Genomic DNA, 64,979 nt, shown 5'->3' on the forward strand with positions numbered 1-64,979 from the left:
AGGATTTGGAATTTGGGTGACAACTGGGGTCCAGAAATGTGCTCAGGAATGTGTTTTCCTATTGCCTCTCTAGGATGCCAGGACATCTATAGTTATCCCAGGGGAGAATTCTTTACCTCATCCAGCCCAGGGAACAGCCTTTCAACCAGGAATAGACCAGGAAGCAGCAGTCACAAGCCTGGAATTGCAGAGGGAGAGCGCTAGCCTCTCCATGCAACTGCACTCGCTAGAACGTGTTTGGCCCCTGGTTCCCGTGGTGCCTGCAAGGGAGTCCTGTACCCTAGATTCTATCCATTGTAGGTCAATGCCCAAAACCCAACCCAAAATCTCTGTGCACATTTCCCAGAGGTGCTCCCAGCCATTACCAAAGGCTTTGAGGTTTTGCTGAGGCAAAGGCAGAAAAGATGTGGTTTTCTGGGAATGATCATTTTTCAATACCACAGCAAGAAAAGACGATGACAGGCACTGCACACTCAAAGCCCAGAGGCACCAAACCTCTCCCTCCTGAGTCAGCTGACGGTGACAAGGACAAAGCAGGCTTCCATACACATTTCCTTTTTCTTTTTAATTTCATCCCCCACTTCCTCAGTCTCTAAAGCAGCAGGCCAACCCCAAGCACTGCAGGCACCTTCCTCCATTGGGTCCCTCCTGGGGTTGTTCCAAATCCAGAGTGTCTTCTTCATCCCTGCTTCAATAATTTCTTCTGTTGACAATGGAGTCTCTAAAGACTGTCATAAGTGGGAAGACAACTATTCTAGAGGAAGGCTCCTTCATCCCTCCTCCTCCAGCTGAGAGGTCAAGCTGGAGCGCACAAGACCACTCTGCTCTCTCTCTCGGGCTGTTCAACCCTCCTTTAACTCTGTAGAGTCGAGAGTCTCCAACAAGACACTGCTCACAGGTGCAAACCCTCAGGAGAGAGCCCCCCCGCCCCCCACATCTTCCCACTTCTGCCTTTCCACTGGATCATCAGAGCTTTTCTCCAATCCCATTCACCTGAAATTCCAACTTTGATGCACAGCTTTCTCAGTTAGATGAGTTTCACAAACAGACCCCATGCCAGGCTCAGAGCAGGTTCCCAAGAGTGTGTTCTGTGTGGATGGAAATGTTCTCTGTGCTGTTGCATATGGTGGCCACTGGCACAAACTCTGTGGGGCACTGGAAATGTGGCCAGGGTGACTGAGGCTTGGAATCTCTCATTTTGTTTTGATTAACTGCGCTGATGAATGAGTGAGTTATACACAGCAGCTCCAGGTTGCGATTCCCATGCTGGATGGTGCAGCTCTAGAGATACAAACATGAGGAAGATGTGACACGCTCCCTGGGTGTCTCCTTGCAGTGGGGTTGGGTACTCTGATCCCATCATTCACGTGTGGCTTCTGAGGGCCTTTGCAAGGAAACAGGATTTTTTTTAGCACCTGCACAAGGGCCAGGCACCATGAGATATAGGGATACAACAATGAGGATAGTGTCTTAGCCCAGAGGGAAGCCGTCGGGGAGGGGGTGCACTTGTACACAGAGAAGTGAAACTAACCTTGTCTAGACAGGATCAGAGCAGAGGGACCCCAGGAAAATGGGGTCCTGAAGACCCCAGTGTTTGCAGGAGCCCACCCTCACCACTCTCTGACTTGGGTCAGATCCTGGGAAGACGCCTCGTTCAGTGGGAAGGTCCAACAGGCTGAACAGTGTGAGGAGGGAACCTTTGCCCACTTGAGCTAGGACCCAGCCCGGGGGTGTTTCCATGAGACCTTCATGGGGCCTAAGACAGGCTGCCCAGGGCTGAGCGCTGTGATGAGAGGAAATGTGGAGGGCACATTCCTACCCTTGCACTGAACATCTGCGGCCACAATGCGGCTCCCTATGAGTGCGAGGACTCAGAGTCTAGGCCTGAGAACTCCAAGACCATTTCAGAGAAAATCTCAAACCCACATCTTCTGGGCTGTGAAACGGAGGAGCAAGGGTGACCTAGGCTCTGGGATCCGCCTCCATTGCTTTGCTGAGCTTGCCCTGAACGGGAGCCGGTGCCCTCGCACCTGCCAGGGAGCTACAGGGCGAGCAGCCGTCCTGGCCAGGTGGGGCCACACTGCCTTCACTTTCAATGCACTTCTGAGTCGGGTAATCTTTGGCTAGTGCCGTCTACAGAAACGCACTCGACAGGCAACTTCCAAAAGCAGGTGGAAGATGGAAACTCATTTCTGTACAGCCCTAAAAAGGTCAGCCTGGGAAGCTCTGTGTGTCTGGCCCGACCTTGAGTCCATCCCTGCTGAACTATGTCCCCCCAGTCTGGCTCAGAGGACCGGAAACCTGATTCCTACTCTCTGCCTCTCACCAGCTTTCAGGATGGAAGGACCTGCTTTGTCGCACAGCATGATGAAGACGCCAGTCCCCAGCTCCTGTCACAGCTTCCACAGGAGGGAACCCCATCTTTTGAGAAGTGTCAGAGATGTCCATGCAGGGTCACTCCAGCCAGGACCATCCTCCCTGCTCTTTCCCACTTAGAAGGAGCAGGAAAATCACTGGACTCAGAGGATGATGATGTCATGAGTCTCCTGACATTAAAACCCTGGGATCCATCCTCCCCCATCCCCACCCTCACCGGGCACAGGGACCCTTGTGACTTCCTTCTATCCCTCTGTATCTTCTCCCTCTGCAGGCCCCGCCTGGGGCCCGAGCCCTGCCTTCTCCCGCGGAGTCCACTGAGCAGCTGTCCCTGGATTCCTGGGGCCCTTGGTCTTGTCGTCATTCCTTTTAGCATTGAGTTCCTCACCTTGGGTATTTTCCTCAAGCACCACTGGCAAAACTGCGTTCCAGAGAGTAAGAAATGTCTGGGACAGTCTTGTTATGAGAAGCATGCTTCTGTAGGCAAAAGTGATCCTTTTTAAATGGAGCATTCTCATTTTTTTGTTTTGTGAGGATAAATATTAAGAGCTCAATTGCAGGCTAATGGATTTCTATGATGATACAAAGCATTTCACATGGGGTTTATGATCCAAACGGTTCCTCAAGCCATAATTTACCTGATTTTACATTTACATTTGCTTAAGCAAGAATCCTGTTTTCTTGCAAAGGCCCTCGGGAGCCATCAGACGCCTATTTCACCCAGGAGGTTTGGCAGGGAATCGGGTGGGGATTCTTCATGGGATCCGCTGACTTGATCTTTCCTGCCTTGCAATGCACAACCTACTGTGTTCTCCTCCTAGAATAGAGCCACATCCCTGTCCCAATCCTCAGCCGTTAAAGAAGCCCCTTTGTCATTTTCCATAGTGCATGTGGCATCACCACACAGAAGCCATGGCTGGCAGAGGTGGTGATGGGAGGCAGACTTTCCACATTCTTGGCAACATTATCTGCAGTGTAACTTTAGACTTCAGTTGAGAAGGCTGGAGAGAAATTTCGCGGAGTGCATGGAGGATCCTTTTTTTCTCTGATGTCTACCACAACTGGCTGGGCGGTGGCTGCAGGGTTACTGGGAAATTTCAAAGTAGGGTGGAGCCACAGGACTCCAGTGCAGGGGTCTGCTGGTGTCCCTGGTCCAGGCCTTGCTGACACTGGGGGGCGCTGGAAGGGCCTGTGCAGATGGGAAGAAGCTCCCACTGAAGCCGACACGAGACCTGGCAAGGAAAAGCTGGGAAGGGGGAGTGGCGACCCTGCCATGACCTCAAAGACAGGTGCTGGCAGTGAATGAATATTGCTGAGGGGGATAAGGCCGTCTGAAAAAGTGGCTTACTCCATGATTCCAGGCCTGTACAATTCTGGGAGAGAAAACTCTAGAGACAGTGAACAGGACAGTTGGTGCCAGGGCTTCTGGCAATGGGGAGAGAGATTGGCAGGGGAAACACAGGGCATGCAGCTAGTTCGTATGGGTGGTGAAAGGCATTCAGAGTTTGTCACAACCCATAGAGGGCACAACACAGAGAACCTCCATGCAAACGCCTGACTTCAGTTGGTAAGAATGCATCGATATTGGTTTGGTCATTGTTACTGTGGGGGGCGCATGGCAGCATATTCAAGCTTATGTACATGGCATTTGAAGTCGGGGCATGGAAAAGTACTGTGGTGCTGTGTGTTACTTATTTGTGCATGAGAATGAAACTCCTTGACCTTGAAAACAGGACAGGGAGCGGAGTGTGTGGTGTGATCGGGAAGGCTGAAAACAGCCTCCTGAGAATGCAGTTCCAGTGCTTTTCCAAGGCCACAGGTGTCTCACGACCAGACCTCAAAAAAGCCATCTAGTGGATGTTTGTGGTTTAACAAGCCTTTTCAATAACTACTTGTGGGGTGGATTCTGGTTGCGGGGGACTCTCTTAAAAGAGCTGCCCTCCGGCCCTGCTCAGCTGGAATTGTCTGAGAACTCATTCTTGGCATTCACTGCAAGCTGTAAGCTCTGGAGTTACAAATGGACCACATCACTGGAAAACTGGGTTAAGAAAAGTGTGGACAAAGGATCTGAGACATTTCTGTGATGTCTGTTCCATTTTTATGTTAATTTCAAACTGTTCTACACAATGACTATTTTAGTCAAGGTTGGTAACACTGTTTCAGGAAGAGGCTCGTCTGAGTGGATGTTTAATAGTAGGCTAAATGTGTCAATAGAAGATTAAGACATTGCTTTCCAGTAAAAGGGAATCAATCTTTAAACTGTGAATACATCTATACTTCTCCAGTTGCAGGAATAGCAATGACTTCATTTTAAATGTGTGCAGATGAACTGCAAGAAGACTAAGGCTTAACAGTGTGAGAGCTCTGTCTTCAATACAGGATACTGAACCCCCTAGAATCTTGATGATCGAATGAACTTTACTGACTTTCCACAGTACCTTCAATGGATGGTTTTCTGGGATGAACTCAATTGTCTGGCCAGTTGTGGGTTTTTCTGACCCACTGCGTGGGACCAGCAACAGATGGTGCTGATTCCTTGGTAACCACAGTCAGATCTTAGAGGCAACAGCCCCCGAAATGTATGACGATAAAGACAGCTGTTGACATCTTGTTGGCAGGATTTAGGAGAAATTCATGCGAATCGATTCACACACTTCAACCTTTTGACTCCCTTGGCATCTTGAGAGAGGTGGCTGAGCCCAGAGAAGAGCTCATCTCAGATGATGTTTCACACTCACCTGAATATGTAACATTAGATCGAGATGTTGCTTTCTATGAACAGTGTCACAAATTTACATAGTATATGTATCTTTCTTTTCTAGTTGTAAGACTAGCGGTTGACTTAATAATTTAGATTTTTCACAGATGAACTCAAAGACGACCATAGCATAACAGTGTTAGAGTTTTGTCTTAAATATGGGACATGGAACCAACCCGAATCAGGATGATTGAAGGAGCTTGACTGATTTTCCACGGTACCTTCGACTGATGGTTCTTCCCGCTGCACAGAACGGTGTGGCCAGTTGTGGGTTTTTCTGACCCATGGCATGGGGCCCACAATAAAGTATGCCGACTCCTCAGGAACTCTCTCCTATCCTGGAGTCAACGTTCTCCCAAATTGTTACAAGAAAGACATCTTGCTGGGAGAGTATCACAGAGAAACTTAGAGTAATTGATCCACACTTCAAACTTGTGTCCTCCTTTTGACCATCTGCATAGGAATCCAGCTGAATCCGAGTCCAGCTCTGGGAACCCCCTGCGGTGTATGATGCACTTAGTACTCAGCAGACTGTGTAGGCAAATACCTGCCTTCAGAGGAGATGATATAGAGAGGCAGCAGGTACCAGTGAGCAAGAGCAGAGTGCGTGGAGCCTCACTGGCTGGGTTCCAATCTTGCTGAGGAGCTGTCTACTGGGAGTGCTGTATAGACCGATCTGTGCCTCAGTTCCCTGTTCTGAGATGTTCAAATATTGATAGGGTGTCTGTTGTCTTATAAGGCTAAACGTGATTGAATTCAGGTGAAGCCTTGAGGAGACTGGTGCTTCGTAAGTGCCCTAATGTGTTCAGTCATGAACTGCTTGGAAGAACAAGCCAGACTCTCGGTAGTGGTTGGATACAGACAGGGAACCTGCAGGCCTGTAGGAAAGTGAAATGCAGAAGCTCACTTTATTCTTCATGTGCTGATCCTTTTCCTTTCACAACACACATCTGAACCATGCACCCGTGACACACCTACATCATCTTGGAAGATGTGGTTGATCCCAGAGAGAACCTCAAATCCTAACACAGCCTCATTCCTCCAGGTTTTCATCCCTCACCCAAAATATGACACTTTCCTCCACCCCAAGCCTGTGTGCAGGACAAGTCCAATGGTGTGACCTCCTCCCCCAGCGTCTTAACACTGCCGGCTGCCTTGTGGTGAGCATAACTGGCCAGCTGGCTCCTCCAAGTGCCCAGTGGTCAGCTTGCCTCCCAAGGCGCCACAGGACTCAGGATATTCCAACCAATTGCCACATGATGGCTGTGCCAGGATCGAACTTCCCTTCCACTGAATGCGTGGGACAGTGACCCCCACTGTCTGACTGTCTATAATTCCGATAGCAATGTGATCAGGGTGAACTCAGGCCTGCCTAAGAAAGGGCAGTGACTGCACCTGCACAGAGTGAGCACCTTCCTGCTCACATCCTCCCTCACCAGGACTCAGTTTCCACAAACTCCTCATGCCTCCCTAGGACATACAGGGTGGGGGACAGCCCTCTCCAAATTCTGGAGGGAAAAGCCATTATTTGCATGTTTCAAGCTCATAGTTTTACAGTTCTGTCAACCTTAAAGAGAATTCACCCTCATCCATTCCCTCCGTCTGTAGGGGAAGCATTCTAATCAACTGGACTTTGGTTCTACGTTTGTGGGTCAGGAGTTGTGGTCATGGGCTGCAGTACCATGTTTGGCCAGGATTGGGACTCATAGTATACCTGTGTCTCAGGTGATTGTGGGAAGAGTGCTAAAACGGATGGCCCCAGTTGGAACAACAATTGGTATTTAGAAGCAGATCTTCTCTAATTGCAAGGAGAGGGGAGGAAGTGCTGTTATCTGAGGACACGAATGTGGGCAGCCCCAAAACAATGCATATCCAGACAGGTCCTCTAAGAGGGAACTACCTGGCCACAGCATTTCCATTTCCCATCTTGGAGGACTCTATGGATAAGTCCCTCAAATTGCCAACTGCTAACATGAACTCTTCCACTCACAGGGTGACAGATGGAAGAAAAGGCAACATGCTGATCAGTGCATGGCCTTGGTAACACATCACCCAGGGATGATGAAACACACAACACAGCCTGGCTCTAGGTTCTGACTGTTCCGATCCAGACGTGTATTATTACAGGTACAAGGATGTGGTTTCTAGCACCTGTTTTGTTTCAAAACAGGATCATTCCCTCCACACTATTATTTTCTATTTATAAAAACAAGTTATAGGATAAAAGGGACCTGCCCTATCCTATATAGTTGACAGTGTGGACACATAAAGCGAACATTTGAGAATAAAAATTCCTTCTATTTGTTATTGTGAGATGGGTAACGTGCTGTTGTAAAAAAAAAATTGGAGGAGGCACATCTCACATGTGTCCGTGAAAATTCAGTCATCATGCTGGTGAACTACAGAAGGATCTGCCATTGCCTTCTTCATTAGAAAAGCCATGCTTCTGTATCTCTGCTGTTACTGAGTCACCAGACATTTGTAGGTGTACTACTTAACAATTTCTTAAGATTGAATAAAAAACACATGGTGGAAATTCAATTTATGAAATTCAGGCTGGGCACGGTGGCTTACGCCTATAATCCCAGCACTTTGGGAGGCCAAGGCGGGCGGATCATGAGGTCAGGAGATCGAGATTATACTGGCTAACATGGTGAAACCCCATCTCTACTAAAAATACAAAAAAATTAGCTGGGCGTAGTGGCTGGTGCCTGTCGTCCCAGCTACTCAGGAGGCTGAGGCAGGAGAATGGCGTGAACCCGGGAGGCGGAGTTGCAGTGGGCTGAGATCGTGCCACTGCGCTCCAGCCTGGGCAACAGAGCGAGACTCTGCCTCAAAAAAAAAAAAAAAAAGAAAAGAAAAGAAAAAAAAATTCAGTGTCCCTCACTAAGAAACACTGTGAAACTATAGAAATGGTTCTCTTATCACCTATGTATATTACCTTTTCTCTGCATGCTTCTAAGTCTATGTACTTAGTTATGTCTCAGTCTCAGAGTTCATTAAGCAATTTCATATGGATGCAGAGAGTGAGATGATAGATAATGGAGACTCTGAAGGGTGAGGGGGTGAAAGGGAAGGGATGACGGGAAATTGGTTAATAAATTCAATGTTTATTACTCCGGTGATGGATACCCTAAATGCCCCGACTTGACCACTGCACATATCTATAAGTGTATCCAAATTCCACGTGTATTCCATAAATTTGTACAAATAAAAAAGAATAAATCACATTTTATTTATGATACTGTTTATAAATTTTATCATTTGTAATAAAGTATTTTATTTATAACAACGCATTTTATGTAAAATAAATTATTATTTATAAATTATCATTTATTTATTTGTATAAATAAATGGCACTCACACAAGTTTTATCCTGGGAGGATGAGGGACACTGGCTCCAGGAATATTTCCTCTGAGTCCTGCATTTCCCTCTTGGACCCAAAGCGAGTGGATCCCAGTCTGGAGGAGGAAGAGCCGGTGGACAACCCCGGAGTTCTGTGACCAGCAGAACCCTCGACAGGATCCCGGGAGGCCATAGAGTTGACGTTTCCTCTCTGTGCCTAGAGAGAAGCAGGTTGCTAGCGTCAGAGCCTGGCCTGGACCTGTGCCTAGGGTTTGCCTTGCTTTCGGTGGCCCTGGGCCCCCGAGTTAGAATTACAGGTTTCTGCTTGGGTGACTCTGCAGGGATGTGACTCAAAGGAGGGACAACAGTGCCTCCAAAGAGACAATTGTTCCCGGTCCCTGGCTCACCATGGAGTCCTCTGGTTAGGGGAGCCCCACCTGTTCAGGCGGAAGCTTCCCCCATAGGATGTGTCGTGCTCAGACCTCTCTCCTTCCAGCTGTGCTGCTGACACAAAGTTGGAACTCAGATCTGGGGTCGCCAGTCTGCTCCCAGAGCCCATGAGTGCCGCTGAAACTGCCAACCTCAAGAAGTTGGGCTTGTGCTGCCCAACGTGGAGCAGGGCTGCTCCATGTGGAGCCGAACACTGTTCCCAGTGCTGGGGGCGTAGGAGGCAGCTGCAGAGCCAGAGGCAGTGGGGGAACCAGGGAGATGAAGGAGGGACAACAAAGAACATCTGGGTGCTTGCTAGTGGGAGTGACCAAGATGGAATTTGTAGATGATGAACCTCCAAAGCTGAGTGTGTTTCGGGCTGCCCTGGCAGGCGGGCCCTGGAGCAGAGGTTAGGGCTGGAGCTGAGCTACCAGATCTCCAAACAGCAGTCAGAGTTGGGGGGCTGCATGCTGCTGTCCATCAAGGACTCCCAGTACAGGCTGAATGGTGGCTGAAGGGTTACTGGGAAGTTTTATGATTGGGGTGGAGCTGCAAGACCTCAGTGTAGAAGGCTCGTGGTGTCCCTGGTGGAGGCCTTGCTGCCACTGGGGTACGTCTGAAGGGCCTGGGCAGATGGGAAGAAGCTCACACTGGGGCCAACATAAGGCCTTGCAAGGAAAGGCTGGGAAGGTGGAGTGGTGTCCATGGGGGTGACCTCAAAGTCAGGGGCTGGCAGTCAATGTATATTGCTCAGTGAGATAAGTCAGTCTGAAAAAGCTGCCTTCTCCACGACTCTTAGTGCATAATATTCTGAGAAAGAAAACTACAGAGATAGTAAATAGAACAGTTTTGTCTTAAAAAGGGCACACTGATCCAACTAGAATCCTGATGATTGAATGAACTCCACTGACTTTCCACAGTACCTTCCATTGATTGCTTATCTGGATGAACTCAGCTGTGTGGTCAGTTGTGGACTTTTCTGACCCGCTGCATTGGTCCAGCAATAGAATGGACTGTGCTGACGTTTCAGGTACTACTCTCTGATCCTGGAGGGAACATGCTCCCAAATGTATTACAGGAAAGACAACTGGTGATATCCGGCTGCCAGAATTCCATAGAGAAATTCTTAGTAATTTAGTTAGAGTTCAAACTTTGGAGCCCCTGTTCAAGCAACTCCACAGGAAGCCACCTGAATCTGAGTTGGGCTCTAGGAAGAGCTTGCAGTTTGGGTTGCACTGAAAACCCAGCAGACTAATGTCTGGGAAAATACCTGCCTTTATATGAGGCCTTAGAAAGAGGCAGCATATCCTAGTGAGCAAGAGCACAGCGCCTGGAGCCTCACTAGCTGGGTTCAAATCCCACTGAGGAGCTCTAGGTACCTGGCCCTGTTGTATAGACCTCTCTATGCCTCAGTGCCTGGTTTTGAGAAGTTCAAAAGTTAACCTAGTCTCTGTTATGTTTTAAGGCTAAACATGATTGAATTCAGGTAAAGTCTTAAATAGACTAGTTCCTTCTAAGTGCATTAAAGTATCCACTCATTAAATGTTCCAAAGAACAAGCCACACTCTTGGTAGTGGTTGAATGCAGACACAGAGCTGGCATGGCTTTAGGGAAGTGAAAGAGACTCACTTCATTCTTTACCTGGGGTGATCCTTTACCCTCTCATATCTGGAACATACCTGGGCCGGGTGCATGTGGTTCATACCTATAACATTTTGGAAGATGTGGTTGATCCCAGAGGACCTCACATCCTAACACAGTCTCCTTCAGGTTTCCACACCTGACACAAAATATGACAGTTTCCTCCAAACCAAGCCTCTGTAAAGGATAAGTTCAATGGTGTGCCCTCCTCCACCAGCATCTTCGCACTGGCGAGGGGCTCGTGGTGAACCTCCACGGCCAGTTGACTACTCCAAGTGCCCAGGGGTCAGCTTCGCTCCCAAGCTCCCTTGGCTCCCTTCCACTGACCAGGCCTGGAAGAGCAAGAATGGGAATTATCTAGGGATGTGGGCCTCTCAGCAGTTGCTTCAGTGGGAGAATGAGTGAAGACAGCGACCCCCACTGTCTCACTGACCGTAATTCCGACAGCAATGAGATCAGGGTGAACTCAGGCCTGCCTAAGAAGGGCAGTGACCGCACCTGCAGAGTGAGCACCTTCCTGCTCACATCCTCCCTCACCAGGACTCAGTTTCTATAAACTCCTCATGCCTCCCCAGGCCCTGCAGGGGTGGGGGAAACTTCCTCTTCAAATTCTGGAGGAAAAAGCCATTATTTGCATGTTTCAAGCTCATAGTTTTACAGTTCTGTCAACCTTAGCGAGAATTCGTCCTCATTCATTTCCTCCGTCTGTAGGGGAAGCATTCTAATCAGCTGGACTTTGGTTCTATGTTTGTGGGTCAGGAGTTGTGGTCATGGGCTGAAGTACCATGTTTGGCCAGGATTGGGACTCATACATAGTGTGTCCGGAATTGGTGGGTTCTTGGTCTCGCTGACTTCAAGAATGAAGTCCCAGACCCTCGCGGTGTTACAGTTTTTAAAGATGGTGTGTCCGGAGTTTGTTCCTTCTGGTGGGGTCCGTGGTCTCGCTGGTTTCAGGAGTGAAGCCGCAGACCTTCACGGTGAGTGTTACAGCTGTTAAGGCAGCGCGCCTGGAGCTGTTCATTCCTCCCTGTGGGTTCATGGTCTGGCTGGCCTCAGGAGTGAAGCTGCAGACCTTCGAGGTGTTACAGCTCATAAAGGCGACATGGACCCAAAGACTTAGCAGCAGCAAGATTTATTGCAAAGAGCAAAAGAATAAAACTTCCACAGAGTGGAAGGGGACGGGAGCAGGTTGCTGGTGGCTGGCTCAGGCAGTCTGCTTTTATTCCCTTATCTGGCCCCACCCACATCCTGCTGATTGGTCCATTTTACAGACAGCTGATTGGTTTTACAAACCTTGAGCTATACACAGGGTGCTGATTGGTGTATTTACAATCCCCTAGCTAGACACAGAGTGCTGATTAGTGCATTTACAATCCTTCACCTAGACACAGAGTGTTAGAAAAGTTTGCCAAGTCCCCACTAAGTTAGCTAGATACAGAGTACTGATTGGTGCACTTACAAATCTTGAGCTAGGCATAGAGTACTGATTGGTGTATTTACAATCCCTTAGCTAGAGGTAAAGGTTATCCAAGTGCCCACTAGACCCAGGAGCTCGGTTGGCTTCACCTAGTGGATCTCGCACCAGGGCGGCAGGCGGAGCTGCCCGCCAGTCCCTGGCCGTGCACCCGCACTCCTCAGCCCTTGGGCGGTTGATGGGACCGGGCGACACGGAGCAGGGGGTGGCGCTCATCAAGGAGCCTCAGGCTGCGCGGGAGCCCACAGCAGAGGGAGGCGGGGGTTTGGCCAGAGCGGGTTGCAGGTCCCGATCCCTGCCCCGCGAGGAGGCAACTGAGGCCCAGCGAGAATTCGAGAATTCGAGTGCAGCGCCAGCAGGCCGGCACTGCTGGGGAACCCGGCGCACCCTCTGCAGCTGCTGGCCCGGGTGCTAAGCCCTTCACTGCCCAGGGCCGCCGGCGACGGTTGGCTGCTCCGAGTGCGGGACCCGCCGAGCCCATCCCACCCGGAACTCGCCCTGGCCCGCGAGCGCCGCGTGCAGCCCCGGTTCCCGCAGGCACCTCTCCCTCCACACTTCCCTGCAAGCAGAGGGAGTGGGCTTCGGCCTCAGCCAGACCAGAGGGGCTCCCACAGTGCTGTGGCAGGCTGAAGGGCTCCTCAGGCGCTGCCAGAGTGCGTGCCCAGGCCGAGGAGGCACTTAGAGCGAGGGCTGCTAGCATGTTGTCACCTCTCAACAGTATACCTGTCTCAGGTGATCGTGGGTCATGGGCTGCAGTACCATGTTTGGCCAGGATTGGGACTCATAGTATACCTGTGTCTCAGGTGATTGTGGGAAGAGTGCTAAAACGGATGGCCCCAGTTGGAACAACAATTGGTATTTAGAAGCAGATCTTCTCTAATTGCAAGGAGAGGGGAGGAAGTGCTGTTATCTGAGGACACGAATGTGGGCAGCCCCAAAACAATGCATATCCAGACAGGTCCTCTAAGAGGGAACTACCTGGCCACAGCATTTCCATTTCCCATCTTGAAGGACTCTATGGATAAGTCCCTCAAATTGCCAACTGCTAACGTGAACTCTTCCACTCACAGGGTGACAGATGGAAGAAAAGGCAACATGCTGATCAGTGCATGGCCTTGGTGACAGGTCATCCAGGGATGATGAAACACACAACACAGCCTGGCTCTGGGTTCCGACTGTTCCGATCCAGACATGTGTATTATTACAGGTATAAGGATGTGGTTTCTAGCACCTGTTTTGTTTCAAAACAGGATCATTCCCTCCACACTATTATTTTCTATTTATAAAAACAAATTATAGGAGAAAAAGGACCTGCCCCGTCCTATATAGTTGACAGTGTGGACGCACAAAGTGAACATTTGAGAATAAAAGGTTCCTTCTATTTGTTATTGTGAGATGGGTAACGTGCTGTTGTAAAAAAAATTTGGAGGAGGCACATCTCACATGTGTCCGTGAAAATTCAATCATCATGCTGGTGAACTACAGAAGGATCTGCCATTGCCTTCTTCATTAGAAAAGCCATGCTTCTGTATCTCTGCTGTTACTGAGTCACCAGATTTTGTAGGTGTACTACTTAACAATTTCTTAAGATTGAATAAAAAACACATGGTGGAAATGTAATTTAAGAAATTCAGTGTTCCTCACTAAGAAACATTGTGAAACTATAGAAATGGTTCTCTTATCACCCATGTATATTACCTTTGTCCGCATGCTACTAAGTCTATGCACTAGTTATGTCTCAGTCTCTGTGAGTTCACTGAGCAGTTTCACATGGATGCAGAGGGTGTGATGATAGATAATGGAGACTCTGAAGGGTGAGGGGGTGGAGGGAAGGGATGATGGGAAATTGCTTAATAAATTCAATGTTCATTACTCTGGTGATGGATACCCCAAGTGCCTCAACTTGACCACCGCATAATCTATGACTGTAACAAAATTGCACATGTATCCCATAAATTTGTACAAATAAAAAGGAAGAAATAAAAAAATGGCACTCACACAAGTTTTACCCTGGGAGGATGAGGGACCCTGGCTCCAGGAATATTTCCTCTGAGTCCTGCATTCCCCTCTTGGACTCAAAACGAGTGGATCCCAGTCTGGAGAAGGAAGAGCCGGTGGACAACCCCGGAGTTCTGTGACCAGCAGAACCCTCGACAGGGTCCCGGGAGGCCACAGAGTTGAGGTTTCCTCTCTGTGCCTAGAGAGAAGCAGGTTGCTAGCGTCAGAGCCTGGCCTGGACTTGTGCCTAGGGTTTGCCTTACTTTCGGTGGCCCTGGGCCCCCGAGTTAGAATTCCAGGTTTCTCCTTGGGTGACTCTCCAGGGATGTGACTCAAAGGAGGGACAACAGTGTCTCCAAAGAGACAATTGTTCCCGGTCCCTGGGTCACCATGGAGTCCTCTGGTTAGGGGAGCCCCACCTGTTCAGGCAGAAGCTTCCCCCATAGGGTGTGTGGTGCTCAGATCTCTCTCCTTCCGGCTGTGCTGCTGACTGACACAAAGTTGGAACTCAGATCTGCGGTCGCCAGTCTGCTCCCAGAGCCCAAGAGTGCCGCTGAAACTGCCAACCTCAAGAAGTTGGGCTTGTGCTGCCCAATGTGGAGCAGGGCTGCTCAATGTGGAGCCGAACACTGTTCCCAGTGCTGGGGGCGTAGGAGGCAGCTGCAGAGCCAGAGGCAGCGGGGGAACCAGGGGGATTAAGGAGGGACAACAAAGAACATCTGGGTGCTTGCTAGTGGGGATGACCAAGATGGAATTTGTAGATGATGAACCTCCAAAGCTGAGTGTGTTTTGGGCTGCCTTGGCAGGTGGGCCCTGGAGCAGGGGTTAGGGCTGGAGCTGGAGCTGGGCTACCAGATCCCCAAACTGGAAACAGCAGTCAGAGGTGGGGGCTGCATACTGTCCATCAAGGACTCCCAGTATGGGCTGAGTGGTGGCTGAAGGGTTACTGGGAAGTTTAATAGTTGGGGCGGAGCTGCAAGACCTCAGTGCAGGAGGCTCGTGGTGTCCCTGGTGGAGGCCTTGCTGCCACTGGGGTATGTCTGAAGGGCCTGGGCAGATGGGAAGTGTAAGGTCCCCTAAGCTGGCCGCACCATGGTCAAGCCATCGTGACATTCCCCCGCCCTTGTGATAAAGTACTTTGTGATATTCCCCTTCCTTGTGAATATGCTTTGTAACATTCCTCCCCGCCCTGTGACAATACACCCTCCCCAGCTTTGTGAATGTACTTTTTAACATCCTCCTTGCCTTTGAGAATGTACATCCATCCCCTGCCCACAAAAAATTGCTCCTGACTCCACCACCTATCCCAAACCTGTAAGAACCAATGATAATCTCACCACCCTTTGCTGACTCTTTTCTTGGACTCAGCCCACTTGCATCCAAGTGAATAAACAGCCCTGTTGCTCACACTAAACCTGCTCAGGTGGTCTCTTGCAAGGATGCATGTAACATTTGGTGCTGAAGACCCAGGACAGGGGAACTCCTTTGGGAGACCAGTCCCCTGTCCTCACGCTCCCTCCATGAGGAGATCCACCTACAACCTCGGGTCACTGGACCAGCCAGCCCGAAGACTGTCTCACCAATTTCAAATCGGTAAGTGGTTCTTCGCACTCGGGTAAGGGTTTTTTTCCCTGTCTACCTAGCCTCTGTTGCCTCCCTTCAATCTCTCTCCTTTCAATTTCAGTTTCTCTCCCTTCCTGGTAGAGACAAAAAGGAGACACATTTTATCCATGCATTCAAAAACTCCGATGTCAGTCACAGACTTGGAAAGATGGTCTTCCCTTGGTGTCTGATCACCGCGGGGATGCCTGCCTTGATCATTCATCCATATTCCGTTGGTGGCAGGTCAACTGTGGGGACTCCTGTTTTGGCTGCTCACCCACATTACAGCCCAAGACAAAATTAGGGTTGCCTACTGGAAGCCTGGTAGCTGCTCACCTCCGTTTCTCTGTGTCTCTACCTTCCTCTTTAAACTTACCTTCTTCACTATGGGCAACCTAACCCCATCCATTCCTCCCTCTTTCCCCTTAGCCTGTGTTCTTAAAAACCTAAAACCCCTTTGACTAACACCTCACGTAAAATCTAAACGTCTTATTTTCTTCCGTAATACCGCCTGGCCCCAATATAAACTTGACAATAGTTCCAAGTGGCCAGAGAGTGGCACTTTTGATTTGTCTATCCTACAAGACCTAGATAATTTTTTTCAAAAATTGGGCAAATGGTCTGAGGTGCCGTACATCCAGGCATGTTTTACACTTCGCTCCCTCCCTAGTCTCTGCTCCCAATGTGACTCATCCCAGATTCTCCTTCTTTCTCTCCCATCCGCTCCTTCGGTCTCCACCCCAAGCTCAGAGTCCTCTGAATCCTCCTTTCCACTGACCCCTCTGACCTCTTCTCCTCATCCCCTGGCCAGCCTTTGCCAGGCTGAATTGGGTCCCAATTCTTCTGCAGCCTCTGCTCCCCCACCCTATAACCCTTCTATTACCTCCCCTCCTCACACCAGGTCTGGCTTACAGTTTCATTCCATGACTAGCTCTCCCCTACCTGCCCAACAATTTCCTCTTAGAGAGATGGCTGGAGCTGAAGGCATAGTCAGGGTACATGTGCCTTTTTCTCTATCAGACCTTTCCCAAATCAACCAGCTTTTAGGCTCTTTCTCATCCGACCTCCCACTGAATATATATGGGAATTCCAGTATCTAACTCAGTCCTACAATTTAACCTGGAGTGATTTAAATGTCATCCTGACCTCTACCCTCTCCCCAGACGAACGAGAAAGAGTTTATTTTCTAGCCCAGCCCTATGCAGACAGCCACCGGCTTCATGAGCCAGGCCTCCAAGAGGGCACCAGGGCAGTTCCCCAAGAGGATCCCCACTGGTAATACCAGACGGACTCCCCAGGTATAGCTAGGCAAGATTACATGGTCTCCTGTCTAGTTGAGGGGCTCAAAAAGGCAGCATACAAAGCTGTTAATTATGACAAGCTAAAAGAAACTACCCAAGGTAAAGATAAAAACCTAGCCCAGTTCATGGCCCACTTAGCAGCTACCCTTAGACGCTTTACAGTCCTAGATCTAGAGAGACCAGAAGGCCACCTTATCCTTAATGTTCATTTTATCACCCAGTCCGCTCCTTACATTAGAAAAAAACTCCGAAAGTTGGAATCTGGCCCTCAAACCCCACAACAGGATTTAATCAACCTCACCTTCAAGGTGTTCAGTAACAGAGAAGCCGCCGCCAAGTGGCAATGTATCTCTGAGTTACAGCTACTTGCCTCCACCGTAAGACTACCCACAACCACGTCTCCAGCATAGAAAACCTTCAGAACATCCAAGCCACAGCTCCCAGGGGCTCCTTCAAAACCTCCTCCTGGACCTTGCTTCAAATGCCAAAAGCCTGGCCACTGGGCCTCAGAATGCCCGCAGCCCAGGATTCCTCCTAGGCCATGCCTTGTCTGTGTGGGTCCCCACTGGAGGTCAGACTGTCCAACTCACATTGTCGCCACTCCTAAAGCTCCTGGAGCTCAAACCCAACATTCCTTGGCCGACTCCTTCCCAGATCTCCTTGGCTTAGTGGCTGAAGACTGATGCTGCTCAATCGCCTCGGAAGCCCCCTGGACCATCATGGATGCATGGATGCTGAGCTTTGGGTAACTCTCACAGTGGAGGGTAAATCCTTCCTCTGTTTAATCAATATGGGGGCTACCCACTCCACATTACCTTCTTTTCAAGGGCCTATTTCCCGTGCCCCGTAACTGTTGTGGGTATTGACGGCAAGGCTTCTAAACCTCTTAAAACTTCCCAACTCTGGTGCCAACTTGGACAACATTCTTTTATTCACTCTTTTATTAGTTTTCCCCAACTGCCCAGTTCCCTTATTAGGCCAAGACATTTTAACTAAATTTTCTGCTTCCTTGACTATTCCTAGACTACAGCCACATCTCATTGCTGCCTTTTTGCCCAATTCAAGGCCTCCTTTGAATCCTCCTCTCATGTCTCCCTACCTTAATCTACTTCCTCTACTCCCTCCTTGGCGACCAATCAGGCACCCCCTACCATCCCATTAAAACCTCATCACCCTTACCCTGCTCAACATCAGTACCCCATCCCCAACAGGCTTTAAGAGGACTAAAGCTTGTTATCACTCACCTGTTACAGCATGGCCTTTTAAAGCCTACAAATTCTCACAACTCCCCTATCCTACCTGTCCAGAAACCATACAAATCTTACAGGTTGGTTCAGATCTTTGCCTTATTAACCAAATTGTCTTACCTATCCATCCTGTGGTGCCAAATCATATACTCTCCTATCCTCAATACTTCCCTCCACAACTCATTATTCCGTCCTCGACCTCAAAGATGCTTTCTTCAGTATTCCTTTGCACCCCTCATCAAGGGACTTTCACGTGGACTGACCCTGACACCCACCAATCTCAGCAACTCACCTGGACTGTACTGCCGCAAGGCTTCAGGACAGCCCCCATTACTTAAGTCAAACTCTTTCTCATGATCTACTTTCTTTCCATCCGTTTCTCACTTTATTCAGTATATGGACGACCTTCTCCTCTGCAGCCCCTCTTATGAATCTTCCCAATAGGACACCCTCCTGCTCCTTCAACATCTATTCTCAAAGGGGTATCACGTATCCCACTCTAAAGCCCAAATTTCTTCCCCATCCGTTACCTGTCTCGGCATAGTCCTTCAGCAAAACACACGTGCTCTCCCTGCTAATCGTGTCCAGCTAATCTCTGAAATCCCAACCCCTTCTACAAAGCAACAACTCCTTTCCTTCCTTGGTGTGGTTGGATACTTTCGCCTTTGGATAGCAGGTTTTGTGGTCCTAACTAAACCACTATATAAACTCACAAAGGGAAACCTGACTGATGCCACAGACCCTAAAAGTCCTTTCTTCTTTTTGTTCCTTAAAGAGAGCCCTAGAAACAGCTCCCACGTTAGCACTGCCTAACTTGTCCCAATCCGTCTTCTTACATAGGCTGAAATACAAGGTTATGCAGTCACAGTTCTTACACAGGAACCAGACCCACAACCTGTAGCCTTCCTATCCAAACAACTTAACCTCACAGTTCTAGGCTGGCCCTCATGTCTATGTGTGGTGGCAGCCACCACTTCGATACTTCTAGAGGCCCTCGAGATCACAAACCATGCCCCACTTACTCTCTACAGCTCTCATAACTTTCAAAATCTATTTTCCTCCTTACACTTGGCACATATATTTTCTGCCCCCACCGACTCCTCCAACTATACTCACTATTCGTTGAAACTCTCAATTACCATTGCTCCTGGCACAGACTTCAACCTGGTCTCTCACCTTACACCTAGCACCAAACCTGAACCTCATGACTGTATCTCTCTAAGCCATATGGCATCCTCCCCATTTCCCCATATTTCCCTCTTTCCTGTTCCTAATCGCTGGGAACAAGCCCCCCAAATCTGGCCATAAACAGGCCATGAGAAACTGGCCATAAACAAAATCTCTGCATCATTGTGATGTGCTTGTGATGGCCATGACGCCCATGCTGGAGGCTGTTGTTTTACTGGAATGAGGGCAAGGAACACCTGGCCCACCCAGGTTGGAAAACCGCTTAAGGTGTTACTAAACCACGGACAATAGCATGAGCAGTCTGTGCCTTAAGAACATGTTCCTGCTGCAGGTAACAAGCCAGAGCATGTCCCTTTGTTTCCCATAAGGAATGCTTTTAGCTAATCTATAATCTACAGAAATAATCCTTATCACTGGGGCTTGCTGTCAACAAACATGTGGGTCAAATTCTGTTCATGGCTCTCAGCTTTGAAGGCTGTCAGCCCCCCAGATTCCCACTCTGCACTCTATTTATGTGTCTTTGTCTTAATTCCTCTAGTGCCGCTGGGTTAGGGTCTCCACAACCAAGCTGGTCTCGGCACCTAATCCAGACCTACACTGATGGTAGTTCTTCAAGGCCCAGTCGTCAGCCACCAGCAAGGGTAGGCTATGCTGTAGTGTCTTCCACATCTGTCACTGAAGCTACTTCCCTGCCCCCTTCCACCACCTTTCATGACTCTCAACAAGCTCAACTCACTGCTTTAACCCGGGCTCTCACACTTGCAAAGGGACTACGTGTCAATATCTACACTAATTCCAAGTATGTCTTCCACATCCTACATCATCATGCTGTTACATGGGCAGAAAGAGGTTTTCTCACTACACAAGGGTCCTCCATCATCAATGCTTCCTTAATAAAAATCCTCCTTAAGGCTGCTCTATTGTCCAAGGAAGCCAGAGTCATTCACTGCAAGGGGCATCAAAGGTCACCAGATCCCATTGCTCAAGGCAACACTTACGCTGACAATGCAGCAAAAGCAGCAGCTAGTATTCCCACATCTGTCCCTCATGGTCAGTTTTTTTCCTTCTTGTCTATCACTCCCACCTATTCTCCCACTGAAACTATTACCTATCAATCCCTTCCTACTCAAGGCAAATGGTTCTTGGATCAAGGAAAATTCCTCCTTCCCGCCTCACAGGTTCATTCTAACTCAGAACCTCTCATTTCTTTTCCATCATGGAAATCCATCCTCAAGGAAATTACTTCTCAGTACTCCATCTGCTACTCTACCACCCCTCAGGGATATTTCAGGCCCCCTCCCTTTCCTACACATCAAGCTCGAGGATTTGCCCCCACCCAAGACTGGCAGATTGACTTTACCCATATGCCCCAAGTCAAAAAACTAAGATACCTTTTGGTCTGGGTAGATACATTCACTGGATAGGTAGAGGTCTTTCCCAGAGGGTCTGAGAAGGCCATTGCGGTCATTTCTTCCCTTCTGTCAGATATAATTCCTCGGTTTAGCCTTCCCACTTCTACACAGTTCGATAATGGACCAGCCTTCATTAGGTCACTCAAGCAGTCTCCCAGGCCCTCGACATCCAGTGGAAACCTCATGCCCCCTACCGTCCTTAGTCTTTGGGACAGGTAGAAAGAACTAATGGTCTTTTAAAAACACAAATCGCCAAAAGCTCAGCCTCCAACTTAAAAAAGACTGGACAGTATCCTTACCATCTGCCCTCCTTGGAATTAGAGCCTGCCCTCGAGAAGCTACAGGGTATAGTCGATTTAAACTTTTATATGGACGTACCCTGCATCTCACTCCATCCTTGGCTACCCTCCCCCTGCTCGTCTGACTCCTTCCTGGCCCCTCCTCTTGCTTGCTTATACCCAGCCCCATGAAGAGCTGTGAAAGGTTACATAGACACCATGCGCTTTCTCATACACCGTGAGAACTGAACCTCTCCCTGTATGCAGTTGCATCATCAATCCCCATTACAACCTCTAATAGCTGCTGCCCTTGCTGGATCTCTAGGATTTGGGGTGCAGGACTCCTCTTTCAGTACACCCTCTCACCTTTTCACTTTACATTTCCAGTTCTGCCTGACACAAGGTCTCTTCCTTTTATGTGGCTCCTCCACCTACATGTGCCTACCTGCCAACAGAACAGGCACATGTACTCTAGTCTTCCTTACCCCAAAATCCAGCTTGCAGATTGGAATGAAAAACTGCCTGTCTCCCTCACGACACCAACACGATAAAAAGAGTCATCCCACTAATCCCTTTACTTGTGGGTCTAGGACTTTCTGCCTCCACTATGGTACTTGGAATTGGAATAGTAGGCACCTCAATCTCTGTCACAACATCCTGCAGCCTCTCTAATGACTCCTCTGCTAGCATTACAGATATATCACAAACTGTACTATCCTCCAAGCCCAGGTTGACTCTTTAGGTGCAGTTGTCTTCCAGAACTACCAAGGCCTCGATTTACTCACTGCTGAAAAAGGAGCACTCTGTATATTTCTTAATGAAGAGTGTTGTTTTCACTGAAATCAATCTGGCCTGGTACATACTAACATCAAAAAACTCAAAGACAGAGCTCAAAACTCGCTAATTGGGCAACTAATTATGCTGGACCCACCTTGGCCACTCTAACTTGGTATCCTGGCTTCTTTCAATCATTAGTCCTCTAATACCTATCTTCCTCCTCCTCTTATTCAGGCCTTGTGTCTTCCCATTAATCTCTCAATTCCTACGAAACTGCCTCTAAGCTATCACTAATCACTCTATATGACAAATGCTGATTTTAATAACCCCCCAATATCGCCCCTTACCCCAAAATCTTACTTCAGTCTAATCTCTCCCACTTTAGGTTCCCATGCCACCCTTAATCCTGCTCAAATCAGCCCTCAGAAACGTTGCCCATCACCCCTCCATTCGGCTCCCAAAATTTTCACCCCAAGTTTTCATTACTTTATCTCATTTTATTTCTTCATGATTAACATAAAAAGACAGGAATGCAAGGTCTTCTGAGCTCGCTGCAGCATGGTCAAGCCATCGTGACATTACCCCGCCCTTGTGATAATGTACTTTGCAATATTTCCCATCTTTGCGAATGTACTTTGTAACATACCTCCCTGCTCTTGAGACAATACACCCTCCTTGCCCTTGTGAATGTACTTTGTAACTTCCTCTCCCCCTTTGAGAATGTACATCCATCCCCTGCCCACACACAAAAAAACTGCTCCTGACTCCACCACCTATCCCAAACCTGTAAGAACCAATGATAATCTCCCCACCCTTTGCTGACCTGGACTCAGCCCACTTGCACCCAAATGAATAAACAACCTTGTTGCTCACACTAAGTCTGCTCAGGTGGTCTCCTATACAGATGCATGTAACAGGAAGCAGCTCACACTAGGGCCAATATAAGGCCTTGCAAGGAAAGGCTGGGAAGGGGAAGTGGTGTCCATGGGGGTGACCTCAAAGTCAGGGGCTGGCAGTCAATGTATATTGCTCAGTGAGATAAGTCAGTCTGAAAAAGCTGCCTTCTCCATGACTGAGTGCATAATATTCTGAGAAAGAAAACTACAGAGATAGTAAATAGAACAGTTTTGTCTTAAAAATGGGACACTGATCCAACTAGAATCGTGATGATTGAATGAACTCCACTGACTTTCCACAGTACCTTCCACTGACTGCTTATCTGGATGAACTCGGCTGTGTGGCCAGTTGTGGACTTTTCTGACCCACTGCGTTGGTCCAGCAATAGAATAGACTGTGCTGACATTTCAGGTACTACTCTCTGATCCTGGAGGGAACATGCTCCCAAATGTATTATAGGAAAGACAATTGGTGGTATCTTGCTGCCAGAATTCCATAGAGAAATTCTTAGTAATTTAGTCAGAGTTCAAACTTTGGAGCCCCTGTTCAAGCAACTCCACAGGAAGCCACCTGAATCTAAGTTGGGCTCTAGAAAGAGCTTGCAGTTTGGGTTGCACTGAAAACCCAGCAGACTGATGTGTGGGAAAATACCTGCCTTTATTTGAGGCAATAGAGACTATGTATCCCAGTGAGCAAGAGCACAGCGCCTGGAACCTCACTGGCTGGGTTCAAATCCCACTGAGGAGCTCTATGTACCTGACCATGTTGTATAGACCTCTGTATGCCTCAGTGCCTGGTTTTGAGAGGTTCAAAAGCTAATATGGTCTCTGTTATGCTTTAAGGCTAAACATGATTGAATTCAGGTAAAGTCTTAAATAGACTAGTTCCTTCTAAGTATGCTAGTATTCACTCATTAAATGTTCCAAAGAACAAGCCAGACTCTTGGTAGTGGTTGAATGCAGACAAGGAGCTTGCATGGCTTTAGGGAAGTGAAAGAGACTCACTTCATTCTTTACATGGGATGATCCTTTCCCTCTCATGGAACATACCTGGGCTGGGTGCACGTGGTTCACACCTATAACATTTTGGAAGATGTGGTTGATTCCAGAGAACCTTAAATCTTTTTTTTTTTTTTGAGACGGAGTCTCGCCCTGTCACCCGGGCTGGAGTGCAGTGGCCAGATCTCAGCTCACTGCAAGCTCCGCCTCCCAGGTTTACGCCATTCTCCTGCCTCAGCCTCCCGTGTCGCTGGGACTACAGGCACCCGCCACCTCGCCCAGCTAGTTTTTTGTATTTTTTAGTAGAGACAGGGTTTCACCGTGTTAGCGAAGATGGTCTTGATCTCCTGACCTCGTGATCCGCCCGTCTTGGCCTCCCAAAGTGCTGGGATTACAGGCTTGAGCCACCGCGCCTGGCCTGAGAACCTCAAATCTTAACACAACTTCTTTCCTCTAGGTTTTCATCCCTGACCCAAAATATGACAGTTTCTTCCAAACCAAGCCTCTGCGAAAGTCAAGTTCAATAGTGTGCCCTCCTCCCTCAGCATCTTCGCACTGTCGGCAGCCCCATGGTGAGCCTTCCTGGCCAGTTGACTACTCCAAGTTCCCAGTGGTCAGCTTGGCTCCCAAACTGGCTTACAACTCAGGACATTCAAACCAACTGCTACATGATGGCTATGCCAAGAATAAACTTCCCTTCCACTGACCAAGCCTGGATGAACATGAATGGGAATTAGCTGGGGATGTGGCATCTGGGCAGGTGCTTCAGTGGATGACTAAAGATAGTGACCTTCACTTTCTCACGAATCTTAATTCCGACAGCAATGTGATCAGGGTGAACTCAGGCCTGCCTAAGATGGGGTAGTGACTGCAGCTGCACAGAGCAGGCACCTTTCTGCTCACATCCTTCCTCACCAACTCAGTTTCTGCAAACTTCTCATGCCTCCCTAGGCCCTGCAGGGGTGGGGGAAAATTCCTCTCCTCTTACAGGAACCTGTGTATCCACAGCATTTCAGATTTCCCATCTCAGAGGACTCTGGGTAGAAGTCTCTCAAATTCCCAACTGCTAACATGAACTCTTCCACTCACAGGGTGACAGCTGAAATGGAAGGGAAGATGCTAATCAGTGCATGGCCATGGGGATAGGTCATCATGGAATTTTCAAGTGAACAGCAGCCTCACTATGGGTTCCCACCGCTCCCATCCAGACGTGTACTTTTCATGTACAAGGGTGTGATTTATGAGCACCTGTTTTGTTTCAAAAACAGAATCGCTCCTTCCACACTATTATATTGTGTTTGTAAAAACAAGTTACAGGGGAAAAGGACCTGCCCCATCATATGTAGCTGATAGTGTGGACACACAGAGTCAACATGTGAGAAGTAAACGTTCCTTCTATTTTTTGTTAGATTGGTAATGCACTGATGTTGTAACAAGGTTTTGGGAAGGCATATTTCACATGTGCTGGTGAAAAATCCAGTCATCGTGCTTATGAACTACAGAAGGATCTAAACTTCCATTCCTGATGTGAAATGGCATACCCATGCACTTCTGCTAGTTCAGAGTCATCAGACGCTTCTAGGTGCTGCTGTCACAATTGCTTGGGACAGCCATAAAAATCACGTTCTACAAATCAAATTGAAAAATTTCAGTGTCCCTCAGTAGGTAACATTGTCAAACTCTAGAAATCATCCTTTTATCAACTATGTACATTACTTTTTCTCTGCATGCCACTAAGTCTACTTAGTTAATTATCTGTGTCTCTGTGAGCTCACTGAGCAATTTCACATGGAGGGAGAGAGTGGGATGATAGATAACAAAGAGTCAGAAGGGTGAGGGGGTGGGAGGCAAAGGATGATGGGGAATTGCTTAAATTCAATGTTCATTACTCTGGTAATGGATGCCCTAGAAGCCCCTACTTGATCACTGCACAATCTATGCCTGTAACAAAAGTACACATGTATCCCATCAACTTGTACAAATAAAAAGGAAACCTTTTTTTAAATGGTACTCGCACAAGGTACCTCCTGGGAGGATGATGGATGTTGGGAGCCGAAGACCTGACGGTCGTGACCAACTAACTCGGCATTCCACTGAAGGCTATATGATTAAACAGCAAGCTGTTTATCATGAATGCAGGATGTGGGCCAACTCACACTGGCACCTGCCTCCAGAAGGTATGGTGAGGGCAATCACTCCCTGGCACCGTGCTCCTTGAGGTTATCTACTGGCACATCTGGAGCCCGCTGTTCAAAGAAAGCAGTCATGCAGGCCTGCACTAAATCAAGCAGCTGATTGACAACCACCCCCTTCTCCCTATCTCCCTTACTCAACAAACACTAAGGGCTCTAGAAGCTCAGGGCCCTTGTTCACTAGAAGCAAAGAGCCCCCTGACCCCTTCTTCCAAATACACTCTTTTGTCTTTATTCCTCCATCTGTCGTCCTTTGTTCAGTTCAGCAAGGTCTGAGGCAGATGGATGCTGGCTCCAGGAAGGTTTCCTCCGAGTCTTGCATTCCCCTCTTGGACCCCAAGTGAGTGGATCCTGATCCTGAGGAGGATGAGCTGGTGGATGGCCCTGGAGTTCTGTGACCAGCAGAACCCTCGACAGGGTACTGGGAGGCCGTAGAATTGAGGTTTCTCTTCTCCACGCCCAGAGAGAAGCAAGGTTGCTAGGGTCAGATCCTGGCCCGAACTTGAAGCTAGGGGCAGCCCTGGGCCCCCAAGTTAGAATTAGAGGTTTCTGCTTGGGTGATTCTCCGGGGTGTGACTCAAAGGAGGGGAAACAGTGCCTCCAAAGAGGCAACTGTCTCCAGCACTGGGTCCCTAGGTCACCAAGGAGTTCCCCAGCTAGGGGAGCCCCACCTGTTCGAAACTTCCCCCATGGGGTGTGTGGTCCTCGGGCCCCTTTCCTTCCTGCTGTGCTGCTGAGTGACACAAAGTTGGAACTCAGATCTGGGGTCGCTTCTCTGCTCCCAGAGCCATGGGTGCTACTGAAACTGCCAGCCTCAAGGAGCTGGGCTTGTGCTGCCCAATGTGGAGCAGGGCTGCTCAGTGTGGGGCTGAACACTGTTCCCAGTGCTAGGAGCATAGGCAGCAGATGCAGAGCCAGAGGCAGTGGGGGAACCAGGGTGATAAAGGAGGTATGGTAAAGACCATCTGGGTGCTGGGGGGGCAGTGTCCAAGACAGAATTTGCAGATGACTGACCTCCAAAGCTGACTGTGTTGGGCTGCCCTGGCAGTTAGGCCCTACAGTAGAGGTTGAAGCTGGAGCTAGAGCTGAGCTACCAGATCTCTAAACCGGAAAGAGCAGTCAGAGGTGGGGGCTGCATGCTGCTGTCTGTCAAAGACTCCCAGTACTGGCTGAGTAGTGGCTGAATGGTTACCGGGAAATTTCAAGCTGGGCTGGAGCTGCAAGACTTCAGTTTAGGAGGCTTGTGGTGTCCTTGGTGGACGCCTTGCTGCCACTGGGGTACATCTGAAGGGCCTGGGCAGATGGGAAGAAGCTCCACCAGAGCCAACATGAGGCCTTGCAAGGAAAGGCTGGGAAGGGGAATTGGGGTCCATGAAAGTGATCTCAAAGTCAGGTGCTGGCAGTCAATGTATATTGCTCAGTGAGATAAGTCAGTCTGAAAAAGCTGCCTTCTCCATGACTCTTAGTTCATAATATTCTGAGAAAGAAAACTACAGGGACAGTAAATAGGACAGTTTTGTCTTAAAAATGGGAAACTGATCCAACTAGAATCACGATGACTGGATGTTCCACCACTTTTCCACAGTACCTTCCATTGATTGCTGTTCTGGATGAACTCCGTTGTGTGGCCAGTTGTGGATTTTTCCGACCCACTGTGTGGGGCCAGCAATAGATTGTGCTGATTCCTCAGTTGCTACTCAGATCCTGGAGGCAACCTCCTCCCAAAATGTGTTTCAAGAAAGACAATTGGTGACATGTCGCTGGCAGAATTCCATAGAGAAATTCTTACTAATTTATTCACAGTTCAAACTTCTGATCCTCTTTTTCACCATGTGCAGAACAAGTCACCTGAATCTGAGTTGGGCTCTAGAGCAAGACCTTGCAGTTTGGGTTGCACTGAAAACCCAGCAGACTGGTGTGTGGGCAAATACCTGCCTTTATATGTGGCAATAGAAAGAGGCAGCATATCCAAATGAACAAGAGCACAGTGCCTGGAGCCTCACTGGCTGGGTAGAAACCCCACTGAAGAGTTCTAGGTACTTGGGAATGTTATACAGAGTAAGGCAGCAGATCTCAGTGGCCAAAAGCACAGTGCCTGGAGTCTAAAGCTCTTGGTGGAAGCAGTTGGAAGACAGAGGAGCTTCCAGCAGAAGAGGTAAGTCCACGCCTCTGTGTTTTGTTTTTCTTTCTTAGATGTTTAGAAATGGGGGTTATGACCTAGGAAAATGAATGAAAGAAATTAGTAATTAATGAATTCAACAAAGGCTGTCTGAGGGCTGCCTCCATGTTGAAAAAGTCACCCTGGATCCCCTCACTCTAGGAATGGTGGCAGCCACTTTGTTATTCAGTTCCAAGGCTGCAAGGAGGATGTAATTTTTTTTTTTTTTTTTTTTTGGTGAGACAGGGTCTTACTCTGTTGCCCAGGTTGAAGTGACATGGTGTGATCTCTGCTCACTACTAATTTTTGCAGTTTTTGTAGAGATGGGGTCTTCCTATGTTGTCCAGGCTGATCTCAAACTCCTGGGCTCAAAGGATCCTCCTACCTCAGCCTCCCAAAGTACTGGGATTACACATGTGAGCTACCCTGCCTGGCTCCTAATTCATATGTTAATCTCTTGCTTGGGTTCCCCCAAAAGGTGGTGAAATTACCCCAGCTCAATGCATTTCACATGGCTGTTCCTGTGTCATGGGCTCAGGTGCACCTGCTGGCACAGCTGCTAGGTTACCAGAACGGACCCTTCCTCCACCTCAGCTCGGAGCATAGCGATGACTTGTGACTCTCTTTCCCAACAGAACTTCAAATTTCTGAAGACAAATGCTTGAGCATGAGTTTGTCAAAACAAACTCATGGTTTTGTTTGAGGGATGATAGCTGGAACACAATAACCTCTTGGCATGGAAAGGTTGTCACTTGTCGCAATGAACAGGCTTTCAACTCATGGAAATTCATTCCCTTGTTCACTTTCCCTCTGGCAGTGACTATGGCTGGACTCTTACAAGAAGCAAGCAGCTGTCCCGTCTGTGCAGCCTACCTAGAAAAACCAGTGTCCCTGGAGTGTGGATGCACCATCTGCCTCAAGTGCATCAATTCACTGCAGATGGAGCCCCATGGGCAGGAGCTATTTTACGATTGCTGTTCCACGGTGTCCAAGAAGAAAACCACGTCCAATCAGCAACTGAGGAGGTTGTTTTCTCACATGAAGGAACTGGAGCCCAAACTGAAGAAGATTTCTACAGATAAATCCAAGGATGTGGAAGTTCCACGGTAAGGAAATCTGTGTACCCTGTCCCCTTCCTACGACCAGGCCAAAAAAATCACTTGTGTATTGGCTTCCCATTCCTTATGGTGATTAGCTGCTGTCTGGCACCTAAAATTAACATGTTCCTCCAGCATCAGTCTCAGCCCTGATAATTTACAGAATCACCTGGTGATCCCCAAGAAAAATTATCGATGTCCAGGTCATGGCCCAGACAAGGGATTTCTTAAATCTTACTGTGCTCCAATTGCCTGGGGATCTTGTTAGAATGCAAACTCTGAACTGGGAGATCTCAGGATCGGTATCCTTTCATTGGGAACTTTGCTGAGTAGCAAAAACATAGAGCAACTGAATTTGAATTTCTTTCTAGCTGAGGTTCCCAGGACTCTGATGTTAAGATTGCCTTGATAATTCTAACATGCAGTGAATGTTGGCACCTATTGCACCAAGCAACCTCACCCCAGGGCTGGGAAGAGTTTGGAATCAAGCACCTGCGGTGTTTTTCATGTGTGAGGCGAGTTGCAGACTCTGGTCTCCTCATCTGTGCCCCATGGGCTTCAACAGTGGCCCTGGCTCCACAAAATACTATCAAGACTACGTAACTCTGGAGGGAAGGGACATTTAAATGAAGAGATTGCGGTCAGCCTGGGCAAAGAACTACACCTATAAATGGTAGTGGGCTCCTGTGATGTCCCGACATTGCTGGCTCCTGCACGGTATCTTCCCCGACACTCATGATCTCCACTCATCCACCTACCAACACCTGTCTCTCTATTGAAATATGGAGGACAGATTCACTCTGCCCACATTTTGTTTGGCGCCCCCTTCCTCCTCCTTTGTCCATTTCCACTCATTTCTTTCACTAATTTACCACTAAACATCAATCAATCCCCGATGTCTTATTGTAATCTATAAAATCCACATTGGTGATCATATTCATTTTTTTTCACTTGAAGGATAACATGTTCTGTAGATTTTTTTCCACAATGTTCTGGACAATGTGTTTTTTTTTTGTTTTTTTTTTGAGACGGAGTTTGCTCTGTCACCCAGGTAGGAGTGCAGTGGCGTGATCCAGGCTCATTGTAATCTCTGCCTCCTGGGTTCAAGTGATTCTCTTGCCTCATCCTCCTGAGTAGCTGGAATTATAGGTGTCCACTGCCATGCCCAGCTAATTTTTGTATTTTCAGTAGACACATGGTTTCACCAGGTTGACCAGCCTGCTCTGGAACTCCTGACCTCAGGTGATCCACCTGCCTCACCCTCAAAAAGTGCTGGGATTACAGGCATGAGCCACCGCAACTGGTGGCGTTTTTGTTTTTTGAGATGGAGTCTTGCTCTCTCACCTAGGCTGGAGGGCAGCAGCACGATTTCGGCTCACTGCAGTCTCTGCCTCCTGGGTTCAAGTGATTCTCATGCCTCAGCCTCCCAGGTAGCTAAGACTACAGGCGCCCACCACCACACCCAGCTAATTTTTGTATTTTTAGGAGAGTTTCACCATGTTGGCCAGGCTGGTCTTGAACTCCTGACCTCAAGTGACCTGACTGCCTTGGCCTCCCAAAGTGCTGGGATTAGAGGCATGAGCCCCCACGCATGGCCTGACAATTTTCTCTAGGCCAGATTATACTGCTTCCCTTCCTTTCTTCCTCCATGAACATTGGTGGCTTCAACTGTCAGCCACATACCCAATGCCTTAAATTATACACCTTTGTATTTGCTGCCCCTTTCCCCTACAGTCACTGATGGTTAACAACTTTCAAATACCTTTCTCTTGGCTTTTAAATTTACCATTGTTTTGCTTAAGGCCTCACCTCCCATGTAGGATGGAAACCATTCTTCCATCTAGGCCCCCTTCCTCCCCTTGGCCTTGGATTCTCTTAATGTCCAGGACTGGTACCTCTGTCATCACACCATCAGCTGCAGAGACAGCCCACCTGCTATCAAAACTGTGCATAATTTGTTTACAAACATGGAAAACAAAAAGCTGGAATTATGCTCTAGGGACTATTTAAATTGGAGCAATAAAATGTGGAAAGAGAAAAATTCATTTAATATTGGTCATTTGCATTGTCTTAATTATCATTTGTTCATGCATCAAACTGGTAGAAAGAGGGTCATGATGTCTGCCTTCACAGACCCTCCACTCTAAATGAAGAAAAGTCCAATGAAGCAAACACATGACAGAGAGTAAAACAAAAATTTCTACTGTGAATAAGAGGTATCACCAGCCAGGCATGGTGACTCATGCCTGTAATCCCAGCACCTTAGGAGGCTGAGGCCAGTGGGTCACCTGAGGTTGGGAGTTCGAGACCATCCTGGCCGACATGGTGAAACCTGTTCTCTACTAAAAACGCAAAAATTAGCCAAATGTGTGGCGCATGCCTGTAATCAGGAGGCTGAGGTGGGATAATTGCTTGAACCCCGGAGGCAGACGTTGCAGTGAGCCGAGATCATGCCACTGCACTCCAGCCTGAGTGACAGAGTGAAACTCTGTCTCAAAAAAAAAAAAAAAAAAAAAGTGTCAGGTATTTCCACCAAGCATACCTGAGAGAATTGGAACTATGAGGCAGGGAAGTTGCCTCATAAAAAGTTTTGAGTTCAGGATAAGCAGCAGAATTAAAGTAACTGAAGTCAAGAGATATTTGGGACTTTGAAGTAGATGGGAGACATGGGCTTGGCTTCTGTCCATTTGCTGAGCAGGTGATCTGTTTTTCTTTTCACAGCCGATGTGACCTTGGATGCCCACACGGCCAACAACTTCTCCCTCATTTCTGATGACTCAGGAGCATCCAATCTGGGCGCAGCACACCAAATCGGCAAGACCTTGCTAAGAGATTCCGTTTGTCCGTGTGTGTCCTGGGCTCCCCTTGCTTCACCTGTGGCCACCACTACTGGGAGGTGGACATGGGAACAGGCACGGAATGGGACCTGAGAGTCTGCAGAGAATCCATCCACTGAAAAGGGAAGATCCAACTGACCACAGAGCGTGGATTCTGGACTGTGCATTTGAGGGCTGGAGGCCGCCTCTCTGCCAGCATAGTGCCCCTGACCTTCTCTTCGTAGACCGCAAAGTACAGCAAGTGGGGAGTTGTCTGGATATAGGCATGCAGAATGTTTCCTTTTTTCGATGCTCAGGGTGGATCCCACGTCTATACATTCAGGAGAGTCTCTGCTGAAGAGCCCCTGAGCCCTTTTTTGGTTCCTTCAATTACACCTAACAGTGATCAGGGTGTCCTACCTGCCCTGTAATGAACCCAGCCACCGTGATGCTTCAGGCCATCCCGAGGCCAAATAAAACACTCGCTGCAAAGAAACAGTAATTTTCTGAATTACTTGGTGGTGTAGGAAGTTTCTGCTTGTCTGCACTATACGAAGTCATAGGAGAAAAATATGGGACATTTCATTATTATAATTAATGTAATTTGATTAGATTATAAATTGAGCCCTAAGTGTTATTGTCACCATCTCATTCAATCTTATGTTCTATGTCGTTTCCTATACAAACGTCCTATATTCTGGGATCCATTTCCAAATGCTTTCCCTTTTTATTTCTGTAAGTTCAAATTAATGTGTTATGGAAGTTACGAGTTAAACATTTGGATATCACCTAATGGATTATGTGATTTACTAAATGATACCAGTGCAACAGATTTTATTCCTAGTAAAAACGTGTGTGTGCATGTGTATTTGAACAGAGAACTGGAGAAATGCCTACCTCCTATTCAGAACCGAAAAGAAACGTTTTCACCACCATGTATCACTGCAGGTGACATTTTCTTGGATGTGTGTATCATCTACATTAACAAGGAGAATCACCCTCAGGGGCATGGACTGTTTTGTCTGAAGTGCTCTCCTGGTAATAACCTGACCCTGATTGGCTAAATCTTCCTCCTCCCTTTTCCCATGTGGAGTCCTCAGTGCCATGCTCCCCCCACCCCCCCAGCCACGCTGACATAGCCCTGCTCACTGCAGAGACGCATGCTGGGGGCCAAGCAATCCTGCTGTAATCCCAAGGCAGTTCCCCACAGGAAGGATCTGCTGAACCTAGTGCTTTTTTCAAGCGCTTCCTTTGCATATTCCAAAGCAATTCAAAATGGATTAGAGACGTCAATGTAAGACCTGAAATCATGAAACTACGAGAAGAAAACACAGGGGAAAAGCTTCCTGATGTTGGTCTGGGCAATGTTTTTCGATACAGCATCAAAAGCACAGACAATACACAGACAAGCGGGGTTGCGTCCATCTAAAAAGCTTCTGCACGACAGAGGAAAACGACATTCAAGCGGCCTACAGACTACGAGAAGGTATTTGCAAACTGCACAACTCAATGAGGCTGCAATATCCAGAATATATACGGAACTCACGCAACACAGTAGTCAAAAACAAATCACCTGATTCAACATGGGCAAAGCACCTAACCAGGTATTTATCAAAAGACGTATAAATGCCCAACGGGTGTAAGAAAAAGTGCTAAACAGCACTAATCATTTAGGAAATGCAAATCAAAAATCAAAACCTCAATGAGACATCACCTCATACCTGTTAAAATGGCTATCATCCAAAAGAAGATAAGTGTTCTGTCCGTAATTGGTGGGTTCTCGGTCTTAGTAACTTCAAGAAATTAAACCACGGACCCTTGCAGTAAAACTGTCACAATTCTTAAAGATGGTGAGTCTGGAGTTCTTTCAGATGTTTCCGCAGTTTTTTCGTTCTACCAGATTCGCGGTCTCACTGTTTTCAGAGGCAACGCTGCAAACCTTCCTGAAGACTGTTACAGCACACAAAGGCAGTGCTGACCCAAACACTGAACAACAATATTCCACAAAACCACCACACTACAAATAAAAAACCCAACCATGTTGCCAGCAGTTTGCGCCCGCAGCCTGCTTTTATTCCCTTATCTGGCCCCACCCACGTCCTGCTGATTGGTCCATTTTGCAGAGAGCTGATTGGTCCATTTTACAGAAAGCTGATTGGTCCATTTCACAGAGAGCTGATTGGTCCATTTCACAGAGAGTTGATTGGACCATTTTTGACAGGGTGCTGATTGGTGCGTTTATAATCCCTGAGCTAGACACAGAGTGCTGATTGGTGCATTTACAATCCCCTAGCTAGACATAAAAGTTCTCCAAATCCCCACTAGACTCGGGAGCCTAGCTAGTGCCACCCAGTGGTTCTCGCTAGGGCGGGAGGCGGAGTTGCTTGCCACTGCTGCGCCATGCACTGCACTCGTACTCCTCAGGTCCTGGTGGTTGATGGGACCGGGCGCAGCGAAGCAGGGGGCGGCGCTCGTCGGGGCGGCTTGGGCCGCGCGGGAGCCCACGTTGGGGCATGGCGGGCTGCAGGTCTCGAGCCCTGCCCCGCGGGGAGGCAGTTGAGGCCTGGTGAGAACTCAAGCGCAGCACCGGCGGGCCGGCACTGCTGGGGGACCCAGTGCACCCTCTGCAGCTGCTGGCGTTGGTGCTAAGCCCCTCACTGCCCAGGGCCGGCAGCGCCGGCAGGCTGCTCCGAGTGCAGGGCCCGCCGAGCCCAGGCCCACCCGGAACTCGCGCTGGCCCGCTAGAGCCGCGCAGCCCCGGTTCCCGCCCGCGCTTTTCCGTCCACACCTCCCCGCAAGCAGAGGGAGCCGGCTCTGGCTTCCGCCAGCCCGGAGACGGGCTCCCACAGTGCCCTGGCAGGCTGAAGGGCTCCTAAAGCGCCGCCAGAGTGGACGCCGAGGCCGAGGAGGCTCCTAGAGCTAGGGCTGCTAGCATGTTGTCACCTCTCATTATTGAGGATGTGGGGGAAAGGGAATGCTGTACACTGCTAGTAAAAATGTAAATTTGTACAGCCGTTATGGAAGATAACGTCCATCCACAGATGAATGGATGAGGGAAACGTGTCTACACAACGGGATATTATTCAGCTCCAAAAAAGAAGGAAATCCTGTCATTTCCCACAGCCTGGATGAACCTGTTGTGCTAAGTGAGATAAGCAAGCACAGAAAGACTAATACTACATGATCTTGGCCTGGTGCCGTGGCTCACCCTTGTAATCCCAACACTTAGGGAGGCTGAGGCAGGTGGATCACCTGAGGTCAGGAGTTTGAGACCAGCATGGCCAATACAGTGAAACTCCATCTCTATTAAAAATACAAAAATAGATTGTGGTGGTGCACGCCTGTAGTTCCAGCTACTTGGGAGGCTGAGGCAGAATTGCTTGAACTCAAGAGGCAGAGGTTGCAGTGAACCAAGATGGCACCACTGCACTCCAGCCTGGGAGACACAGCAAGACTCTATCTCAGGAAAAATAAATAAATACTGCATGATCTCACTTATATCTGGAATCTAAAATAATCAAACTCATAGAAGCAGAAAATAGAACAGTGGTTGCCAGAGATTAAGGGTGGTAAAAAATGGGGTGTTTAATGGGTATAAAGTTTCAGTTATACAAGATGAGTAAGTTCTGATGATGTAAATGTACAGCGTGTAACAACACTCCATTGTATACCTGAAATTTCTTGAGAGTAGATCTTAACATCCTTAACCACCCCACCTCCAAAAAAGAAAGAAAGCGGTAACAATATAAGATGATGGGTGTGTTAGTTTGCCGTGATCATTTCACAATGTGTGTTAAAACATCTGGGTGCCCACTTTAAATATATACAATGTTTACTTTTCAAGCATACTCAGATAAAGCTGGGGGAAAACAAACAGTCTTTCTGGGGCCATTTTTTGCAGACCCCTGAGTTAGGGCATGCTGTGATGGCTAGATCAGTTTCACTTCAGCATGGTAAGAGGCACGTGACAAAAACTGGCATGAAAGGAGCTGTTGGAACGAAGGGGCAGGAGAGGACTGACCTATAGGATCAGCCAGAAGACAGACGGGCATTCCAGGAAGAGAGTAAATTCCGGAGGAAATAAAGGATTTTCGTTTTAAGGGGTTGGGAGGCAAGAGAGAAGGCCGAGAGGGTTTGTGTGTCTGAAATGGGGTCGCTAGGTGAGAAAAAGTGTGAGACAAAGTGCAAGGCTGGAAACGCGTGCACATGTGCAGGAGGCGGGAATCTACCGCACCGAATGTGCATATTTGCATGTACGGTGGGGGCATCTGCGGCTGTGGGTAGAGAGAAAATTCTGGAGCATACATCTGAGAGAGGTGGTGTGGGTGGGAGTGGGAGGATGTGTAAGAGAGAGCGTGGGTTGTGACAGGTGAGGGGCTCATGTGTGCAACTGTGCGTTCTGCGAGAGTGAGGAGGTCTCAGATTGAGGAATTGCGTTCAGTGTTCAGGGCGGAGTCCCCACGCAAGAGCCTGGGGAGTCAACCAGAAAGACCTGCACGTAGGGCGGGCCCAGCGACCTCGGGCGCCGCCTGCTGATTTACAGACGCCACTACCTGAGAAAGGCCCCTTCAGTCCCCTCATTGCGCAGCTGCGGACCCTAAACGGAGCCACAACCGTCCTGCCAACCCACGACAGCAGAAAAGCCCTGTGGGAGGGCGTGTGTTCACTTCTGCTCCTCTGGGCAAAGATGGCCAGGTCAGAAACACCCACCCGACCCTCCCACCACCCTGAGACAGCCCCACCTGCACAGCTCAGAGCAGGACCGCTGACCTTCTGGCTCTCCGGTCATATTTGCTATTGAAGACCAGAATAAAGTATATTTATCAGGATTGAGTACATGGGTCATGAATGAATAAATTCATTCTCCTTACATGTCGGTTCCTATTGAGAAATATGGTGGCTAGAATTTATTTCCTCCGGAAAGAGGAATAAATGTGGAGCCCCTGGGTTTGGTGCTGTTTGTTATGCATTTCTCTGATGTTGTAAGAAAAGAAAGAGAGATTCAGAAGAAATACCACATTTCGGCCCTGAACTTATGTAGCTTGCTGCCGCCCTAGGTGATTTACTTAGATTGGCTTCTGCATTTTGACAAATGAGGAAATTGGGAGAATTAAAGCCTCTGGTTTTAAAGCACCTGGGTCTACAGGTGTCCGCCACCACCCCAGGCTAATTTTTTTGCATTTTTAGTAGAGATGGAGTTTCACCGTGTTGGCCAGGCTGGTCTCAAACTCCTGACCTCAAATAACCCACCCACCTCAGCCTTCCAAAGTGCTGGGATCACAGGTGTGAGCCACCGTGCCCAGCCCAGATCTATGACGTTTTATTTTTGTTTTTATCTGTTTCTTTGAAAAGAAATGGAGTGAAGATGCAGAGACATGAAATAAATTATTTAAACACATTATTATTATTATTATTTTTGAGTCAGAATTTCGCTCTTGTTGCCCAGGCTGGAGTGCAATGGCACAATCTCAACTCACTGCAACCTCCACCTCGTGGGTTCAAGTTATTCTCTTGCCTCCCCCTCCCCCTCCCAAGTAGCTGGGATTACAGGCATGCACCACCCTGTCGGGCTTTTTTTTTTTTTAGTTGAGATGGGTTTCTCCATGTTGGTCAGGCTGGTCTCAAACGCCCAACCTCAGGTGATCCACCCACCTCAGCCTCCCAGAGTGCTGGGATTACAGGTGTGAGCCACCGCGCCCTGCCTTAAACACATGATTAAATCAGTAAAATGAAGGGCCTGACAAATAAATGACCACTGAGCTAGGATGTAGAAGACCAAGGCCTGGAAGAAGGGGATCCGCCTCTTCTGTCTCTGGTGAGCTAGGATCTTCCCTGCAGGCACATCCTACTCTGTCCTTCAGGCTGGCTCTCCATGCCCTCAGGGGCCTTAGTCCAAACATCTGGAAAAAGGTGCTATGAAAGGACCTCTAACAAAGTGTTTTTCACCATGTTCAGTTAAAGAGTTGCATGTTTTTCTGTTTTTCCTAATGAGAACACAGGACTTGAGAACTAATCAGGTGTCTTTGCTTTAATTTGAAATGATCAGAATAATCTGAAAAAAACAGAACTATTGCCCAGGAAATGAGAGAGAACTGAACTCAGTCACTTAAATATATAATCAAATCCCTTCCCCAGCCTTCCCGCATGTGTGCTGGTTTTTTCATTCTCACTCTTCAAACTGATCACCTATAAATCATCTAAAACCACAACGAAATGCTTTTGAAAACTTTTTAAAAAGAAGTGCATCTCATTTTATGTAAGTTGTGATATAAGAAAAAGAGTAAGATTATAAAAATATTTTTTACTTTTGATATGGTGACTTGCAAAGGTTAAAAAAAAAAATAGGACTTTGAATGGTCAACTCATTGTCTGGGAAGAGGTTTTGGATTTATTTACCAAGCTTCTAAACATGAATCTTCCTAATCATGGAGAAAAAGCCCTTTCAAAGCAGTTGTTGTAGGCCCGGTGCTGTGGCTCAGGCCTGTAATCCCAACACTCCGGGAGGCTGAGGCAGGTGGATCACCTGAGGTCAGGAGTTTGAGACCAGCATGGCCAACATGGTGAAACTCCATCTCTATTAAAAATACAAAAATAGATTGTGGTGGTGCATGCCTGTAGTCCCAACTACTCAGGAGGCTGAGGCAGGAGAATCACTTGAATCCAGGAGGTGGAGGTCGCGGTGAGCCAAGATTGTGCCATTGCACTCCAGCCTGGGCAACAAGAGTGAAACTACATCTCAAATAATAATAATAATAACAATTTGAAAGGTTGGTGCAAAATAGATAGTACACCCTGGAAGAGAGAATTTTGTTGCTCATAAGGGCAAGACAGCAAAAACTGGCACTAGGAAGACTGCCTTTATGAGAGTCTTACAAGATTATTCATAAAGGGTTAGAAAAGGTGTTGCTAGTAAGCATCTTCTGGGTGGTCCTCTGGCCCATGCACAGTAGCTGTACATGCTTGTTCATACATTGCATATCTCATTTGCATTTTAATCTCCACCCAGGGGTGGTTTTTTTTTACTATTAGAATGAGCAAAGGGTCAGTTTGAGGACAGGTAAAATCAAACTGTGCATGCTCTCTAGAGGGGAAAGTCCCTACTGAAGATAGCTTTGCTTGAATGAGCTCAATTACAATGCAAATACTGAGGCTTAATGTGTTCACTGTATAGTCACCACAGTTACTACATCCTGAGAACATAGTTACTTCTTTGACTACCTATCCTGCTTCATGATCAAGTGGGATTCATCCCAGGAATGCAAGGATGGTTCAACACATGCAGATCAATAAACATGATACATCACATAAACAGAAGCAAAAACAAAAACAATATGATTATTTCAATAAATGCTGGAAAATAATTTGGTAAAGTTTAGCATATTAAAAACCCTCATCAAAATGGATATAGAAATAACATAGCTCAAAAAAAAAGTGGAGGCCATGTATAACAAACCCATAGCTAACATTGTACTGAAAGAGGAAAAATGGAAGGCCTTTCCTCTAAGGACTGGAATAAGACAAGGATGCTCACTTTCACCACTATTATTCAACATAATACTAGAAGTCCTGGCCAGAGCAATTAGGCAAGAACAAGAAATAAAGGGCATCCAAATTTGAAAGGAAGAAGTCAAATAAGCCTTGTTCACAGATGACATATCTTATACCTGAAAAAATCTAAAAACTCTACCAAAAAACTGTTAGAACTGATCAACAAATTTAGTAAAGTTGCAGAATACAAAATCAACATACAAAAATCAGTAGCATTTCTATTTTTTTTTTAGACAAAGTCTCACTGTGTTGCCCAGGCTGGAGTGCAGTGGCACGAACATGGCTCACTGCAGCCTTGATCTCTTGGACGTAAGCGATCCTCTTACTTCAGCCTCCCAAGTAGCTGGGACCACAGGTGCACACCATCATACCTGGCTGAATATTTTAAAAATTTTGTAGAGATAAGATGGGGTCTCACCATGTTGCCCAGGCTAGTACCAGTTCTATACACCAACAAAGAACATTCTGAAAAAGAAATCAAGAAAGAAAGCTCATTTACAATAGCACCAAAATAAAAATAAAACAGGAATAAATTTACCAAGAAGTGAAAGAGCTCTACAAGGAAAACTATAAAACACTAATGAAAGAAATTAATGAGGACACAAAAAGTGGAACGATATTACATGTTATGTTCATGGATTGCAAGGATTTTATTGTTAAAATTACAATACTACCCAAAGCAATTTACAGATTCAATGCAATCCCTATCAAAACCAATGACATTCTTCACAGAAAAAGAAAAAAACATATAAAATTTATGTGGAATCACAGAAGACCTCAAATAACCAAAGCAATCCTGAGCAAAAAGAACAAAACTGGATGCATCACACTATCAGACTTCAAAATATACTACACAGCTATAGTAACCGAAACAGCATGATACTGGCATAAAAACAGACCACATAGATGAATAGTACGGTATAGGGAATCCTGATATAAATCCATGAATATGAATTTACAACTAATTTTTTTTTTTTTTTTTTTTGAGACGGAGTGTTCTTGCTCTGTCACCCAGGCTGGAGTGCAGTGGCACAATCTCAGCTCACTGAAACCTCCACCTCCCAAGTTCAAGCAATTCTCCTGCCTCAGCCTCTGGGACTACAGGCATGTGCCATCATGCCCGGCTAATTTTTGTATTTTTAGTAGAGATGGGGTTTCATCATGTCCTGACCTCAGGTGATCCACTCACCTCAGACTCCCAAAGTGCTGGGATTACAGGCATGAGCCACTGCGCCCAGCCTTACAACTAACTCATCTTTGACGAAGGTTCCAAGAACATACACTGGGAAAAGGTCAGTCTCTTCACTAAATGGTGCTGGGGAAACTGGATAAGTATATGCAGAAGAATGAAACTAAACTATTTCTTGCCTCTCACCACACACAACAATCAAATCAAAATGGAATAAAGACTTAAAACTTTCTAGAGGCAGAATCTTGCTCTGTCACCCAGGCTGGAGTGCAGGGGCATTATCCTGGCTCATTGCAGCCTTGACCTTCCCAGGCTCCAGTGACCTTCCTGCCTCAGCCCCCCGAGTAGCTGGGACTGTACAGACACACACCACCATGCCCAGCTAATTTTTGTATTTTTTGTAGAGAGAGGGTTTTGCCATGTTGCCTAGGCTGTTCTCAAACTCGTGAACTCAAGCAATCCTCCGGCTCGGCCTCCCAAAGTTCTGGGATTACAGACCTGCACCGCCATGCCCAGCAAGACTTAAATCTAAGACCTGAAACTATGAAACTACTGGAAGAAAACATTTGGAAAATGTTCCAGGACATTGCTCTAGGGAAAGATTTTTTGTGTAGGACCTCAAAAGCACAGGCAACCAAAGCAAAAATAGACAGTTGGAATTACGTCAAGTGAAAAAATAAGGGAAACAACGAAGTGAAGACACTGATGCAGGGCAGTTGAACCCCAAAATTAGCCCGGGAGGGTTCTTGGCTTTGCCCAGGAAATAATTCAAGGGCGAGCTGGTGGTGTTAGGCAGCAACTTTCATTGAAGCAGCCGTGTACAGCAGCAACAGAGGTACTGCCCCCTGTTCAGCAGGGCCACCCCATAGGCAGTGTGCCCAGGGTAGCAGCTCAGGGGCAGTTCTGCAGTCCTATTTATACCTACTTTTAATTATATGCAAATTAAGAGGTGAATTATGCAGAAATTTCTAGAAAAAGGGTAGTAACTTCCAGGTCGTTGAGTTGTTGCCATGGAAGGGGGCAGTAACTTTCAGATATTGCCATGGCAACGGTAAACTGACATGGCACAATGGTGGCCATGTCTTACGGAGAGGTGCTTTTGCCTCTTCCTGTTTTAGCTAGTCCTCAATCTGGTCTGATGTCTGTCTGAGCCCTGCCACTGGCATCAAGTCCCACCTCCTACTTCAAGACAACCCATTGGATAGGAGAAAATATTTGCAAACCATCTCAAAAGGGATTGATAACCAGAATATATAAGGAGCTCAAACAACTCAATAGCAAAAAAAAAATCCAATTTAAAAATGGGCAAATGATCTGATCAGATATTTCTCAAAAGCAGACATTAAAATGGCCAGCGTGGCTGGGTGTCAGTGGCTCATGCCTGTAATCCCAGCACACTGGGAGGCCAAGGTGGAAGAATCACTTGAGGCCAGCAGTTCAGGACAAGTTTGGACAACACAATGTAATTCTGTTTCTATAAAACATAAAAAATTACCTGGGCATGGTGGCATGTGCCTGTAGCCCCAACTACTCAGGAGGGTGAAGCAGGAGGCTTGCTTTATCCCAGGATAAAGAAGATGTCACATATAAACATTCAGCCATACAAAAGAATGACATCTTGTCATATGCAGCAACATGGATGGACCTGGAGACCATTATGTGAAGAGAAACAAGCCCAGCATAGAAAGACAAATATCACATGTCCTTACTCATCTGTGGGAGCTAAATAAGCAGATCTCATGAAGATGGAGAGTGGATTGATGGTTACCAGAAGTCAGCAAAGGGAAGAGGGAAAGGGAGATACAAGGGGGAAAAAGAATATATATAACTGTATTTATTACCATCAATTTTCACTTAAAAATGGTAAAGATGGCCAGGCGCAGCGGCTCATACCTATAATCTCAGCATTCTGGGAGGCCAAGGTGGGAGGATTGCTTGAGCCCAGAGTGCAAGGTTACAGTGGCCTATGATCAAGCCACTGCACCCCAGCCTGGGTGACAGAGTGAGATCCTGTTTCAAGAAGAAAAAAAAAAAAGGTAAAGCCAGGCACAGTGGCTCATGCCTGTAATCCTAGCACTTTGGGAGGCCGAGATGGGCAGATCACCTGAGGTCAGGAGTTGGAGACCAGCCTGGCCAACGTGATGAAAACCCCGTCTCTACTAAAAATACAAAAATTAGCCAGGTGTGATGTCAGGCACCTGTAGTCCCAGCTACTCCGGAGGCTGAGGCAGGAGAATCACTTGAACCCAGGAGACAGAGGTTGCATGAGCCAAGATGGCGCCACTGCACTCCAGCCTGGGTGACAGACCGAGACTCTGTCTCAAAAATAAAAAATAAAAAAAAGAAAAATAAATAAAGGTAAAGATGAAAAATTATATGTGTATATTTTACCTCAATAAAAAGAGTGTTGTTAACTTCCACATTTTTTAATTTTCCCGTTTTCCTTCTGCTATTCATCTCTAGTTTCGTGGCACTGGATATTCAATACGGACCCATTTTGGGCTCATTTATGTAATACCTTGTTCAGATCTATTCTCTTATAATTTCTCTTTCTCCAAACACAGAAAAAGCCAAAAATTTGTCATTCTGACCCTGATTTGACTTTCTCTGGGAAATCAAGTCCCTCTTCCTACAACGTAAACAGCAAAGGCTTGACAGAGCCCTGGCTTCACTTTCATCAATCTATAAAGTGTTTTCAATTGAGAGTTTTACCAATGAGGTCCGTTTAGATCCAGCAAAGAGAAGAATCTGCTGACAGTCACATGGAACAGAGGCAACTAAAAGAAAAGCCAATTCTTGGCCCAGTGATTATTGGGTACACCAGAGTATGTTATCCATGAATTCAGTATACCTTTACTGGAAGATTCTGCTTATTGAAAAAGTGCATGGGCCGGGCACGGTGGCTCACACCTGTAATCCCATCACTTTGGGAGGCCAAGGCAGGTGGATCACTTGAGGTCAGGAGTTCAAGAGCAACCTAGCCAACATGGTGAAACCCCATCTCTACTAAAAATACAAAAATTACCCGGTGTAGTGGTGGGCACCTTTAATGTCAGCTTCTCCAAAGGCTGAGGCAGGAAAATCATTTGAACCCAGGAGGCAGAGGCTGCAATGAGCCAAGATCATGCCACTGCACTCCAGCCTGGGTGACAGAATGAGACTCTGTCTCAAAAATAAATTAAAAAAAAAAAGTGCATGGAATTTTGATTCAGAATGACTAATGCAAGTTATTAGTCATATTCTAGTACAATACTGGGCTTTAAATAAAAAAATAAAAATTTCTGGGCTTCTAGACAAAAAAGCGGAAGTGACATGTAAGGGAAAGAAATTAGAATCTACCTTTTGAGAGCAATACTTTGTACCTGAGGAAAATGGAGTACATATTTAAGAAAAGAAACTGTAAGCCATGAATGTTATATCCAGCAAAACTAACATTCAGGTAGAAAAGACCCTGACATGCCACACTGTGACAGAAGACCTCAGGCGCTATTATTCCCATGTCTCTTCCGGAGAAGTAACAAACTTCAGACAGCAAAATGCCTAGAAAGACATCGATACAGGGCAGATCTTGAGTCCTAAATTTGCTACTTGTATAAATAAGACTAAATGAGGGTGATATGAGAGGGTGTGGGGCCCCTCCCAGTATCAGGTTCACAGGGTGCTAAGACCTGTTTGCTGCTCTTTCCTGAGTGTATGATCTGTCCACAGAGAGTGTCTATAAATGTCTTACAGGAGCAAATTAATCCGGGCATTTACATAGGCAGTCCTCAGGAGACTGGTGCCCTGGCTAGTGAAACAGGTACAGATGAAAGAGAAGGTCTGTAGGACTGCACAATGAAATGACAGAGTCCTGGCTGGGCATGGTGGCTCATGTCTATAATCCCAGCATTTTGATAGGCTGAGGCAGGTGGATCACCTGAGGTCAGGAGTTCGAGAACAGCCTGGCCAACATAGTGAAACCCCACCTCTGCAAAAATACAAAAATTAGCTGGGCATGATGGCAGGTGCCTGTAATCCCAGCTACCTGGGAGGCTGAGGCGGGAAAATCACTTGAACCCAGAGGCGCAGATTGCAGTGAGCCCAGATGGCACCATTGCACTCCAGCCTGAGACAGAGTCTCAAAAAAAAAAAAAAAAGAAAGAAAAGGAAAGAAAAGAAAAATAAAGAAAGAAAAGAAAAAACAGAGTCCCATGTGCCTGGGCCGTGTGAGGAGCCAGAGGTCTGGTGACATGGAGCAGTTGGCGGGGGATAGTGGCGACCCTGTCCCTCTACCTGAACCATCAATATGATGGTTAATAATATTGGTTTGAACCCAGGAGGCAGAGGCTGCAACCATCAATATGATGGTTAATAATACCAGCCAGGAGGCCTGCGTATTAAATATAGACAGCATCCTGGAGCTCTTTTCTTTTTCTGCTAATAATCACTATTTTCTCTACCACCACCAGCACCAAACTTTGCCTGTGCCTTTAAAAAAAAAAAAATCACAGAGGGTGGAGCAGGATGGCTGAATAGAAGCCAACACCATTTGGCCGGGCGCGGTGGCTCACGCCTGTAATCCCAGCACTTCGGGAGGCTAAGGCGGGCGGATCACGAGGTCAGGAGATTGAGACCATCCTGGCTAACACGGTGAAATCCCGTCTCTACTAAAAATACAAAAAAATTAGCTGGGTATGGTGGCGGGTGCCTGTAGTCCCAGCTACTTGGGAGGCTGAGGCAGGAGAATGGTGTGAACCCAGGAGGCAGAGCTTGCAGTGAGCCCAGATCACGCCACTGCACTCCTTCCTGGGTGACAGAGCAAGACTCTGTCTCAAAAAAGAAAGAAAAGAAAAGAAAAGAAAAGAGAAGAAAAGAGAAGAGAAGAGAAGAGAAGAGAAGAGAAGAGAAGAGAAGAGAAGAGAGACTTACATCATTTGATCATTTGACCCCTCACAGGAACACTAAATTTTCACAGCTAACAACACACAAAAAGAACCATCGCAAGAACCAAATATCAGGTGAGCAATCACAGTACCCGGTTTCAACCTTATGTCTCTGAAAGAGATGTTGAAGAGGGCAGGAAAGACAGTCTTGAGTTGCTGATGCCCCCCATCCCCCACCCCCGGCAGCAGCCCCGGGGCATGGAGTGTTGTGTGCTCTGGAGAGGAAGAGCACAGTGATTACGAGACTTCGCATTGTCACAGCAGAAATCAGAATCCAAGTGTACTTAGCTAACACTGGCTCACACAGGGAGTGCTTGGACTGGCACTCACCGGAACTGCCCATCCTGGCAGTTGGAGCTTGAGTTCTGGCAAGCCTTGCCACTGCGAGCTGGAGTGCTCTGGGGCCCTCAGCAGACTTGAGGGGCAGTTTAGGCCATCAGGACTGCAATTCACAGACAAACCTGAGTGCCGAGCTGGGCTCACAACCAGTGGACTGTGGAGTCAGAGGCACACAACCTCCTGAGACACTAGCTGGGGCAGCTAAGGGAGTTCTTGGGCCACCCCCCACTCCCACCCCTGGCAGTGACCATGTGGCACAGACAGATCTGTGCGCGTGGGAGAGGGAGAGCTAGCAACTTGGGGACTTCCCATTGAACTCAGGGCTGTCCCATCACAGCAGAGACCTGGCAGCATTCACCATCTGCTGACGAAGGAGCCCCTGGGCCCTGCATAACCAACAGCCATAGCCGGGGAATATGCTGCGGGCGTCTACAGCCAACTCAGCTGGCCGAGTTCCTCGCCTCATGGGGGTCCAGTGTGCAATGGCTGCAAACAGCAGCTTCCTTGATGGTGCATGCAGCCTGTTTCTTGTATGGACTGCTCTAAGGGACCTTGGAGACGGGCCCTTCAGATGGATGTTCATGTCTCTGACCTTGCACTACCCCAGTGTAGGCTCCAAACAGCTACGCGAGGTGCTTTTGGAAAGCCCCAGGGCACTGTGGCTGGGTTCACACTGGCCAAGTTATCATGTCCATCCGCCTTGAACCCGGAGAACAAGGAGCATGTAGTTAAGGCCCCGCTCACAGCCAAGTTCAAGTTCCCTGGCCGCCAGAAGATCCACATCTCACAGAAGCGGGGCTTCACCAAGTCCAATGAAGACGAATTTGAAGATATGGTAGCTGAGAAGCGGCTCATCTGAGATGTGTGTACGTCTCACAAGTACATCCCCACTGCGGCCCTCTGGACAAGTAGTGGGCCCTGCACTCATGAGAGCTTCCACTGTGCTGCCCCTTCTTAATGCTCAACACTAAATCCTACTTCCTGTCCACCGATGGGCACTGGGCTCTGAGACATGCTGGCTTCAGGTGTGACCCAGCACATTCCCGGCTGTGGTGGCTACAGTGAAAGATGCCTTCTGTTCGAGAAAAGCAGGAGGAAGAGTAAAGGGGACCTGTCTTGCCCCTTAGGTACCAGCTCAGCCACAGTCGGGTGGAGCACCAAGCAGCCTCTTGGGGTCCCTGAGTACAGGCCTAGGCTGTTGGTCAGCATTTGCAGACCTGCCCTGGGCCAAGGGGAGCCCACTGCCCTGAAGGATGAGTCACAGGCCTGAGAGCATTCATCACAGGCTGCCTGAAGAGCCCTGGGGCTTTAAGCGAACATCAGCAGTGGCCTGGCAGAACTCCTTATAGGCTGGTGGTAGTGGTGGCCACAGGAGAGGTTCCTCTGCCTGAGGAAAGGGGAGTGAACAGTGGGAAGGACTTTGTCTCGCGGTTTGAGTGCCAGCTTACCTGCAGTGGAATAGTACGTCTCTAGAATTCTATTCTATCTTAATACATCTATAGAATGGATTATGACTTCAATCCCTGGCTCCCAGACAGCATCTCTGGACCCACCCAGAGCCTAGGGGAACTCACTGCCCTGCAGGGAGCGACAGTACCCTGGCTGGGTTTGCCATTTGCTGATTGTAGAGCCCCAGGCCCTTGAGTGAACTCAGGTGGTGGCCAGGTAGCATTTCTAGCAGACCTTAGGTGAGACCCAGTGCTGGGCTGCTTCAGGTCTGAACCAATGCAGTCCCACAGGGGTTCTTGTGTCCTTCCACCCCCAGTTCCAAGAGGCCTAGCTCGGAAAGAGAGGGAGAGACTCCGTTTGTTTGGAAGAAAGTAAGGGAAAAGAACAAGAACCTCTGCCTGGTAATGCAGAGAATTCTTCCAGATCTTATCCAGGACCACTAAGGCGGTACCTTTAGGAGTCCGCAAGAACCACAGTGTTATTGGGTTTGGAGTTCAAGTCCCTTTGAATACCTGGAAAGCCTTCCCAAGAATCACAGGCACAAACAAGCCCAGACTGTGAAGACGACAATAAATGCCTAACTCTTCACTGCTCAGACACTGATGAATATCTATAAGCATCAACACCACGCAGGAAAACATGACCTCACCAAACTGAATAAGGCACCGGGGACCAACCCCGCAGAAACAGAAATAGGCAACCTTTCAGGTAGGCAATTCGAAAGGGCTGTATTGAGGAAACTCAAAGAAATTCAAGACAACACAGAGAAGGAATTCAGATTTTCCATCAGATGAATGTAACAAGGAGATAGAAATAATTAAAAAGAGTCAAGCAGAAATTCTAGAGTTGAAAATGAAATTGACATACTGAAGAATGCATCAGAGTCTTTTTTTTCTTTTTAAACGCTCATTTATTCTCAAGTACTTGTGCAGGGCTGATTTCAGAGTTTGGGAATGCACCAGTCATGAAATAATGATCCCATCATAGGGCTTAAAATGCTAGACCTCAGAAAAGATTACCATCTTTCAAAAGAATTGAGGAAAAATAATGAAAACCAGGTCGCAGAAAAGTTGTGATCAGAGAAAATAACACAAGAAAACACTGGAGCACACAGTATACAGTCGAAGGGAGAACCGTTTATCCTTCTAGAACCATTACTATTATCAATACAGACTAGAGATACTTTCCTGAAAGGTTAATTTGGTTAATAAGAAATGAAAGCCACTATTAGATGATGTGAGCCAAATTATCTACAAGAGAGAAAAAGAAAACTAACTATATGGAAAAAGCCTGAGGCAAGAGCTAATTAGCTGGTCTGCAAAAAGATCCAAGAAAAATGCCCTAATTTTAGACACGTTCGATATTGCACACTCAAAAAAAGAAAAAAAAAAAAAAAGGAACATTTAGAAAACTATTTTAAATGTCTTTAATTGCTGAATGCCTCTTTGGCTAATATTTGGAAGATCATTATTTAGTCCTACAACTGACGCATTGTTCTACTTTCCCATCATTTTGTTTGCAAACCACTAAAAGTCTTATTTCCTTATCTCTTTGACACATTACCAAAGTGGACCCTATGCTGTAATCACACAGAATAATGTTGGAAAGTATGAATATCTAAATTATTTTTTAAAGGTACTATTCTTTTTCCTTCTGTTTTCAAATCATTTATGACCGTTTCTAAAGACATGGTCACAGCTGCCTGAAGCATGTCTTCTTCACCCATAGCATCACCTAGATCACTCCCAAGTGCTCCTGAACTGGTGGTTGGCCTTTAACATGGATGTGAACTCTGTCCTGATAGGTCCCCCTGCTGCTCCTGCTGCTGCTGCTGCTGCTGCTGCTTCTGCTGTTGCTGCTTTTGCTGCTGTTTTTCAAAGTAGGCTTCTCGTCTCTTCCAAAGCTCTTCTGAAGTAAGGTTTGTACCTGATGTCCGTGGAATATCTTGAGATATATTTCTGCAACTTGCATACTTAGCTGAATAGCCCTGCGGAGATCTGCTTCCTCATCTTCCATGTCAGTTTCCTGGCGACTTAGTGCCAGAGCCCTCTGCAAATCCTACTCATCTTCGTCTAACATTGCTGAGCCATCATTTGCTTCTAACACTCGTTCCAGGTCTGTTTTATGGACTCTTTCAGTTGTGCTAATTCTTCTCCAATAGGTTTTGGTCGGTGCATCTGTTGGACCCTGATCATCTGCAGGAGTTGGTCAGCTTCGCAATCTGGCAGGTCACCCTTAACAACAAACATAGAATAATCTTCCTGTTGTAATTGAGCCAAGAAAAGTGCAAGATACGTATCTGATACTAATTCTGGACCCATCAAGAGAGAATTCAAGTTAAACCACTGTTTTCCTAATTTTCTAACTGTAAACCAGTGTTCCTCATAATTGCATATAAATGATCTTTCATTTATAGGATCAATCCTGAGCCTCTGATACTCTGGACTGTTGAACAGGATTAGTTCTAAACCCCAAACTTTCAAGGCATTGCTTATAACCTGAATAGAGAAAAAACCACTGTCATCCATATTTCCAGAAGGCTGCTGTAAAAATGTGCGATAATCTTCACTACTAACTCCTCCTTCTGCCATTCTCATCTTCTCCTCCTCATCCAGCTGATGTGCAATTGAAGATAATTCCACAGGGCTAAAATATTCTCCTTGCAATAAATTATTCAGGCAATGTTAAGCAGAAAGTGAGCCTTCTTGTTTCTCATGGAAGATGGACTCCATGTTTATTTGTCTGGAGCCAACGGCCCCCACGCCGAACCACCCCCTCCAGCTCCGCCCCTGTCCCTGCATCAGGGTCTAAATAGCAGAATTGATCAAGCAGAAGGCCACGCACGGTGGCTCACGCCTGTAATCCCAGCACTTTGGGAGACCGAGGTGGGTGGATCACTTGAAGTCAGGAGTTCGAGACCAGCCTAGCCAACATGATAAAACCCCATCTATATTAAAAATATAAAAATTAGCCAGGCAAGGTGGTGTGCACCTGTTATCCCAGCTACTCAGGAGGCTGAGGCCAGAGAATCGCTTGAACCTGGGAGGTAAAGGTTGCAGTGATCCGAGATCACACCACTGCACTCTGGCTCGGTAAACAAAGTGAGACTCTGTCCAAAAAAAAAAAAAAAGAGTTTGAGACCAGACTGGCCTACATGGTGAAACCCCACCTCTATTCAGATTACAAAAATGATCTAGGTATGGTGGGAGGTTGAGGCAGGAGGATAGCTTGAACCTGGGAGGTGGAGGTTGCAGTGAGCTGAGATGGCACCACTGCACTCCAGCCCGGGCAACAGAGCCAGACTTTCTCTCAAAAAAACACTAAAAACCAAAAACAAAAAACATCAAAAGACTATGAAAAGCAGTGATTGGATGTTTGGGGTGTGGATATCGGAATCTGGAGCTGGGGACAAGTGTGTCATTTGATAGTCTCTTTTGAGAACCACTGTTGATCTAAAGCTGGTCCAGTTCCCTAGTGGATTGCTAATAACGGGTCAGCTGCTGAGACGGGGAAAGGGGCCTAATTCCTTTTGCAAAACAAGAAGCAATATTTGCATGAGAACTCAGTACATTTCATCACATAAAAACTGCAAAATGCCAGGCTCTGCCATTTTTAAGCTAATATTTCTGGGAGTCCACCAAACAGCCTCTAAGATGGAACTGATTGCGAATATGCTGGTGCCAAGTGCAATGGCTCACACCTGTAATCCCAGCTACTCGGGAGGCTAAGGTGGGAGGATCACTTGAAGCCAGGAGTTTGAGGCCATCCTGGGCAACATAGCGAGGCTTTGTCTCTTTAAAAAATAATAGCTTAAAAAAAAAAAGCTAAGCCAAATGATACAGCCTCTAGAAGCCATAGTTTGCTCATTTACAAACTGGAGGAGAGTAAGATGAGAATTGTCGATACTGAGGATCAGAAAGTGCTTCTTGATGCATAAAGCAGGTAATGGATTACCAATGCTTTGCTGCTCAGACATACAGCAATGGGTTCATACCATTCTGAGAGTCTAAATTTAGGATGTGTTATGACTAAAATTACCAGTAATTAAGTTTCTTATGCTTCTGAGGCTCTGCTTCCTCATCTGTACACTGTGGCAAGACCTTGTTCTGACTATGCACTGAGGATAAAATAAGGCTTTTTGAAAAAGAGAATGACACAGACCACTAATTAATGATTTCAATGTTCCTGTCCAAGGTCAGGCAAAAGTAATGCAGCTCCATAGAGAATGTTGGTGCAACACTGCCCTCTGCTGGTCGGTAGCAGCACCACCATGGTTACAGAGAGGAAACGGTCTTTACAGAGGGATTCCTGGGAAACTGAGGCAGAGAGGGGCAGGGATTTGCTCAAGGTCACAGAGTTAGCTTTGGACAAAGTGATGGCTCAAATTTGAGATTCCTGATTCCTAGTTCTTTCTAGAGGGAGAAAAATAAGGGCTGGAAACTAGTGGATTGTGGTTTCACTCTCACCAGGCTCTGCTCAGCGTTTTAAATAGCTGACTGGAATTTCTCGGAAGCTGGGATCTGAGCGCTCACTTGAGACCCCAAGGCCCACAATCTATTTGCCACCAAAAAACAGGACAAAGCAAAACACCATGGTAACTTGTGTTGAAAAAGATAGATCTTGTGTTTTTTTATTTCCCCGAATGGTATTTGCTGGGCAGACACGTGTATGTACAGGGTAGCAGTCAGGATGGACCACAGGCCCCCCCATACCATGAAACTCTTCAGACTCTCCCCTAGAAATGAGGGGAACTGAGCCGGGTGCAGTGGCTCATGCCCGTAATCCCAACTTGGGAGACTGAGGCAGGAGGATCGCTTGAATCGAGGAGTTCAAGGCTGCAGTGAGCCATGATTGTGTCACTGCACTCCAGCCTGGGAGACAGAGTGACATTCTAACTCAAGAAAAAGAAAGGAAGGAAGGAGGAGGCCGGGCGCGGTGGCTCAAGCCTGTAATCCCAGCACTTTGGGAGGCTGAGACGGGCGGATCACAAGGTCAGGAGATCGAGACCATCCTGGCTAGCATGGTGAAACCCCGTCTCTACTAAAAATACAAAAAGCCAGCCAGGCGAGGTGGCAGGCGCCTGTAGTCCTGGCTACTCGGGAGGCTGAGGCAGGAGAATGGCGTAAACCCGGGAGGTGGAGCTTGCAGTGAGCTGAGATCCGGCCACTGCACTCCAGCCTGGGCGACAGAGCGAGACTCCGTCTCAAAAAAAAATAATAAAATAAAATTAGCCAGGCATGGTGACATGCACCTGTAGTCCCAGCTATTCGGGAGGCTAAGGCAGAAGAATCTCTTGCACCCAGTAGGTGGAAGTTGCAGTGAGCTGAGATTTCACGACTGCACTCCAACCTGGGCGACAGAGAGAGACTCCATCAAAAAAAAAAAAAAAAAAAAAAAATCTCGGAGCCAAGGAGAATGCATTAAATGTGCTCAGGAATAATTGCAACATCAGATACAAAATGAGAAGCCACATTATGAAGGGACACAGAGATGCTAGATTATCCAAGACTCTTGGTCAAAAGGGATAGGTGTGCCTGCTCCAATTGGCTTAAGCAATAAAGGGAGGTTATTGGCTCCTAAATCTAGTTGAGGTTTCAGGTATGGCTTGATCAGGGTGCCCAAATGATGTTATCGGAAATCCCTCCATCATTTCCCTCTGGTTTTTTCTAAGTCAACTTAATTCCCTGCTGGCATGATGGCCACCAAGAACTTTAGGCTTATATCCTGCCAGCTTAGCAACTCCAGCTCAAAGAGCACCACTTTTTCAATGATTTTAGCCAAAATTCCAGAACTTGTCTTAGACCAACCTGAATCATGTGCCTGCTCTTGAACAAAGCACACTAGCCAGGGGAAAATCGTGCTTTGATTATCTAGGACTGAGTCCTGGACCCGCCCCTGCAACTTGTGGAAGGGGACAGCTCGACCTGAGTCATATCAACTGAGAACATAGGAAGCATGGTTCTACCAAGAGATGTCTATTCCAGGTATGATGGAGCCTCAGAGGAGAGCATGACTGTCTTTCAGCTGGTGAATCAGGGAATGGTCCAATAAGCCACAGCCATAGATATGAAGGTCTGTTGATTTCAGATTCAGCTAGAGGAGGAAGTTGGGCATGACAGAAAAATCTATCAATCTCTGCTATAGTTAAATATTTGAATATTGGATTGTTTGCAGAAGTTGTGAAATCAGTGACCTCTGGGTCATGTAGGAACCCAGCACATGCCCACAGGACACAGCCTAGCAGCTGATCAGAGCAATAGTTCATACCTGAGACCCCGGACTTTCAGACCCTCCCCCAGCCCCCACCAGCCTCTGTCAGTGCCAAGCTGGACGGAACAAACCACATGAGGTTGGTCGGGCCTCTACCCCATGGAAAAACACAGAATGGTCATTTTTTGCCTGTACATTCCTGGACAAATAAATTCTCTTTTGGGAGTTTTTTCCTGGCTGGGCTATGTTATATGCCTCAGAGCTGCCCAGATCCCCTGGGAACCCAAAGATTTCCTTGCATGTGTAGGACAGGCTACTCATTCAGCCCAGGTCAGAGGACTGTTTCATGGGTGTTGGTGGCAGGAATTCTTGGTTGTCTTCAATATCTGGATCCCTGATTTTCGGTGGGGAACATGGTCAGCAGAATAAGGACTGCATTTCCCACCTTCTACTGCAGGTAGGTGTGACCGCGTGACTACGCTCTGGCCAATGACCTGCAAGTGGCAGTGACAGACCACATCCTTCAAGGGAGGACCACGCCCTAACTTTCTCCTTCCCTCCTTCTTCCAGGCTTTTTATTTTTTATTCTTATTTATTTATTTATTTTATTATTTTTGTTTTGTTTTGTTTTTTGTTTTGTTTTTTTGAGATGGAGTCTCACACTTTCGCCCAGGCTGGAGTGCCAGTGGTGCAATCTCAGCTCACTGCAAGCTCCGCCTCCCGGGCTTACGCCATTCTCCTGCCTCAGCCTCCCGAGTAGCTGGGACTACAGGCGCCCGCCACCACGCCCAGCTACTTTTTTTTTTTTTTGTATTTTCAGTAGAGACGGGGTTTCACTGTGTTAGCCAGGATGGTCTTGATCTCCTGACCTTGTGATCCATCCGCCTTGGCCTCCCAAAGTGTTGGGATTACAGGCGTGAGCCACAGCACCCAGCCTATTTATTTATTTTTTGAAATGGAGTCTTGCTCTGTCACCCAGGCTGGAGTGTAGTGGTGCGATCTCGGCTCACTGCAACCTCTGCCTCCCGGTTCAAGCAATTCTCCTGCTTCAGCTTCCCAAGTAGCTGGGATTACAGGCATGCACCACCATGCCCGGCTAATTTTTTGTATTTTTAGTAAAGACAGGGTTTCACCATGTAGGCCAGGTGGGCCTCGAACTCCTGACCTCAGGTGATCCACCTGCCTCAGCCTCCCAAAGTGCTTCCAGCATTTTTAGAATTCACTTCTGATGGGAACCATTTTGGATCATGCTCATGAGAGTAACACCATAGAGATGGCAGAGCTGGGGTTGGGTCTGGTGGCTCACGCTTATAATCCTACCACTCTGTGAGGCCGAGATGGAAGGATTGCTTGAGCCCAGGAGTTTGAGACCAGCCTGGGCAACATAGTGAAACCTCATCTTTACAAATAAACTCTTGGCTCAAGTGATCTTCCCATCTCAGCCTCCCAAGATCTCTGTGCTTCTCGCTGCCCATGGCACAACTCTTACCAAAACTCCCTCTTTTCACTGGCCTTTTATTCAGTCAAACCAAATTTCCCTTGGCGCTCTCTCCTGCTCTCTCTCTTGCTCGCTTTTTTTCATACCCACCCGCATTTCTCTTATGCCTGGAACAGTCTCCCACTTAGCATCTGCCTGCCCAGTTCTTTGCCTTCCTTTACAACCCCACCTACCACTTAGTTTCTCTAAGTGGCTAATTAACTGAAAGTTGAATAATTATACCTCTTTCCCCAAAACACATCTCTGAAATCCCACATGCCCCTGGGGTTGTGATCCATGAAGAAAGGTCTCTGACTACCTAATTTTCATTAAGGGAATTCAATGAGATGACTAATTACAAGCACCATGCCTGGTACATAATAATGTTCAGTGAACTGCAGCTATTAATAATGATATGTTAATAATAATAAAATAATAATAGGATACAAGCTCTTAGAAGACAAGGACAGTGGCTCCTCTATGCCAAGGTTCAATAATCCAATATTCAACATTTTTTTTTTTTTTTTGAGACGCAGTCTTGCTCTGTTGCCCAGCGTGGAGTGCAGTGGCGCCATCTCGGCTCACTGTAACATCAGCCTCCTGGGTTCAAGCAATTCTCTGCCTCAGCCTCCCAAGTAGCTGGGATTAAAGGCACCTGCCACCAGGCCCGGCTATCACCATCCCCTCTCCTCTTCCTCCAGGTTACCCACCTGCAGGAAGGAGCCAAGGTAGGCAACCCAGAGCCAACCTAGGGCCAAGGTGCCCTGCCTACGCCTTCTTCCCGGGGCTTCCAGCGACCCTGAGCTCATCCTCCTGACCTGCAGACCCCTTGGCTCTGGCCCTCACATCCTGCTTGCTGGACCTGCTTTATCCCACGTCACCATCTCCATTCTCCAGCCTCGTGACAATCCTGGTTCCTACCCATTCCATTGGCTTCTCCATTTGGCTTGGAGCTCTTTAGCTGGATTGAGACGACTACTCTGATGAGTGCCATGTCACTGGCTCAACAGAATGGCCCCAGGTGAGTCAATGTCATTGACACGAAAGTGCTGTCAGTTGGATGGGGACCAAGGAATGAGACTGTGTTTCAGTTGTGTTCGTTTGAACAATTACACACTTAGGGCTTCTTATGCGGATGCTCAGAGAGAAATATGGAAGACAAGATCTCATAGAAAACAAGAAGACACGTTTTCTTGTCTTCCTGGAGTCCAGGACTAGGGAGGAACTCTCTATTGTGGATCACTCGAGGGAGTCTTGGGGCTGGTGGTCTTCACGCCAAAGCCCCATAACTCAGCTCTTCTCTTCCTTCTCTCAGTCTCTCTGCTTCTGTTTTTTGTCTCATGTCCTAAATGTCCAACTATTCAGCATAACTGTATCCTGCTTCCTCCTCTATCCTCTGTAGCAAAACGCACTGTTGGAATTACATTTTTATTTTTTTAAGACAGAGTCTCACTCATTCCCTAGGCTGGAGTGCAGTGGTGTGATCTCAACTCACTGCAACCTCCACCTCCCAGATTCAAGTGATCCCCCTGCCTCAGCCTCCTGAGTAGGTGGGACTACAGGTGCCTACCACCTTGCCCAGTTATTTTTTGTATTTTTAGTAGAGACGGGATTTCACCGTGTTGGCCAGGCTGGTCTCGAACCCCTAACCTCAGATGATCCGCCTGCCTTGGCCTCCCAAAATGGGGTTACAGGCATGAGCCACTGCGCCCAGCTGGAATTAAATTAATAATTTTTACTTCTGCTTTAGCAAGAGAGGTGGAGACTCGCTGATACAAGGAAGGTATCTCCCCTTCCAAGGCTGATGTATTTAGCTTTTGGGTTAAGAAGGAGATGCTGTCAGGCACGTGTGGCTATCCTGATAGATTACATAACAACACCGGGGAAGTGCTCTTTGTGTTAAAACAAGAAAAAAGAAAAAACAAAACTTGTTTCCTCAAAAGCTTAAATACAGAATTACCACACGACCCAGCAATTCTACTACAGGCTGTATCCCCTCAAAGAATTGAAAGCAGGAACATGAACAGGAATCTGTAGAACCATGTTGATACCAGCATTATCCACAGTAGCCAAAAAAGTGGAAAGAAACTACATGTTCATCAACAGATTAATAGATAAACAAAATGTAGAATATCTGTACAGCAGAATATTATTCAGCCTTTAAAAGAAATGAAATTCTGGGCCAGGCGCAGTGGCTCACACCTACAATCCCAGCACTTTGGGAGGCTGAGGCAGACAGATTTCTTGAGCCCAGCAACATGATGAAACCTCATCTCTCCCAAAAATACAAAAATTAGCCCCGTGTGGGGGTGCACGCCTATAGCCCCAGCTACTGCGAGGCTGAGGCAGGAGGATCGCTTGAGCCCTGGAGGTCTAGGCTGCAGTGAGCTATGATGATGCCACTGCATTCTAACCTGGATGACAAAGCAAGATCTTGTCTCAAAAAAGAAAGAGAGAGAGAGAGGAAGGAGGAAGGGAAGGGAAGGGGAGGGAAGGGGAGGGAAGGGAAGGGAAGAAGGAGCTAGTTAGAGGCAGTCAACCCCCCCATTACTTGAATGAGAGTATCTCTTCTGTGTTAGTTGGACTAAAGGAGAAGCTGCCAGAACTCTCAAGGGGAATGAGAAAATGGAAGGGAATTGAGGCTTTGGGTCTATAAGGTAGTAGACACCTGAGCCACATTCCAGTACCTTATTCCAGGACCTGTCGATGACCAGGAAGATGCCAGGGAAAGGACACCACAGGAAAGATGCCAGGGTGGGTGGCCCATTGTGTGCTGGATCTGAGACTGATCCCAGCACCCAGGCAGGTTGCCTCCAGCAGGAGGATGTTTGCCTGGCTCTGTACTGCAGGGATGCTGTGGTCAGTCTTCTGATCATCACAGAATTCTTTGGCTATGAGTAAATGAAAGCCCAGTTAAAATGGCTTAAATAATATTTCAGAGAGAGAGAGAGAGAAAGAGCGAGAGAGAGTCCCAAGGTAGGGTGGCTCCTGGGTTAGTTAACTCAGCAGTTCAAACCAAGTTCTTTCCATCATTCTGCTCTGCCATGCAGAGCATGTCATTTCAGAAAGGCCATCTCTTCATGTGTCTGTTTCTTAGGAATTACTCCTTCCTTCCTTCTTTCCTTCCCTCCTTCCTTCCTTCCTGGCTTCTTTCCTACTTTCCTTCGTTTCTTCTGTCCTCCCTCCTGCCCTCCCTCCTTCCTTCCTTGATGGGATCTCAGTCTGTCACCCAGGTTGGAGTGCAGTGATGTGCAACTTTGACTCTTGGGCTCAAGTGACCCTTCCACCTCAGCCTCCCAAGCAGCTGGGACTGTAAGTGTGCACCACTCATGCCTGGCTAGTTTTTAACATTTTTGTAGATGGGTTTCACCATGTTGCCCAGGCTGGTCTTGAACTCCTGATCTCAAGCAATCCTCCCACCTCAGCCTCCCAAAGTGTTGAGATTACAGGTGTGAGCCACTGTGCCCAGCCCCTACATCTTTCTTTAGAAGCCTCCCAACAAGTTTCCTCTCATGTTTCATAGCCATATACTCATCTTCATATCCATTCCTACACCAGTCACCCACAAGCAGAATAAGACTAACGTGAATACTCCTGAATTGGGGATGAAGTTGTCTTTCTCAAGGGTTTCAAACCTGAACAAAATTGGGGATTCTGTTAATAAGGAAAATAGAATGGATTATTTATTTATTTATTGAGATAGGGTCTCGGCACTCCAGGCTGGAGTGCAGTGGCATGATCATGGCTCACCTCTACCTCCTGGGCTCAAACGATCCCCGCAACCGCCACCCAGCTTCCAGAGTGGCTGGGACCTAGGCTCATGCCCACCACACCTGGTTATTTTTTCTATTTTTGGTAGAGAAAAGGGGTCTTGCTATGTTGCCCAGGCTGTTCTCAAACTCCTGGGTTCAAGGGATCCTCCTGCCTCAGCCTCCCAAAGTGCTAGGTTTACAGGCGTGAGCCACCGTGCCATACCTATAATGGATTTTGAATGGGCAATTAGGAGTGTCTGCTACACCCCTGATACTGACAAGCTCTAAGGATTAATGGACACATGGGAAGGATTTCGAAGGATTTCAAGCATGTTTCAGGCATGCTTCTATTACCAATGAGCAGGTAGGGATATGACCCAAACTCTGGGTCAAAGGTGGCTCGCCTATGGATGCTCGTTCCCGCCTGTGGGATGGAGAAAAGGAAGAGTGGAGGGTGCTCTTTATCTTTAAGGTCCTGACCTCTGCGTACAAAGTTCCCTCTACTTCCTGCCCTGAGTAAGACCTGGCTCTCTTCTCTGACAGTTTGAAGCCCTTCCCAGAGGATGGTGGTCCGTCTCTCACCTCCATGGTGTCCTCTACACTCCGCACCTCTATTTCCAGTTCCATAGTCCTCTATCTTGAGTAAGTGCTGAGGCTCCTGACATCTGCCTGTACCACCTTCTGCGCCTTCTCATTGATGATGCCTACTCATCAATCAATCAATCAACCTTTATTCATGCCTACTCATCAATCAATCAATCAATCAACTCTTATTCTCAGAGGGCTTTGGCAACTGGCTTATCCTTCTCGCCCCAGTTCCTACTGCCATATTGGTGACTCTAATGAGCCAGGACCTGGCCGAACTCCTGGCCCCTCAACCTTTGTCCCTTCTTATTCCAATGACCTTCACCTCCACTCTACTTTAGCCACCATCTCCCTGGACCATGTACTGGCCCTCATTTTCTCCTGGAATGAATCTTCCTCTAAAGTCTTGCATTTCTCTGATCACAGACTTGTACCTTCTGCTCTTTTGATCATTCCAGCTTAGCAGTTCTTTGAACTCTAGAATCCCTTGGCCCTTCCACTTTCTCCCTCTCAGGACCCTCCTTCCTCCAATTCCTTTCCCATCCAGCCTAGATTCATTGATCTTTGCTATACCCAGGCATGGACGTTGTGAACGACTCCCCGATATCCATTCCAACCCAGACGGTTGGTCCACGCCGGTCATGGTCATTCCCTGTCTCTTATCAGGAGCGGAACAGTCATGTGACTCACTTCTAGTACTAGAGGGTAGAGTGAGGTGGGGTAAAGAGGACTCTGGGAAAGATTTTCCCATGAAAGAGACAAAAGAATTGATGATCTTTCCTTCTGAGGATGAACCCAACAACAAGGGTGGCAGTGCAGAGAGACAGAAAGAACCCAGATCTTTGATGATGTTGTCACGCCACTAAATCAACCCCATCTGAAGTATCTTCCCCCAGGATATCCTAATACATGAAATAATAATTTATTTCATATTCAAGCCAGCTTGAGTTAGGCATTCTGCTACTTTCAGATGAAAGCACCCTAAATAACATAATTTGCAACTTGCAGCAAAAGCCCAGTCCTGGATCAATGTAAATTTCCTTCCATTCTGTTTTTATACCTGTTCTGCTTAGACTGGTGGAGAAAACAATAGGTCCTCAGTCCTCCAGAAACCTCAGACGTCTCTCTACCCATCCACCATTAGGAGAGCCTTTCCTCATCCATCTCCAGTTTTTGTTTAGGGTTGCAGAAGCCGTGGGTTGTTATGTAAAATGGCCAGCTGTCTTGACTATGAAACAGATATTTTTTAAAGTTCCTGAGGATAGCATGGGTATTTGACTTGGGTAGAGGGGAATAGAGGGGAGATCTTGAGGTTAAAAGAAATCCACCATTCATAAGAAGGTAGGGTAGTTATACCCAGATTTAGTTGAGTGAACCAAGTCATTCCCAGTGGCTGAGGTGAGTTAGGGGACAAAGAGAAGCTTCCTGCCCCCTGTTGTGGCCTGGCAGGGGTGCAAGCCCCAGGGAAGGGTGACCTATGGGAGAGCAATAGAATCAGCCTTCTGCTCCCGTATCTTGGGCCTGGCTAGTTACTGTCCCAGTAACACATGTTGACACCATAACAAACATAGTAGATACCAATGATGACACATCTTAAAACTATGTGAACCAGTTGGCAAGTCCTGGTGGGTTGCTGAGTGTGGAGGTGGGAGGCGGTTGGGTGGGAAGGCCCCAGGCCCGTAGCATAATCTCAGTCACCTAGACAGTTGGCAATAACACATTCATGGTCTGTAATTCTTACCACTACCCGGAATTCCTGTTTTCCCTGTTGGCTCCCTCCTCCCATTCACCATAGCAACTATTTTGAATCTTCTCGACACTCATCCCACCTCCCACCTGCCTGCCTTCCCTCTCACTCTCAGGCACCCCTGCCTCCCCTTCCTGCCTGCCTCCCTCCCTCTCTCTCTCTTTTTCTCTTCCTTTCTTCTTTCTCTCCCTCTTTCTCTCTCTTCCCTCCCCCCCTCCCCCCTTCCTTCCTTCTTTCCTTCGAATCTTCTCTGCACTCATCCCGCCATGCCACCCACCCGCCTTCCCTCTCACTCTCGGGCAACTCTGCCTCCTATTGCTTTTTCTCTCTCTTTCTTTCCTTTCTTTCTTTCTTTCTTTTTTTTTTTTTTCAGCGTCTTGTTCTGTTGCCCAGACTGGGGTGCAGTGGTGCAATCATGGCTTACTGCAGCCTTGACCTTCTGGGCTCAGGTGATCCTCCCTCCTTAGCCTCCCAAGTAGCTGGGACTACACTGCCTCCTATTTCACACAGAAAAAATTTTTTTTTAATTTTCATTTCGTTATGTTGCCCAGGCTGGTCTCAGACTCCTGACCTCAAGTGATCCTCCCACCTCAGCTTCCCAAGTAGCTGAGACTACAGGTGTGAGCCACCACACAAGGCTTCACACAAAATAGATGCCATCTATTTGATTGGGACTATCCTTACCTTCCTTGCTTACCCACAACTGTTGTAGCACTGTCCAACTGAGCTTTCTATACTGCTGGGCAAGTTCTGTATATCTTTGCTGTTCAATATGGTAGCCACTAGCTACATGTGGCTATCAAAATATGGCTTGTACAGCTGAAAACGTGAATTTTAAATTTTACTTCATTTTAATTAAATTGAACTAGGTATGAGTGGCTGCCCTATTAGGCAGCACCAGTTTAGCATAACTAAAGGAAAACATTTGTGGATACCAAGGCACTGGGGTTTCTGCTAACCCTCTGACACCACTAGGCAATAGGCTATTGACCAACCATTACAGGAATTCTGAATTAGATGATGAGAAGGAATTAAGAGAGAGTTAAAAAAAAAAAAAAAAGTACATTCGGCAGAGTGTAGTGGCTCACACCTGTAATCCCAGCACTTTGGGAGGCCGAGGCAGGCGAATCACGAAGTTAGGAGTTCATGATCAGCCTGGCCAACATGGTGAAACCTCATCCCTACTAAAAATACAAAAAAAAAAAAAAAAAAAAATTAGCTGGGCATGGTGGCGTACGCCTGTAATCCCAGCTACTCGGGAGGCTGAAGCAGAATCACTTGAACCCAGGAGGCGGAGGTTGCGGTGAGCAGAGATCCTGCCATTACACTCCAGCCCAGACGACACAGTGAGGCTCCATCTCAAAAAAAAAAAAGGAAAAAGAAATTTAAAAAGGCACATTCACTGAGAAATTGCCCCGGAGAAATATGGAGGAAAAAAGTATTGCTTTGGCATGTTGTTTTAGTTGTGGCAGTTATGAAGAAAGAAACCACACAGTGAACCATGGCTGGAACATTTGTTCCATGGTTGGTACATGGCTCTGTACACCTGACAGACAAGAAAAGCCTTGTATCATGGCTGCAAAGCCCCACTGATACTGACATGCTCACAGCCTCTGTGGGAAGAAAAATGGAACACCAGCCACCTAGAGAAGAGAGTGAGGTGTCATCATCATCAGTTGAGTAACTTCAAAGGGTATCCAGTTATCCTTGTTTGCATTTTCTACCTTTCATGCCAAATGTATGCAACACAAACAGATTGGTAACTTGCAGGTCCCATTTTGTGTGGCTGATTTGGCTCACTTTTGGAGACTTTGTTGCTGGGGCAGTCCTGGAGAAACAGCTGAGGGAGCAAACCAGCTGAATACTCATTATTTTCTTAAGCAGTAGATAGCTGCAAAAGCTCCCTTTCGTTTCTCAAACAGTTTCTTTCAGTCTCTTTACCTGTAGGTATGCTTGTTTGCAAGGACTCCGGATGGCCTGGGGGCTTCAGAACCTTTCGCCAATTATCAGAGGAAGGTAAAGGCTGCTGGAAACCAGAGCAAACCAGAATCAGGGACTCCTTGTTATCTTTAGACCATTAATATGAGATTGTAATCTGTTGGGCAATCTCTCTCTCTCGCTCTCTCTCTCGCTCTCTCTCTCTCTCTCTCTCCCCACCCCCCCGCCCCTCCTTTCTTTCCTGCCTGCCTTCTCCCCTCATGGACGCTGGCCCTTTTCGCCACATTTGATTATGGCCCCACCCACAGCCATAGCTGATTGGACCAGGGATAAAGAATTAAGCCAATCAGATTCATTTCTCTTGAGTCCTTGCGTTCTGCAACTGGGCAGGGGTCTGGGCTTGCATTTCAACTGCGGGACTTAACTTGGAGAGCATTGCGGAACCACGTGCCCTGGGAGAAACAGAGGAAGTCGGTGTTTAGAGACTCGCAACGGGCACACAGAGAGACAAACAGAGGCGGGCTTCAGACAAACTGAAAGAGCAACCTCGGCACAGGACAGTTTTCTGATTCTATTAATAGGTTCTCATGAGGTTGGGCACGTTTCCTGCACTGGCAGTCTGTCAGATAAGTGTTTCCTCAAAAAAAAAAAAAAGGCCTCCCTTTCCTGCTGAAGAACGTCACTTGATTTTCTGTAAATTCTAAACACACCCACACACTCACACAACTAAAAAATCCACCATTCAATCCCCAATTTTTTTTTTTTTTTTTTTTTTTTTTTTTGGTAACTTTACATTGTTTCCATCACGAGGTCAGAACATTTCATTGCTGCTGTGAGACTCTCCAGGGTTCTCATTAAAGAGTTGAAGACAGTGGCTGTTCCGTTAGCCTCGATCTCTGAGTGATTACAGAGAGCAGAGCCTTCTGGGAGACCCATGATGGACATATAGTGTGAGTGAGAATTAATTCATCACTGCTATAAGCCATGAGACACTGAGAGTGCTTTGTTATTGCAGCATAACCTGTCCTATCGTGATAGAATCATAAAAAGTGCTGAGAAACAATTTGCTGGACATGGGACCCAGGAAAGTCATGGAAACCAAGGGAAAAAAACTGGTCCGAGATGCAGAAAGTGGCCAGTGATGTTGAATGCATCCAAGAGATCAAGTAAAATAAGGAATAAAATATATCCACCCAGTCTGGCAACTGAGAAGTCTTTGGTAACCTCGTTGAGAACAGAATCCATGGAGTGGTGGAGGTGGCAGTGGTGAAATAGCAGACAAGGGCTGAAGGAGTGGAGAGGGGAGAGCATGAGGGACCAGTGCAAGAGTGCAGCAGAAAGACAAGAAAACAGGCCGAGTGTAGTGGCTTACGCCTGTAATCCCAACACTTTGGTAGGCTAAGGCAGGCAGATCGCTTGTGACCAGGAGTTCGAGACCAACCTAGCCAACATGGTGAAACCCCATCTCTACTAAAAATACAAAAACTAGCCGAGTGTGGCGGTGCATGGCTGTAATTGCAGATACTCAGGAGGCTGAGGCACAAGAATTGCTTGAACCCAGGCCGGGCGCGGTGGCTCAAGCCTGTAATCCCAGCACTTTGGGAGGCCGAGACGGGCGGATCACGAGGTCAGGAGATCGAGACCATCCTGGCTAACACGGTGAAACCCCGTCTCTACTAAATATACAAAAAAAAAAAAACTAGCCAGGCGAGGTGGCGGGCGCCTGTGGTCCCAGCTACTTGGGAGGCTGAGGCAGGAGAATGGCATGAACCCATTCTCTCTGCTGATCTCTGAGCTGAGATCCAGCCACTGCACTCCAGCCTGGGAGACAGAGCAAG

The 64,979-nt window shown here is 47.3% G+C and overlaps 4 non-coding genes and 2 pseudogenes across 4 annotated transcripts; 2 read left to right on the forward strand and 4 right to left on the reverse strand.

The window, feature by feature from the left end:
• Positions 1-7,442: 7,442 nt before the first annotated feature.
• LOC113225211 lies at positions 7,443-7,545 on the reverse strand. Its single transcript, XR_003309869.1, has one exon. It is a non-coding gene; the product is annotated as a small nucleolar RNA U13 (small nucleolar RNA).
• Positions 7,546-13,413: 5,868 nt separating this feature from the next.
• On the reverse strand, positions 13,414-13,515 carry LOC111538884. The gene has a single exon (XR_002730490.1). It is a non-coding gene; the product is annotated as a small nucleolar RNA U13 (small nucleolar RNA).
• Positions 13,516-25,125: 11,610 nt separating this feature from the next.
• LOC111538878 lies at positions 25,126-25,230 on the reverse strand. Its single transcript, XR_002730489.1, has one exon. It is a non-coding gene; the product is annotated as a small nucleolar RNA U13 (small nucleolar RNA).
• Positions 25,231-28,026: 2,796 nt separating this feature from the next.
• Positions 28,027-33,119, forward strand: LOC111544938 (annotated as a pseudogene).
• Positions 33,120-46,412: 13,293 nt separating this feature from the next.
• LOC111539085 lies at positions 46,413-46,547 on the forward strand. The gene has a single exon (XR_002730572.2). It is a non-coding gene; the product is annotated as a small nucleolar RNA SNORA70 (small nucleolar RNA).
• A 2,470-nt stretch (positions 46,548-49,017) lies between these two features.
• Positions 49,018-50,164, reverse strand: LOC111537833 (annotated as a pseudogene).
• Between the last annotated feature and the right edge of the window lie 14,815 nt (positions 50,165-64,979).

This window comes from Piliocolobus tephrosceles, chromosome 10, assembly GCF_002776525.5.
Source record: "Piliocolobus tephrosceles isolate RC106 chromosome 10, ASM277652v3, whole genome shotgun sequence".
NCBI classification, from domain to species: Eukaryota; Metazoa; Chordata; class Mammalia; order Primates; family Cercopithecidae; genus Piliocolobus; species Piliocolobus tephrosceles.